A 72,089-nucleotide genomic window follows, 5' to 3' on the forward strand; every position below is an offset into this window, starting at 1 on the left:
GGCTTGGGTGCACCAACATATTCTAATTTAATAATCAAAGTCACAAGTGTAATATGTATGTGGTGCAAAAGGGGTTTAGGTGCACTAACATACTCCAAAATATAATACAATCACATATTGCATTGTAATATAATAAGATCAAACCACATTTATATACAAATGACAATGTATAGTAGGTACAGACCAACATCAAACAATACAGTTAAACTGATGTTCTTGTAGGAAAATAAATTAGCTAAATCATATGATAATTAATTGTACTAATGCTGAAAAACGAAAATAACAAAGAAATAAAAATCTCCTAGGCAATTTTGGCCCAGCAGGGCGTGCGGCCTAGCCGGCCGGCCAGGCGCGGCCCAGCGAGCCAGGGAGGGGAGAGGCACTATAACACAACATACTTTTGACAACACTTTCTATTGTAGGCAAAAGGGCACCTTTGCCGACAGATAACCTCCGGCAAAAAGTTTTGCCGACAGTTTAGAAATAGTTGTGCTAGAAGCCATCAGCGAAACTTTTGCCGACAGTTAACAGAATCCCCGACACTTTATGTGTAGGCAAACGGTCTACCTACATCGACAGTTGAAACCTTTGCCGACAGTTAACCCTTTGCCGACAGTTAAGACCTACGCCGACAGTTAAGACCTTTCCCGATAGTTTGTATGCTGGCCAAACCATTTTCAAGGTATTTTACAAACCATACCCTACCAAAAAAAACTGTTGGCAAAACTGCATAGATATAATTACAATTAAAATAATTTGACAAATCCACTTTTGCTCATATAGAAGGCATCACATTGAACAAATTCACTTGATTTTTATATAAATAATATATTAGATCTTCCATACTAGTATATTAAATCTTCTATACATACTGGTCACAGGCATATAGCCAAATACATGTCCAAAATATAGATGAGTTATTCAGCAAACATAGACTTATACTAAATTATTATAAGCTGTAGTGTAATTATTCAAATCAAAGGCAGAAGTGTTGAGCAACACTATGCTATGGACTGATGCATTAGCTATCAGTCTTTGAGCTAAATGGTTATAGCTAGAAGGGCTGCCACTCCAAAACACTTGGAGCAGTTGCTTGCTTGTTCCACGAAAGATTTGCCAACTCAAAATACTTGCAACACCTCATAGCTGAAGTACCTAACATGGAAAAAAAAAGTTGAACTATCAGCGTAATATGCTCTATGCTTTAAATTTGTGCCATGCAATTCACACTGTTATATCACATATAAGTCGAACTCTCCAAGTAAGTTTCAACAATATTTGCACTGTTATTTGCATGAGGATATATCTTTCTACAAACATATTTTACCAAAAAAAACTAATGATGAAAGGCATGCATGGGAGAACATTCCAAGTCCAACAGCAAGTAAAATAGAGTAAGGCTGAAGATCATCTATAGCAGCTATACTGTACACTAGTAATTGGACTGAATGAAAGAATTTTGAGGTTTCAAACAGGAGGCACTATCAATAGGTCATCGTAATAGTATTATGGATAATTGTTGCTAAATTAGAACATGATAAATGATATTAAAGGACTAGAGGGTGGTATTATCAAAATTATCAGCACCATCAAAACTTGACTTGGGTGAGAGTGAGTCTCTATGACTACACACAAGGTAGTGCTCATGGCTTTTGAATTTCGTGACGTACATCCACGGTCTTTAAATGCCTACTAAAACTGACTAAAAGCATGCACAAATTAACTTAACCATGAATCTAGTGTTACCATGAACCCAGGGGAATAAAGGTAGGGAAATTCCATGGTCCTCTTTAGGTCACCCTGAATATATGTCAAGAACAGTACTGAAGGTCCACAGATAAGTCCTGAAATCTAGGCAGACAGGTTATAAGATACAACAGTTATCGTAATGTTGGCCACAAAGACAATAGCATACCCACGAGCATCAAATGACAAGTCTTCGAGCTCCAGCAATAAATGCACCAAATACAATCAAAGCCACACTAATAAAAAGCTTGGTTAACAACTAGATAGTGGAACATTATAGATTCAGAATAGTACCAAGTTTTGAAAATGTTCAGCATAACAAATGTTGTATCCAAAGAAAAAGGGTACAGGTACAGTAGTAGGTACAGAAACCTATTACTACTGGATGAAACAAATATAATCATATAATCAAAGGCTTATAGAAAATCGATAATGTGTTCAAATACTTATGTTTGACACTGCCTAGGGCATAAATGCATTAAATGAAATGAAACTCTTAGAACTGTGTACTGGTATTTGTTGATATTTGAAAATGTAGATGTTGGGCTTGAATTTTACTCTTTCCTCCAATTTACCACTATAAATGTGGATCCCACCAAGTCCTCAATAGATTACTGTTAATCAGTTCAGGACATGAGACTCAGATGAAACAGACTACAATGAATTTCAAATAACAAAAATGAATTAATGATCAAATCATGAACTAATTCATATTGAAAGCAAATGTGAGTTTAAACATTGTGCTGGGGATGACAGCTTACAAACCCTAATGGCACAACATTGCAGTTGCAGCTTCACAAACTAGCAGAACAGAGATAATTGTGCTACATTATTACAAAGATATTTGTCCCAACTTTCAGGCCATGGCATGTAAAATTAAAATTCAGAATAATGAGATAGATACCAACTAACAGATGGCTATACAAGACCGGATGGCGTACTAAGCAGATAATGGCCTCAATATAGTAACATTCACACAAACATAGAGCATCCAAGAGACTTGGTATTTACTACCATATAATCTGATTTGGATAATAAGATTCATCAGAAACATTTAATGGAGCAGTGACAAATTTAAGTATACCACGTCAGTGAAGTATCGGTTACCAACCTGGAGCAGTGACAAATTTAAGTTAGAAAACTTGTACATGTTATGAGTAAATAGCTCATAATTAAACTCCTACCATCACAAGATTTGAGGCTAAACAACCAAAGTAAGTCTCTATTTCCTTGGCTGCTCCACCAGGTTTCTTTGTATCTGCACTCAACAGGATAGGTATATGCAAGTATAAATGGTAAAATATTGGAATTTTAACTGATTTGGAAATTGCTATTGATATCTCTCATGCTATTACGTATCTTCGGGATGTACCTCTCCATTCAGTCAAACATGCATCTTAATTTCGAAATAGTTGTACTCCAACTTATAACCTTGTGATCGGATTCCATGAACATAATGCAGCAAAAGAACTGCAGCATCTCTAAATGTAACAACCTTAAAAAATGGAAGAAAACTTTATGTACATGTACTAACATGTACTAAAACATTTCCAAGGAGAATCTGGATCAGAAATGTTTCTGGCAGAATACCAAATGTGCCAAAAGATTAGTAACACATATGCTAGTGCGTACACATATGTTAGTATATTTTTGTAAAACCTTGGTAGTTCCAGAAATTTGAGGTAGGACAAAGCCAAAGTAAACTATTTGGAATGGAGTATAGGGAAAAAATTTTCTGCTACAAAGGTGTATTCATAGAAATCCATGCATTAGCTAATCTGAATCCTCTGACCCAAAAAAGTGCAAAACTGAACATTCCAAAGAAGTTAGTAAAAATAGAATAGCCAATTTCACACACAAGTGGATCTAAACATTCTATCAAATTACAGTCTCTTTACTAGGAACCATTTCCTAATTTTTCAGTTGCCACATCTTAAACGCAAGTGTTTTCTAATGAATTGCACCTACTCTCGACTCTAGGCTCTAGACTGCTCAACCAAAACCATATCGACTTACATTAGTTTCAAGAAAAAGAACTCTATCATTTGCATATAAACAGAAAAGGAACACTATCATATGGATAAATATTGCAAACCACGATAAGTTAGGAACTCACTCCCAGGGTAGATCACCAACGAGCATCTAGTCAGCATCTTTATCTTCATAAGTAAGGACATATTCTTGGTCCTGAAGGGCATCAGCCCTAGAACCATCAGTAAGCCTCTCCCTTCTTGATGTATTGCGTGAACTACTTTGGCCTACAAACATCACTAGTTTAGACATGTGTATTTATTTGAAAAACATCTATATTTACAGAACAAAGGAAGGCCTTGGTCCTAAAGTACAGACAGAAATATTCCCACAAAAAGAGGAGCTAGAAACGTTTCATGTAGACAAATATACTTTTACAGACACAATGGGCAATACTTCTTAAATTTCAGAGTAACAGATCCAGAGAATTATGAAACACGGGTAAACATACAGCATTTCTTTTTGCTCTCCTCCTTAAAGGTATTGATTGACAATAATGTTTACTATCGTTTTCCATTAGTTTGCTATGAAGAGTAGGAGGATAAGACCTTCAGTTGCAAGTTCGATTTATATCGTTATTCTTTTAAAGAGGACATTCCATATAATCCTAGAAAATACTTATTTGATGATGCAATGTTGTTGACTAGTCAAAATATAATGGGCACTGATTTTCAGCTAGTTCAAACTACTAGTCTCTCCCACCTTCCCTCCCTCTCTCTCTCTCTCTCTCTCTCTGTGCTATATATATGCAGGGAAGAAGGTTTTTAGAACCTTAGTTAGCAATCAAGCAATGACACCTCTTTTTCTTTTGAAAGGACATTCTACCTAGTTCCTGTAAACAAATTTAAATTGTTGACCAAGATTGATAATCAAAATAGTGCAGAGGCCATTGTTCAACTAGTGTAACTAATTATATATTAACTATGCATTGTAACTGTCAGTTGACTCCTCAAGACTTTATGCAGAAAACATTATACCTAATTGTACATGTACTGGTGACATAGTAACTCATTACATCATAATAACAGGAGTAAATAACCAGATGGGGAACAAGTAAATTGGTAATTGTGGCAGAAAAAACTAACAGAAAACTTACCAGTGATGAAGTAGCTGAACATTTTCTCTAGACCAAGCGAGAGATCCTCATAGCTTGAATAGATCTTGAGGTCCACCTTCCTTAGGTATGGGGCTTCATCCATGCTGACCTTAACATAACAGCATCCCGCCTCACTCCTACCTTCATCTTCCCCTTTGTATTTGTGGCACTCGTAGCTAGTGTATTCTTTTGGTAGCTCCTAACTAGCTCCTAACTGCAGACAGGGCAGATGAAGAGGCGACCACGCAGGGCCGACGGATCGGCCGACATCGCTCATACTGGGGCAAGGGGTGACTCAGCGGAGCAGGCACCATCGGGGATGGGGCCTGGGGTGCAACGGGTGGCTCAGCGGCTATAGCGGCCTGGGGTGATAGCGTGGCCCTATGGGAGGCAAGCGAGGTTGGTAGGAGTGTCCGCACCGTAGCTAGCGTGCGCTACAGACGGGGGAGGAGGAAAGCATGGTGCCTACGCTAGAGCCGCCGCTCCGTTGTGCGCCAACCGCGGGGGAGGGGGCACCGTCGCCCGCGACCCATGTTGGGCCCACCCGCGCGAAAGCCGTCGAGGACCAGGAGGCTAGATCTATGCGCCCCTCCCTAGAGATGCAGCAGTAGTCGGCGGATCCATGCGCCCCTCCTCGATGGGCGGTCATGAATGCAGCTTTCTTCACCAGTGCAGAAGGGGTTGGCGTGGGGGCAGTCGGTAGGGGCTAGCATGGTTAGGGTTCCGGTGGGTGGCGGTGCTGTGCAGGGCGACGACGGTGGGAGTTGGCGTGGGAGGCAGAGGCGACATGCACTGGCATGGGAAGCGGCGGCCACGGGCGCTGGCGCTGGTGTGGGAGGCGGTGGCGGACGCTGGCGGGGGAGTCGGCGGCACACGCGAGGGGCAGGAGAGAGAGAGAGCAGGGTTGGATTGGGTTTCGTGTGGGCTACAGACTCCATCCCAAAAGGACTCCGCGCGTGCATTAATAAAGGTGAAAAGATCTAAAACCGGATATCCTTTCGCCGACACTTAGATAGTTGGCTTGTTTAGGAAACGCCGACACTTATTCTGTCTAAAAACACTTGTCAATAGTTTTATTGTCCTAACAGAAATGCCGACAGTTAACCTGTAGCCATACAACATCATTGCCGATAGTTTATATGACTTTAAAAAGGTTGTACAATTACTAACACATAGTGTGTTGGCAAAACCAATCATTTGCCAACAGATAAGTGTAGGCAAATGTGTATCGTGGTGTAGTGAGGCATGTTGGCACCAGGCCATAACCTAGGCTTAGGTCACCGTTTCGGCCCACCTGCCCGCCCCCGCCATCGGCCTATAAAAAGGTGGTGGTTAGGGTTTGGGAAACCCTAACCGCCCCATCCTCCAGTCGTCACTGTCATCGTTGCTCTCATGGTAGATTAGGGCCAAAGCCTGTACTTCAGCCATGGAGGCTGGCTGGCAGGGCGAACCCTGCTCGTCCTCGACGAGCTCCGGCCACAAGGGCCATCGTTGCGAGCCAGGAACGGTGGATCCACCCCCACCGGCCCTTCCGAGGCCGCTCAGAGGCAAGGGACCACCTCCCCCTCGTTTGAGGAGGAGACGAACCCATCTCCAAGGGCGTTGTCATGCGGGAGGTCGTTCCAGCACTAGGCTTGGCGGCGGTTGGCCACCACGTCGACGTAGGAGCGCTCGAACGGTGGAGGTGGCGATGGGAGGGCGACGTCGATGTCGTAGGCGAAGTCAGATGGCCAAGCCTCTGCATCGGCGCTATGGGTGGGGAGCAGAGGGGCACCATGGTGCACGACCATGGAGCCACCGCCTTTGTTCCATGGCTGCGCAAGCGGGACCAGCGGCAAAGGTGGTGGTGGTGGAAACATCGTCACCGGCGGCCTTGGCAGCGACGACGTCATCGGTGGTGTCTCCGGTGGCACCCCCCGCGCCTGACAAACATGGCAGGGCCATGCGTCGAGCAGACGCCGGGGGCGAACTACAGCAAGGACGACATGTGCGGCGACGAACGGGGCTCTAGGCGCGGCGATGATGGACGACGGCCACTGCTCCCTCTAGTGCGAACGCCATGGAAGCGACGAGGGGGGATGCGGTGGTCCGAGATGTCCCGGAGGACACGGCGGACGGCACCCTAGAGCATGTAGCGGCGAAGGCCTCCGGCTTGGTGACCACGGTGGATGGCGGACTCCACCATCTTCTACCTTGGGTTACTTCAACGCCGACGAAGTCTACGATGAAGTCCCTTTCCTTCCTTTCTTGCCTCTCAGTGTCAGTGGTGAGTGTGTGGATAACGTGTTGAAAGAAAAATGACGATGGATAAAAAATGATTGTCTATTGATTGATGAATAGTGTACAAATATTTATACAAGCCCAATGGGCAGTTGTCTGTTGATGAAAAGGTGTCTCTACAAGATCTAAAGTTGTCTCTACAGTAAACCATCATTAACCGTTGTTAATGACGGGTTTAACTAATTGATCACAATTTATTTAATCTTAACAAGTACCATGGGCGAATTACATGCTCTTATAAGATTCAAATAATTCTAAGCAAAAACAAAAACATGGAGCATGATTTTATAAAAAATATAAAACCGAGTTAAAACAAATTTCTATTATTTTACTAAGGTGAAATCAGATTCTAGTGTTTTTAAATTCATATTTTTCTAGAAAAATAATTGGACACTCTAATTTTTTTTGATAAAGTTCAATTGATCCACTAACTATTGTAAAAGTTCAATTTACCTTCCTCTTCCTCGTAGTTGACGCGGTGACACGTAGGACGGCTAACATCACAACAGCTATAACCGCTTTTAAAGTCGTGCAAGGGGTAAATCAGACAATTTTAAAAGTTATAAAACAGACTAAAAAATCTAGTTTTTTTATTGAAGGAGATAAATCGGACTTGTGGAATAGTTGGGCCCCTGAGGGACGTCACATGAACTTTTTTCGACATGGAAATGAGGCGAGTGGAAACCTGATTCATTTCGGCCAGTCAAGAACGGCCGCCGGGCCGAGTACGAAACAGACATGTTGGAGGAGCTGTTTTAGGCCTAGTTCAGGCCCAACTAGTAATTCTGAACCCATGCGGCCTTCAGGCCCTGTGTTTCTAAGTTGCGTTATGTTCTTCCATTTCTCGCTTAGGCCCTGTTCGGTTACGTTGGAACAGGCCGGGAACGGCGCGGAAAAGTTTCTGGCTAGTACAAATTTACGAATGATTTGTGCGGCTAGGAATGATTTCCGTAAAACAGAACGAGGCCTTAACCATGGAGAAAATTGCATTTTTAGCTGCCTAAACAATGCGCTTCGCAAAACTAGCATCCTAGTGACGAAGCCAGAAAAAAATTTATGAGGGACTGAACAAAAGAATAGAGGTTTTTTTATCTTCTCTTAATCTTAGTCCCTCCTACCTAATACATGTATGCATAAAATTTTAAGGAGGGACTTAGGAAAACTCCACTGTACTCAAGATGGGTAGGGGGGCTGAAGCCCCTCTAGCCCCACCGCTGGCTACGTCCCTGCTAGCATCCGAAATATTGTTTTTGTAAAAATAGCACCCAAAACAATTGCTTCTTGTTTTCTTTATAATTTTACCTTTTCTCTTTCTCTCTTTATTTCTCCTAAAATCTGGACAAAAGTATCATTGTACTAATTGAGACGCTAATTTCACGTAACATCCACATCTGCTGGGCACTTAGGCAGCGCTGGTCACCGCTGCAGGCCTGGGCGCTGGCTGCCTGTGTGTGACTGCATGTCTACATGTGCCTGGACAGATACACTAGATGTCCACATATCCAGTATAATAGAATAAACAAATTTATGCGTATCACACAAGGTCATCTCACATTAGACTAAAGGAGTTCATCTCACGGACACATATATTAAACCTAGATGAGTTCATCTCATATCAAATAAAAGTGACCACATCTTGCAAAATATCATTCATCCAATACATAGCTTTCTCTTTGGAGTCATCTTCTTTGGTGCGAGTGCAGTAGGTATCCTCATAGGAGTAGTGGTTGAGGTCTGTGAAGAACTGTCCTCTCCCAGTAAAAAAGCAAGACGACTGCACAAATGTGTGTAATGATAATTAGACAAATCTTTTTATTTGTTTAGAGTAAAATGACAGGTTAAATGTGTTACTATTTTGTACCTTCTCGTTATCCTTCTGGACTATCTCATAGTATTTGTTCTCTTGTTAGCCTTTGTGGGTGCTAAGCCTATCTAGATTCTCTTTTGTAACGTTCTTTCTAGGCTACTGTCTCTTTCTACAAGTTAAAAAAGTAATATTTGTAATGACACGGTGATTCCAAGGTTGCAATAAAAAAAAGGACTTGCCTCTTTTTCTTTGTCCCGTTGAGTGGACACTTGAACTAGCTTGCCTGTGACCCTTTTCACCGCATTTCTTACACGTCATTGGACCTCTAATCATTTTCTTCTCTTTAGCATTAGTTGGCGCAATATCATTATTTGGAGCAGTAGCATTGTCACCTTCTACATCTTTAGCACCTTTCTTCTTATGGCCACAAGACATCCTTTCAACCTGAGTTTTCTTCGTCTTTCCATATTTCCTTTAGCAAGAGGAGCACCAACAACAAACGGCAACTCCACACCTTCAAGACCAGCACCTCGCGGTCGAAGAAGGTTCGGCAACGGGGGCTGCGTCGGCGAGGCGAACACGTAGAGGAGGCACCAGGCGGCGAGCAACGCCAGGACCCAGGAGCGCGCCCAGGGGGAACGGGTGCGCGAGGAGCGTCGCGGCCAGGGACAGCGCAGCCACGACGGCGTGGTTGACGCGGAAATAGGGGAGGAAATCCGGGCGGGAGAGCAGAGCGGTCCGCGAGCTCCGACCAGGACCGCGAGCCGGACCGCACGCGACGAGTGCTATCGACGAGGCGCAAGAGGAAGGGTGCGGGGCAGCGGGGTATGGTGCGGCGGCCTAGGACAACCGTGGTGGGGAGAAGCGGAGGCGGGCAGCCAAGTGGAGGCATGGGCGCGGCGAGGTGGAGGCAGGGGCGTGGCGAGGTCGGCAGTGCTGCTTGAGGGAGAGACTGTCGGGGCTCGAGCAGCTCAGTCCAGTGCCGCAGACGTCGCGTGAAGGATGGGCTCGGTGCAGTCGGCAGCGGCTCGCAGTGGACGGCGAGCCTAAGACTGGCGCGTCCGACACAAGGGACAGCGCCTGTAGCGTGGCAGCCGTCCACGGCCGTCTAGAGGAGGTGCCGCCGGAGGAGCGGGTCGGTGACGAGCTCCACGAGGAAGGCGGCGGTGTGGGACATGATCGCGGAGTAGATCGGCGTCGGCCCGGCCATCGCGTTGTGCTGTGGCTTCGAGCGCACAACGACAGGACGGGGTCACGTGACTGTAACATAGGGAAACGGTGGGCCCAGCTGTCAGTGACTATAATCTAATAGGTTTTAACATAAGTGGCAACCAGAGAAACTCAAAAATTATTTGATGGCAGTGAGTGAATTTTGAAAATTTTGATGGCAACGAAAAAAGTGGTATAATTTTTAGTGGCTAACGAGTGAATTCTCTCCGGGCATCTTTTCATGTGGTGGCATAGCAGATGCAGAGCTGACGAGTGACATCACCGACGACGACGAGCTAAGCAATCAATGGCAATGCAGGACGCACCAATACTTGGGAGTTACGAGCCAGCCCAGGACTCCTCCCATTTCTTTTCCCTCGTTTCTTTAGAGGCAGGATTCTCGGATGCTGGGTTCTTTAGTCATTTCTAAAATTTATGTCACATCAAATATTTAAATATTAATAAAGAGTATTAAATATAGATTAATTACAAAACCAATTACATAGATAGAGGCTAATTCACGAGATGATTTTTTAAATCTAATTAATCTGTCATCAGCACATGGTTACTGTAGCACCGCGTTGTCAAATCATGGGCTAATTAGGCTTAAAAGATTCGTCTCGTAAATTAATCGCAGGATGTGCAATTAATTTCATAATTAAGTCTATATTTAATACTCCATACATATATCAAACATTCGATGTGATAGGAATTCGAGGATGCAACCAAACAGGCCCTCTAGTCCACGGTAGACCGCTAGTTTTATCTCTTGGGGCCCCGCTACACAAGTTTGACCTGACGCCATTGGCTGCAAAGATTGGTTGATTCGTCGGTCGTCGTCGTCGTCGTGGTAGGAGTAGCTTGCTTGCTGCACCGGTGCTCTCTGGTGGATCTCGGCGAATTAATTTGTCGCGGAATAAAAGGCCGTCTGGCCGAACGATTGGCCTGATTTGCAGCTGAACAGAAGAGTACGATTATCTGATTTGCTTAATGTTCTCTGATCTGAACGCCGCAGGAGGATGTGCGCGGCGACGCTAACGCGGTTTTGGTGGATCGCGAAGGTTCTTGGGTCTCAGGCCTACTATTTGCACCTTCCCATTTTGCTACTAGTGGCGGTGTTTGGTGGCATTGAGTAGGATCTCACTTTTTTTTTCTCTCACGGGAACAATTTTTTAATAATACTCTTAAAATTCAGTCTAAATTATTCGAGACAATAACACACACCATTCCAACATAACCAAAGTTTACTAAAAGATTCCACATTAAAAAAGCAATTCTAAAAGTAAACAGGGGGCAAAAAAAATTACATCGCCCATATTCTATGGAAATGAAAGTTGTAAAGCACTCTAGGTGTTTGGGTTGACCTCCAAAATTCATCGAATTTGGTCCATATTTGACACCGGTGGATGTGAAGCCAATTTCTTGAGCCAGGTGAACCAACATTATGTCTATGGGCTAAGATTTTAGTTCCTTGAAGACACATGCCGGTCAAAGAGAATGACGACTATATTATCGGAGTGCGTGAATGAGAACCTCTCGATGTCTTTGTTGTGGCCATTTCTCTCTCTTTTAGCCGAGCGCCCTCGAAAAAACATCACATGTATTTGCATATATAGATGTTGTGTTGTATCACTGTTTACGAGCATCTTTATATGACTTTCTGTTTTGATTTTGTCCTTGTAGCTAGGAAGCTACGGGTTGTAATTCGGAAAATAAATTCCCAATCCAGCTTCAAAGCTTTGTATATATATATTTAGGTCCTTATAAGAAAGAGCGAAATACATTGTAGGTCCTTAAACTTTTTCTGCATTCTCATATAGAACCATGAACTCTCACACCGATTATATAGATTCTTCAACTTTTGTTCATTCTAAGTTCACTGGATCTAATCATGGACCTGAATTTATACTTCGAATTAACTACTTGAAAAGTTGTCAAGTTGAAGGACACAACTAATCTCTTCAATAGTTCATAGACCCAAATGAGAATAGAAAAAAAAAATAGAGACTCACAATGCATTTCACTCGAAAAATACATCTCACGTCTCACCTTTACTTGGAAAAGAGGGTATTAGCAACTATTCATCTTGTTTTGTGATGTTTGGCACATGGCACGCCACCAGATGTCAGATGTTGTTGTTTTCCTCTAAAAGAGTATAAAACCTGCTGCGCTCTTGCTGCTACTTCTACTTTATTACCCAACAGTGCACACTATTAATTAGTGATAGTGTTGAAGTGGGTGACAACTGACATGGCACGTTTTTTAGCAGATCAGGTTTCCTCGCGTGCATAGTGTAGAGTTCTCATCCGGGACGCAAGCAGGTGGTATCTCGGGGACCAAACGTGCAAGATCTCCACGCTAGGCCTTGTTTGATGTACGTATATTTATTTTAATTCAAATGTGTTGAGTGGAATAGAATGAAACTTAGTTTAATTTCACTTCAATCTACTTCAATATATGTGGATTGGGATGAATACATACGCACATGGGTAGATCCATAGGGGGGACTGGGGGCTCCGCCCCCGTACAGCTGGTGCATAAGTGAAAAATGAAGAGGGTGATGGAGAAGAAGAGGGGGAAGAAAGAAGAAAAATAGAGAGAAAGAGGAAGAAAAAGAGACCAGTCCTTTCACTTTTATTCTGCATCCGTCACTGCATACGCATCAAGACCTTAACAACCTTTCCCGCGTGACGAACGCATCGTCGACGCGAGGGGCAAGACGCGCTGCGCGATTGGCTCTTGCACGAGGCTACCGACCCCCCTCTCTCATCTCCGCCCTCCATCTCAACAAATCCATTCGTCTTGGTTCGAGTGGTCGAGAGCAGTATATACTACTTCTAAGCGTTAGCAGTTACCAACACGAATTCGCTTTGGCAAAACTACAAAAACATCGACGTCGTGCTTCTGCTAGCATGTTGCTAGCGTACTGTACCACCTAACTCCGCGGCTCCACGGTTTTCGGCGACGTGCCCGGCGCCCACCGGCCGGCCTGTCACCTGTGGCTGTGGTTCTGCGCTGCGTCCGCGCGCGCGGCCGGCGGCCCCCGTGGTCGCTCGCGCCACACGGCCGCCGACGTCACCTTGCCGCAGCCCACCAGACTGTCACGAATGGAGGCGCACTACGTGTCGTCCTCGTAGAGGACGGGCGTCGTCGGGCGCGTGGGGGGTCCCCGGGACAGCCGAGGCCACCTCGAAATCAATACGCACCGCCAGATTCAGTCGGAGGCGGATGACGGTTGGGCCCGAAAGACTTGTCGGGCCTACCTGGCGGTCTGGAAGGCGGCGGGAGGGCGCAGGGGAAGCGGGGGCATCTCCACCGCGGGAGGCGCGTCTCGGGCGCGCGAACGGCAGCGTAAAAAAAGTCGGAGCTGCGGCCCGTACCCGTGGGACGGCGACAAGTGTGCCCCGGCCCGCCCTTCCCTCCCCCCAAGCGGGGCAAATCCCAAACGGACGGTGCAGGAGACTGGGCGAGCGAGAGCGAGGCCCCAAGCCAGGTGAAGCCGTGAAGGGCGGCAGTGTTGCTGTGCCTGTGCGGCAAAAACGAGCTCACGGCTCACGGGCGCGGCTCAGGCGCTCGCTCATCCGCCCATGCGCCGCGGCGACGGCCGGCCGCACGCACGCATGTGCACGGCCGGGCCCCGCGAGGGGACCAACTTGTGTACGACCGGAGCCGGAGGACCGTAGCTTGGCCATGTCGCCACGGCGGAGGGTGGTCCGTGCGCTGCCACCGAGACCGACACTAGCTTTTTGGCGAAAGCGAAGGGGATGGGGTCACCCCCCACTGACAAACACAGGCGGCCTAAAAACTTCGCGCAGATCTCAGATCTGCTGCCGTTCTGAGTGTCGTATCCGGGATGTGCATCGTAGGACTGTAGTAGGAGCTTGGAGCTCAAGAATTTTTACGCTCGAAAGTGAAAATCAGTACTACTAGTTCAGTATACGGGTCAATAGACCCCACAACAGAGGGAGTGACGTGTATATTTTTTTTAACCTCAGGTACCTCATTGTCACCGAGTTACCCGTGGAATGGAAATCAAATTTTCGGTTTGTCCAGCTGCTTGTGAAAGCAGTTGTCCCCGGCTGTTAGCACAGTGATTTGTGACATTTAGCTAATGAAGCAGCAACATTAGTGGCTGCAAAACCAGCTAACAAGCCCTTTGCTTCCACTTGTTACGTAAACTTTAAGTTTGACTAAATCTACATTAATGTCAACGTGGGTTTTATATGAGAGTTGATTTATTAGGTTAATATACATACACCTCTATCTCTGAAAGAGTGTCATCCTAGGTTTGGACTATGTCAAACTTTCTTAAACTTAACTAGATTTATAAAAAATATCATCAACACTTATATATCTAAATAGATTTAATATAAAATATATCCCATAATTCATCTCATGATACTTGTTACACCACATAAATATTGGTACTTTTTGTGTATAATTGGTCAAACTTAAGACTTATTGACTCATCGAAAAGTGAAAATGACACTTTTTTGGAGACAAAGATAGTAAGCATTTTTTATGACGTGATAACGACACAACATTTTTAAGAAGAGCATATAGATGAAACTCTCTTAGCTCAATTACAACTCTAAATAAGCCATATAATTAAATGTCCATGAAATAAAAAATAAAAAATATACATTAAGAGTAATTATTTTATCCATGTTTTATTGCATTCTATAATCTTAGAGAGAATACTATAAAACTCTTCTATGGGAATGGCCGGCAAGAGCAATTTATATAGATGGGGTAGTCCATGTAAGTGGACCTTGTGACAGTAGCCTCTAACTATTTTCATTACTACAATGTAAAAGGCCTAAATCAACCGTATACATAAAAACTCTACCCCGATCAATGTTACCAAATAAGTATCATTAAATTATATATTAGTTATATTTTAATAGTATACTTATTTAGTGCTATAGTTAAATGTCTTCAAATTTGATCAAAAGGGAACTAGAATTACATACTTTTTTAGGTTGGAGGTAGTACTCCCTGTATTCCAAAATGAGTGCATTTTTAGCTACAGTGCCAAGTCAATTAATCTCTATTTGGACTATCTTTTTCACAGAAATGCTAAAATGTATGACATCAAATAAGTGTGATTATATTGATCATGAATATATTTTGTAGTATACTTATTTGGAACCATAATTATTGATACTATATTTTGACTTTGACATCAAATAAGTGTCATTATATTTGGAACCATTTGCATTTTTTGTATGAAGGGAGTACTCTGTCCGTCCTAAACAAAAGTTCAATTCCAGATTTTAACCAAGGGGAAAAAATCAAAGTCTGAATCAATTTGTAGAAAATAGTATATAAACATTAATGTCTCTAATCGATTACTATGAAAATATATTTTGTTACTAAGCTAATGATACTAATTTATAATATTATAAAGATTAACTTTTTTATATACTTGATCAAATTTAAACTTGTTTTGACTTATAAAAAACAAGAGATATACTCTTTTTGATGGATGTACTAGGTCCGTAAAAAAATACAATTATATATGTGTCCTTTATTAAAAAGGTGTCCAAAGCTGATCAAATATATATACCTAAAAATAGTAATGCTTATAACACCAAATAGATATACTATAAAAATATATCTTGTAATAAATCTAATATTCCTATTTCTATACCTAATATTAAAGAGACAAAATTTCTCTCCACCTATTTTTTCGTCCGGTCCTTCCTTAACTAACTTTGTGAGAAACCGTACCAAACACATCTACACCCCTACTATTTTATTATATGAATATTGGGGTTCCTTAAGGTAACTTGAATAGGAATCCTAATCTAAATAGACTCCTTCTGTCATACGAGGCTTCTTGCCTAGCATAGCCTGATCGAATAGGAATCCTACTCGAAATAAAAATAGAAAATAAAATAAAAGTAGAAAGTAAGCAAATATAAATTAGACAAAGCTATTTTTTATGATCACGGGAATTGATCTTCGTCATCGCGTGCAACAGCTCATGATTTAGCTTTTGCATCCAGTTAGTAAAAAAAAGCTTTTGCGACCAGTTCCACGCCTATTAATTAAGAGCAAAAAACAAGTTCTTCATCTTCGGTTGTCCGTCTAATTTGACTCCGATGATTTTCCCCTTTGTATTTTTCTGAGGCTCCATGGACGATTTTTCGGAGTGTTAACTTATGTCGTCCTTTTTTCTTCTTCATTTGGGCAGAATCCTGAACGGACTCACGTCCGATTTACTCTCTCAGCAGGCCATTTTTTCGATCGAACTCATGTTCGTTTTACTCTCCCGCTGTTGTTTTCCATCAAGGTCGATTTTTTATTTTGTTTCTTTATGGTCATACATGTCAATTTTTCAGTTTTGTTTTTCACGATTTTTGAACCATTTTTATCCCATTCCAACAAAAATAATAAGTGTCAAAAACAAAGACCTTAACTCTTTCCTAAGAAGCAAAGATTCCTATCACTAAGTTAGTGATGTATTTTTAATTGATTAGTAATAAAACTTCTCATAGTGATGGTCCAACTTATCAAACAACGAGTTAAGGTCTTACGATATTTGTTGTCCAATCTAGCCCAAATAAAATTATCTCTATGTAGCGCAATATCCAAAATAGTCACCACATATAAAGAAAGACCAATTCTTGATACGTCGATAAATAACTAACTTCATACGAGTTAGAACAACTCGCATCTAGCGATGATGCGTAGTCCTATTATTATACGTATTGACTTCCGTTGTAACGTACGGACACATTTGTTAGTAATATAATAAATATCGATATCTTTTTTATTTTGAAATATTTTAATTGGTATCGTGTTAGAATTGTATATATATATATTCTTTTCGTTGAGCAGTATTTTTCCGGGCGTAGACGAGGCGAGCTAGCAGTCTGTCGCTCTGTTGTCAGAGCATGAAGCCAAAGCCTTCTTTAGTTGGCGAAATTTTTTAGAAAATGGTATTGTAGCACTTTTGTTGTTATTTGGTAATTAGTGCTCAATCATAGTCTAATTATGCTTAAAAGATTCGTCTCGTGAATTTCGTCTAAACTATGTAATTAGTTTTATTTTTTATTTATATTTAATACTTCATGCATGCGTCCAAAGATTCGATGTAACTAGGAATCTTGAAAAATTTTACAAAATTTTAGGAAACTAAACCGGCACCCGGTCAAAACCAAAAAGCGATAATAATAAAAAATTGGTGCTCGCAGTCACAGGCTCACAGCTGGGCGCCGCTTGGCTTGCCAAGCCAGCCGTTGATGCCGCGAAGCCGAGCCAGCCGCCCGCCAGCAGGCTTGCCAGGTAACCCCGTCGTCATCCACCCGTTCCGCCGTCCCACCCCACCCGCGCCGAGAAGGATTGGAGGAACCCTACCCTACCCTACCCTACCAATCTCGCCTCGTTTCGTCTCAGCTGCATTCCAATTCCATCATCTGTACCGAGAAGCGGAGCGGAGAGACTTCGTGGTCCCCCTCCTGCTCTGTTCATCAGAAATTCAGAATACAGGAGGCAGGCCGCCGCCCGCAGGCAGTCCACCGAAACAAAACACTACTCCGTCTCTCCCTCTCCTCCTCACGGCGATTTCCTCCTCCCTCTCCTCGTCCGCCGAGGCCGCAACGCAGTGAGCCCGCCCGTCCTCCGTCCCCGCGCGAGGTGATGCTTTACTCCCTCCTCCTCTCGTCCCTGTCCCTCCTCCTCCCTTCTCTCTTTCATTCCTTCGGCCACGATGTGCATGCATGCTACTACGCCGGGGTGTCACGGCCTCACGGGTACGAGAGCTTCCCGGATTAAGGTGCCGAGTCCCTCTTCGGGGTACCTCATGTGGTTGGGGAATTCCCTCCCCGCGTTCCATCTCATGGTGGGTGGTGGTGCTATTCGACTGTTAGATCTGTTCTGTCCGTTCCGTCTCGTTCTACGCTTCTGCGAGGAGAACGATAGCTGCGAGATTTAGGGGCCCTAGGCTGGAGTAGGCGGCCTCTGTTTTTGGGGTGTTCTGCAATTCGGACAGTACGGGACTCTGAAGCATGTCTACATAGAGTCATAGAGAAAGGACGCCTGTTTTCCTTTTTTTAATTCCTTTTACGTCCCTCTTCGTACTGCTTTTGTTCCCGGCTGGCTGTACTCTCTGGTCAAGAGTTCCTTGGCACTGCTAAGCATCTCTTGAGTTTTCGCCACCAAATCCTATTGTCAGCCCTCCCTCTGTTCATCTTATTGGGGATTCTTTTTAGTGGCTCCTAAATCCCAAGAGTTTCAGCGTGGTCATCGTTTAAGTAGTCATTTGAACACAACTAGTCAACCTGTTAGCTCTTCGTTTTGATGGATTTATGGTTAATCTCGTTTTATATGTTTTTTATGGAGAATTGATAACCTAAATTCTAGGTAGCTTCAATTGTTTGTTAGCTATCTTGAACTCTGCTATTTCAGATGAATCTGTCGTGTGTGTGATTCCAATTTTTTTGAGAAAGATGTGGTATGTGCATACGGCACAACGGTTTGCTGATTCTATCATTATCAGCCCCATTATCAAACCCTGGCAGAGAGCACTGAGATAGAGCTAGGTAAAACTCCTTTCTGGATTAGGCTACTCACGAATCACGATAGCATCCAAGACCATAATCCTTAGGATTCCACTTGTGCAAATTATTGTTCCAGGTATCTCAAGGGCTTTGGTGATATGCCCGAGAAAGATTGCACTCATGTTAGTTACCTCTGTTAAACGATTTTGTGTACAAAAAAAATAAAATCTGTTGAATACTCTTACTCATGGGGTTCAGGGTTCTGACTTTGCTTGCTTTAGTTCAGCTCAAAATAATATTATTTCCAAAGTCCCAGCCCTCAACTATTTCTTCTATCATGTGTTGGTCACCTTGGATTGCCTTAAGCTTTGTAAACATTACAACCGCATTTTTACTTGCTTGAGCTTTGGCAAATTCTACTAGATAGTTAGTTTATAAGATCATGCCTACTATATATTTTTATATCTGAATCTTATCTGACACTATTTTTTTTCTCTTGTAACTTTATGATTGTGCAACCACAGAATCTGGATGCTCCTGCCTATGCATGATGTCAACCACCAGAGATATTGTTTAGTGCTGGGGAAGTTGTGCAGTTTTGGATCATAAATTCTACAGAAACAAGATAATTATGGATCGCGCAGACACATCAGGGTTTGTCAGTGGTGGTTGCTTTGGTACTACACTCCTGCTGATATTCTTCCATTTCGTCTATTCTACGGTCCGTGTCTGAAAGATCGTCAAGAACCCTTCAGCTGCTTGGGCAGAAATATCATCAGGCCCCTGTTCTTTGAGCTCTCTGGTGTTTTATCTCATATTCTTTTCCGCCATTGTTATAGCGTCTCAACTGTGATGGATAACGACTTCATGGACAACCCCCATCCGCCATTGTCAGAGGCTCTGATGAATGACCCCTTTGTTTTAGTGGGTTGCTCAGCGCCAAGCTCCACAATGGAGAACATGGGCCAAAGCACACTCTGTATGGATGGCCTGAACCCAGCAATGGTTAGTTGCAGCCATGTTAATGGAAATACACAGATAATGAATGACATAGCAGCGAGAGATGATGGCAGCAGGTTAGTCCTTGGTTTGGGCCCAACGCCGAATTTTTATTCTGCAGTGTCTACTGGTTCAAAACAAGATCAGAGGTTGTCTGGCCAGAGTTCCACATTTACTGATTCAGGGATGCTGAGGCTTGGACTTCAGATGGATGGTGGGGAAGCAATTCAATATCTGCAAGCACCGACTGGAGCACTCCATTCTTTAGGTATCGTTGATGAGGCTTCAACATCTACTACTGTAAGGAACATGGGTGGTTACATGCCATCCCTACTCTTTGCTCCCCGCTCCGATTCTATTGTCAACGAGACACAAGTAGAAAACCCAGATTCTCTAGACCTCATGCACAGCACCACCAACACTCAGCATCTTCAACATCACCTCCAGCTCAGCCCCGAACCCTCTGCAATGACCGAGTCTTCATTTGGTGTGAGTTCTGATGTTGTCACTGCAACAACTACATCAGAACGTAGCCATTCCCGACATCCTAAGAAATGCAGGTTTAAGGGATGTTCCAAAGGTGCAAGAGGCGCATCAGGATTGTGTATTGCTCACGGAGGTGGGCAGAGATGTCACAAACCTGGATGCCATAAAGGTGCCGAGAGCAGTTCTGCATACTGCAAAGCCCACGGTGGCGGTCACCGGTGTGAGGAGCTTGGTTGCACCAAAAGTGCAGAAGGAAAAACAGATTATTGCATTGCTCATGGTGGAGGCCGCCGCTGTGAACATCCTGGCTGTCCTAAAGCTGCCCGGGGTAAGTCTGGGCGGTGCATCAAGCACGGTGGCGGGAAGAGGTGCTCGGTTAAAGGTTGCATTCGGAGTGCCGAGGGGAAGGCTGGACTGTGCATTTCTCATGGCGGTGGCCGACGGTGCCAGTATCCAGATTGTGGCAAGGGGGCACAGGGCAGCACATTGTACTGCAAGGGACATGGTGGTGGCAAGAGGTGCATCTTCAATGGTTGCAGGAAAGGCGCTGAGGGTAGCACACCTCTGTGCAAAGCACACGGTGGTGGGAAGCGATGCATGTTTGAAGGAGGTGGTGTCTGTGCAAAGAGTGTGCACGGGGCTACTGAATACTGCGTGGCACATGGAGGAGGGAAGCGCTGTTCCGTGCCTGGCTGCACCAAAAGTGCTCGTGGCCGCACTGACTACTGTGTGAAGCACGGTGGGGGCAAGCGGTGCAAGGTTGACAACTGCGGCAAGAGCGCCCAGGGGAGCACGGAACTCTGCAAAGCCCATGGTGGAGGAAAGCGGTGCACTTGGAGCACAGGCTGTGAAAAGTTCTCCCGTGGCAAGAGTGGCTTCTGTGCGGCACATGGTACCTTGATGGCCAGGCAGCGAGAACAAGAGGTGGTGAAGAATGTAGGAAGCATGATTGGACCAGGTCTCTTCAGCGGCATTGTGGTGTCATCTGCCACCGCAGCAAGCAGCATGACGAACGAGCACTCGTCCTCTGGTGTCAGCACCGCTTCCGACACCGTGAGGAGCCAATCAATGATTCCTCCGCAGGTGCTGGTTCCTCGCTCTATGATGCCTTCTTGGTCGTCTGAGCCTGTAGATGGAGGCAGAGAGGGAGGTCATGTTGTTCCTGAGGGGAGGGTCCATGGTGGTGGCCTCCTGTCACTTCTTGGTGGCAGCTTCAGGAATGCCGATGTGGAAAAGCTTTGAAGCTAGTGCTTTTCCATCTGCAGATTCGGTCAGTTTGTTTGTACATAAACAGGGCGCGTTTCTGCCTATTGAATTCTTATTGTGCCTTTTCTTGTCTAGATAAACATTTCAACATTCATGTACTGGTTAAGTCCTATTGTAAAGTGGTGACTGGCAATTGTTGTGAACGCTTTTTGGCTTGTTGGTTCAGTTGTAGTCAGTACTGCAATAAATTCGTGTACTTATTATGCTGCTCTTATCTGTTTGTGCGCATTCTTAAGAAACTCGTCTGGACTTTCCATTGCAAAGTGTTGGATGCCAATTTTCTGAAATCTGTAATTTTTCAGCATGTCGGTCCAGGTTATATTTGTTCTCTGTTCTTATGTGTTTGTGCATTGTTATTAAGTTATATTCGACTTTTTTTTGCGGTGGTGATGAATTCCCATATACCTGAATCCTGCCTCTCTCCTGATCTTGTCGTTCTTTTTTGGTACTATATATAGTTTTATAATGAATAATAATGCAAAATGCTAACCGGAGAACCTTATTCCGGCAATAACTCATCACGTCCATGTTTTATTTTGATTGCCGAATTTGGTAAAGAAGAGGTGCAACCTTAACCACATGCTTAGACTGTGTTCGGTTCAGCTTTTGGAATTGCAGCCAAAAGCAAAAAGCCAACTAAACGGATAGAACCAAGCAGCGACTCTTGTGTAGTACAATTTTCATAGCACAATGGACCCTTCTTTTGACTTCCAGCTTTCTTCTTTCCGATGGATGGAAATAAAAGAGACGTTTAGCAGCTGTTTCAAGGGAGATAAAGAGAATAGGTTTAGTTGTTTTAACCAGACAACTTCAGTTTTTTCACAGCACATAACTCACTGTCTTTTCCACAACACATGAGTTTTTCCGCAGCTCACAACTGAACAATACAAACCCTTAATAGATCTAGGAGCTGCACACGATTAACATCTTACACCACCTCAGATCTATACAAACGATGAGATGGAATGAAAAGTGTGTCCAAAAAGTAATGATTAAACGAGTATCTTGAGATTAACGGCCATAAATTATTAGTGGATTTGAATGAAAAGTGAGTCCAAAAAAAAATTGATTAAACGAGTATCTTGAGACTAACGGCCATAAATTATTAGTGGATCTGAAAAGTGAGTTCAAAAAGAAATGATTAAATGAGCATCTTGAGACTAAAGGCCATAAATTAATTAGTAGTGGATGTGATATCTCGTACAATAATGTGAAGGCTTGTAGGGTTGTTCTTCGTTAATCTTTTGTTAGCTCGTCCGAATAGTTTTTGAGATGTTCCCCGTCACTCAGGGGCGAATCCAAGATATCATGTCATTGGGGTCAAAGATTAAACAACGGGGTCAAACACATGTTGATTCTCTATTTGAAAGAGTAATTTGCAGGTGGATTAAAGAACTTTAAGTGAGTTTCTGGCAAGTTACCGGGCCAGCTGACCCCGATGGATACACATAGATTCGCCCCTGCCGTCACTCCAAAAACATATCTTGTTGCTTAAAAGACCAGACCACCCATTCAAATTGGGCAGCGTTGCTAACTACAATTGCTGGTTTATAGATCTCAGTTCTCAGTGAACAAAATATTTTGAGCTAATCACCACTTGCCAAAATGGGTCAACCAGAGGCAGATCCTCAGATCCGAGCTTAAGAGGTCTACGATAATACGATTGATTCTGGTGTAGTGCTCATCTCGTTGACAGAAACTTAAATATTCACAACCCAAATAAAGCCCTTCTGCTAAAATTCTTGGATAAGTTCTACAGTAATGCAGACATCCCATGGGTGAAGCTGACCTGGTCAAAGCTTTACTCTAACACCAACATCCCCTCCACATGCAAGGTGCCCAGTTGGATCCTTTTGGTGGAAGGATATTCTCAAGATGTTCCCTGATTTCAGCTCCATGGCAACTTGTAACCCAAATCAAGGCAATTCAGTCTTGTTCTAGTCTGATAGCTGGAGTCACCCCGGTCTTAGAGACACGTTTCCTTTGCCAGGAAACAGGAATGCTCCATCAGTTATTTCCTAGACAATGAGGTTGACAGAATCTTTACACTGCCTCTCTCTGTCCAAGATTTTGAAGAACTTGAGAGGCTTCAGCATCTCCTAGAAGACAGAGCTTGGGATCAGGACATTTCAGATAACTGGAGGTTTAATTGGAACTCAGGAAGCTTCAGCTCCAAAAAGGCATACTGTTTTCTTCAGGGCACTCAGGTAGCCTCTCCACTTTTCTCCTCGCTTTGGTCCTCAGGTAACTTGGGCAAACACAAGTTCTTCTTTTGGCTCCTTCTCAAGGACTGACTTAATACAAGAAACCTATTGAGAAGGAAAAACAAAGCTTTGGATGATTACAATTGTGCCATATGCAGCTCTGGTGTTGAAGAGACGTGTATGCATCTATTTTTTGAGTGCCCTTTCAGTATTACCTGTTGGAACTATATTGGTATACACTGGAACCTTGATCTACCCCACTTGGATATGGTCTTACAAGCAAGAGCTGATTTTGGGAGAAGTTTCTTCAGGGAAACATCTGGACTTCATCGGCTCATCTTCGATGCTATCCCTTGTTCCTTCGTCAGTTGGAAAGAAAGCTTCAAGAATGAAATTGGCCTGGATTGCATCAAGGCCAAACCCAGCCTTGCAGGCGCCTTAAGTCTATGGTTAGAGAATCTGCTTTAGAAGTTTTTGTTTTTTCTATCTTGGGCTTTGCAAGCTCTTTGTAAAGCACAGCTCGTGCATTTTATACTACTTTTATTCCAAGCATTAATACAAAAAAAAAAATAGGTGGGGGAATTCCCCTACTGAGCCCTTCAAAAAAAAAAAAACTTTGAACCAAAGGCCCAACATGCGATGAATGACGTGAAAAAAATTACGATCGAGCAACTAGTCTGAGATTTGCCGCCACGAACTATGACTAGATCTCTAGAAAGAAAAGAAACGCTGGATGCCAGCATGGGAGTGGAAAGATCTGACTTATTCCTTTTGTTTAGCATCAGTTTGCGTAAGGTTTGGTTACTGCACAATGTTGGTTTACTTGCTGCAGGGAACTTGGCTGATGTCGTCCTTGGTTAACACACCATTGCGGAGTATGTGGTAAGTTCAGAGATGTCCCTGTTTTGGCAGTTTAGAGTGGAATCCCTCCGTGTAAAGACGGCTGTGTTCTGCGCTGCACAAACAGAATGGTTATTCCTACTTCGGGGCGCTTGCCGGCCGTGTGGCCAACAGGGATCACGAAGCTCTGTCATCCATCGGATGGCTAGTTTAATCTCGCTGTCCTTGTTAATCAGGCGGGCACAGGGGCTTCAACGAAGGCAGTCTGGACGGTGAAGGAGTACGTGCCCGACGGCGACGCCCTGAGAGGAAATGGAAAGCGTTAAGAGACCCTTGTTGGGTTATCAGGTAATGCACAAAAATTAAGTCTATCAATAGGTTCGTGGACAACCCACCTTGTACCCCTACTTCTCTCTTAAAAGAATGACAATCTTCGTTTCAAAAAAACAAAGACAATCTTGCAGTATCATCCATATTATTATTTTTTTGCTAGAACAGTTTTGGATTTTTGGTTAGCTTCTGTCCAGTGGTGCCGATGATCTGACTTTTGAACGTGTTTGCATGTGTTGGCAGGATTCCCGGGCGACCTGGACATGTTGGCAGGATTCTCATTAACTACCTAACCAAACATGAAACTGAAAACACTCCTATATTTTTCTGCGAATGAAGCAGTACACTGTACACATATCATGCTACTGAAAATTTATGCAATTTCTGTAGTTTACGGATGTGATCCATTCCATTGACACCTAAAAGTAATAACCTAAAACAAAAATAGGTTTGCTGAGTATTTGGAACTTACCATAGCTTACTTAGGTTCCTTCTGGAACTTGTTTATTCATGTTCAAATTGTCAACTTGACACAATGTTACTATTTTCTTCGTCAAACCCAAAGGTCGGTCGGTTTATTCTCTCATATTACTCATATGTGTAGAATTCTAAATTCTACCATTTCCGTTATAGCTGATGTGAGAGCAACCCCTATAGCTTAGCAATTATGGCAAAAAAAAAAAAAAAAAAACAGTTCAACAGACTCTCTATCTCGTATTCTATTTTTCCCTGCTGGGTAATCCGGCATTCTCGTTGGCCATTTTTCCCGAGCAAGAGTTGCTCGCTACCCGTGGCGCTAGTCGATTCCCACGCGCGGGCGTGATCAAAACACACGGTAGCCTGACAGATGAAGTATGGATGCGTGCACCTATTTTGACCGGTTGGCCGACGTCAGTTGCAGGCCGCGCCATCTGTTTTTTGCGCGCCCCACCGCGTGGGCCCCCAAGCCTGCGCTCGGTTTATCATGCGCTTGTCTGCGCCGCTCGGCGGCGCCCCAGCAGCTGCAGCAGGTTGTTGCGGCAGGTGGGTCCAATTGCAACATGTGCAACACCAGATCTACTTTTACAACATACAGATGAAACACTTATAACATAACCTGCAACGTACGTATGAAACACCTAAAACACTTGAAACATACGCTTGCAACATTCATGTATATGCAACATTCAAATCTAGTTTTGCCACATCCAGATGAAACACTTGCAATATACGTCTGATACACATGAAACATTTGGAACGTATACTTGAAACATAGGTGTATAGCTTATTGCAACATATGCAACATCCCGATGTACTTTTGGAACATCGATTTAAAACACCTGCAACATACCTCTGAAAGACTGAAACACCTGAAGCATACATTCATTTGCAACGTGCGTTTTCAGCGTAACACTCCTTGCTGCTTTGGTGAATGGAGGCTCGCCGGCGACGCGTGGAGATCACCGGTGTGCTCGCTAGCGGCGAGGAGCTCGCCGACAATGCGGAGCTGGGCGGAGGCGCACAGAGGGTAGGGTGGGGGCGCATGGGCGGTGGCAGCGCGGAAGGGTGGGTGGTGCGCGACAGGCGCAGAGGGTGGGTGGAGCGTTCAGACGATTGGACGGCCTGACCCAGTATTTCCGCTAGTTTATTGGTACCATGAGCATGGTTTCCATGCGTCGAGTTCTATATCGATTCTCTGGCTCCAAAGATGCCATATGCATTGAATGTTGAGGAGAGAAGCGGGAAAGTGGAATGATTAAATAGGTAATCTAAAGACTAGCGTCGTAAACTACCAGTAATTCTCAAATCTCTAGAGAAGAGAGAGAGAATCACATTGGACGACAGCCTGTGAACTGAGAGTTTTGACCTTCTGATTTTACTTAAGGCTCAAGACTTGGATAGAAGAGAGTGGCTAGTCATCTGCATGTATACGTATCTGCCTGCTCGTTGGAGCAGCCATATCTTCTCCCCTCCCCCCCTTGTAACTTGCACACTGCTCTGTGCTAGCTAACAGTGTTGCCGATGGCTAGAGCTGCACTGCTCCCCATTTGTTCGTTTCTGCTGTGCCTTGCATTGGCCGGCGGCACAGATGAAGCGAGGCAGACGGTTGGGGCGTACAAGCTTCAGAACAAGAAGGGGGACTTCTCCATCGTGGTCACCAACTGGGGAGCCACCCTGATGTCTGTCATTGTGCCTGACTCTAAAGGTATGGTTCCACCGCTTCCAAAGAAACCATTAACGTCTTGTGGTAATATACAGCGCTCGTAATGTAAACAAGTTGGCATACTTTCTTGCTTGCTGTAGGAAACCTGGTCGACATCGTCCTTGGGTATGACACTCCTGAAAAATATGTGGTAAGCTCACAAATATCTGTGTTTTGACAATTATAGGGCAGTAAATATGTGTTCCTCTGTTTTCAACAGAAATTAATACCAAAACATTACATGCATATTCCTCCTGGGTGAGTTTATGGTTGCAGTGTTGTGCCATTGTCACATGTGCAATCTGTTAGACAATACAATACTATGTACTATTTGTTCATAAAGACTATAGAAGGATAGACACAAAATGCTTATATAACTAATTCTAAGATCTAGATCCAACAAAATGTAGTGGTAAGCCGATGCAACTTAGAACAAAGCCTAATGTCCCGTTTGAGATGGCTTCTCCTCATGGCCTTGTTTGGCGACCGGAGCTGGCACCTGACTTTAGCCTAGGAAGCAGAGGAGCCGGAGAAGTCACGTTTAGATACTTTTGCCCATGTAGCACAAAAACAACACCTTTTCTATGGACCTTCTCTTGCTAAGAGTCATTTCTCGAGTTAGTGTTTGGCAAGGCGTCACGTGGAACCATAGAGAAGACACCGCTGAAGTTGTTCAAAGAGCTATACCAAAGGGCCTAAATCGGTTCTGACTTTTAGGGAATCTTATATACTGTAGTAGGAGACGGTTTTTCTCTTGAAATCACTAGAAAGATGATGATGTTAGAAAAACTAGCTTCATTGGCTCTGACTCTAAATTCTCCTGTTGGTGCAAAATGTTAGATTATGAACATGTTTAACCCATGAGACCCACTAGTCTAATCAGAAGAACACACTAAACACATGAATAGTTCTTTTCATTTGATCGAGATCAGCTCTAGACCCGGAACTAGCCCTAGTTTTTTTTTTTTTTTTTTTTTTTTTTTGCTAATAACCCAAACCTCGTTCTTGATTCGGATTCACTAAGTTAACTATGGATTAATCAGCACGCTTCTTCCGCCCTTGGAACTGTGTTCGGACGAGTAACAAATGTAATCGCCAATGGCAGCTTCGTTCTTGACGGAAAAACCATCCGTCTGAACAAAGACGGCACCACCACACTTCACGGTAACTAGTAAACTTTGCATTGGGAATTCATCTTACTTTCTTCAACCTCATGCATGAATATAACCACGATGCATATATGGCAAATTGTTCACTAGTTTGATCATGCTGCCAACCTAAATCACAAAGGTGGTCACAGGGGGTTCAACAGAGTCATTTGGACGGTGAAGGAGTACGTGCCCGGCGGTGACTCCCCATACATCACGCTCTACTATCACAGCTTCGACGGGGAGGAAGGTGAAAACCAACACACTAACCTCGCTGATATGTACGGCAACTCCAAGAAGTCAGTTGAGGTTAATTTGAACTCTGAACAGGGTGATAGATTCAGTTCAGTTTTACCAATGCTGTGCAACAAGCTGACGATACACATTACTTGTTTAAAATGCGATGACGATGCAAGTAAAGTAATGACTAATTTTGCAGGGTTCCCGGGGGACCTAGACGTGTACGTGACGTACCAACTGGGCACCCTGTACGAGCTGAGAACGCGGATGAACGCGACGGCGCTGAACAAGGCGACCCCGGTGAACCTGGTGAACCACGCGTACTGGAACTTGGCCGGCGACGGCAGCGGCGACGTCCTCGGCCATCTCATCAAGGTGTTCGCGTCGCGGTACACGCCCGTGGACGGCTCCTTCATCCCAACGGGGGAGATCGCGCCAGTCTCCGGCACGCCGTACGACCTGCGCGCGCTGACGCCTCTGGGCTCACGCCTCAGTCTCGTCTCCGGCGCCGGCATGGCCGGGTTCGACATCAACTACGCGGTGGACGGCGACGGGCTCCGGCAGATCGCGTACCTCCAGGACCCGGCGTCTGGGCGGGCGTTGAAGCTGTGGGCCAACCAGCCCGGGATGCAGCTCTACACCGGCAACTGGCTCAGGAACATCAAGGGCAAGGGCGGGAGGGTGTACCGGCAGTATGGCGCGGTGTGCCTGGAGACGCAGGCCTTCCCGGACGCCGTGAACCACGCCAACTTCCCGTCGGAGATCGTGAGGCCCGGCGTGGCGTACCAGCACGACATGCTGTTCAAGTTTTCTTTTTAAGGTCACTTCGATTAGCAGATGAGATCAGTCATCTCAAGCGAGCGTCTCTAATAACTTCAGCATACAAAGATGTAGCGTCGATGCTAAATGGAGTATTTGGCAACCCTAATGCTCCAACGTTGGTCTCCGTCCCGTGCCCGTGGCCTCACATGATCCACGTATTTTTTCACCACACAAATATCTAATATTTCCATCAAGTGGCCACTTGGACTTATCCTCTCCGATTTATCTCGTCTCTCTCCTCCGTTCTCCATTCAAAGCAACATGAAGAGGAAGGATATCGTGGAGCTTGTGCATCTCCTCCCTGTCTCGAACTCGCACAGCAAGCCGCCCCACGTGTGTCACGGCCATACCCCACCCGCTCTCTGCGCGCCGCCGAAAAGCTCCGCGCGCCCTACCGTCGGAGAGCCCCGTGTTGCCGGCGAGCTCCGTGCCACCGACATTCACGCGTCATCCCTGAGCTCTACGTGCGCTGCCGCCGGCGAGCCATGTGTTGCCGATGAGCTCCGCGCCACCCTAGATCCACACCACCGATGAGTTCCACACTGGCGACCTTTATGTCATCGAGCTTGGTCCCGGTGTCAAGCTCCGCGTCGACGAGCCTCGATTTGCCCAAGCAACAAGATGTTGTGCTAAAATCACATGTTGCAAGCGTATGTTTCAAGTGCTCCAGGTGTTTCATATGCATGTTGCAAGTGTTTCGTGTGGATGTTGCATATGTTGTCATGGCTATACATGTATGTTGCAAGTGTATTGTTCCAAATGTTTCAGCTGTTTCAGACGTATGTTGTTGCAAGTGTTTTATCTGGATGTTGCATATGTTTCACACATATGTTGCAAGTGTTTCATCTGGATGTTGCATATTTTTTTCAATGGCTACACGCATGTTTTCTTGGTATTTTCAGACGTATGTTGCAACTGTTTCAGTTGTTTTGGACGTATGTTGAAGTGTTTCGTCTAGATGTTGCAAGAGTAGATATGGTGTTGCACATGTTGCAATGGGACCAATCTGTTGTAGCCGCCTGCTGCAGCTGCTGGGCCCGCGTGCATGCGCGTGGGTGTGGAGGGGCCGCAAGCGGCAAGCGCAGGAAACGGTGCAAGCATAGATCGAGATGTGGCCCGCGTGGGCGTGCACAGGCACGGGAAACGGAGCGGCACGGGCCCCCACATGAAGCAGACGGAATGCGTACGTGGAGGCGTAGGCAAACACAGGGGTCCGGACGCTAGCTCCTATCCGGACACTAGCCCCAGTCCGGACGTTCGGGCGCTATCGTTTCCCATTTCGCAAAGACTGCGGCGTGTTCGGCTGGTACTTTTCTTGCTGTGGCAGTAGCAGCAGCCAGTTATAAAATCCTGCAGCAAAATCTATGGCAGCCACACCCACAGCCACAGCCACAGACCAACCTGCAGCCGAACGAGCTGTTGTATTTTAACTTAACAAGCAAACATACCCGCACATCACAAAACAAGACACGCAATTTGTTGTGCGGTGTTTGTGCCAATGATAGTGAACTAGCTATTTTAGTTAGATTTAATTGCGCTAGGCCAAACTTTAAATCAAACAAATTCTATGACCCATAATAAATGCTAGTGTAATAAAGAATTAATTTGATATAAGACTTGATAGGAGATTGACTCAAGTTAAATAGACGGCAATTGTTTGTATTTATAGTGAAATTAAGAAAGATGGAAGGCAAGCCACACACTCGCGTGCAGCGTGATGTGAATAGGCTCGGGTGGCGAAGCCATGGCATGAGTGATATAGCGTCGATAGAAGTTTTGTAGGTCCAAAATCAAAACAGGAATGATGAGAGTCAGTGGTGGAGGATTCGATATGACTAGGTAGGGCCTCAGCCATACCTTGATTTTGTGCATCTATCTTAGTTTTCTCTACTATTTTTTTCTATGCCTTCACACCATAAAATTGGGATGTGAGCTTTATTTATATAGTTGTGCCACACCTCAATTTATATCCATCGTCCGCCACTGGTGAGAGTGAGGGACAACAAAACGAGAGACGAAAGATGAGTGATGGATGGATGAGGGAGTGAGTGAGAGGTGGAAGAAAAAGGTCGCTCCTTAATATTAAAGTATGAAATATGGATATGTATGTGCCTTTTGTAGTTAATTAGAATAAGCAGGTTTTTGTTTCATCTTTTAAAAATAATCAAGTGTTCTGTGACCCTCTGGTATATCCAACTGTGTAGTAGGATTTATTAGGTGGGTCGAGCAACACGTCTGGCCAAGCTGTATATTTTTTTACAATAATGATTAGAGTTTATCGAAACAAAGGACAAATGTTTCTGGTCATTATGAGAGCTTCTAGTATTTATTATTTTTTTAACATGCCTGGTGAGAATTAAAATAAGGCCTCTTTTGATGCTTTAATTAATAATGGTAAGAGAAGACGTCTTTCTCTCTCTCTCTCTTTTACCTATTATTTCAGCCTATTACTATTTCATTGCTCATGTTGGAATAATATATGCATTGGTCGAAAGTAGGGGTGCATGGTGTCGATTCTCATTCGAGTTCACTCCTAGTTTATTGGTACCACGGGCATGGTTCTATGCGTCTCTGAGTTTTATATGAACCTCTGTACCAAAGATGCCGTATGCATTGACTCTTGAGGAGAGAAGCTGGAAAGTGCGGATGATCTTGAGACTAGCTGCCATGAACCAGTAAATTCTCAAATCTCTAGACAAAAAAACACGTATTTGGATGCCAACTTCTGAACGGAGAGTTTTGACCTTCTGATTTTACTCAAGGCTCAAGACTTCGATAGAAGAGAGTGTTTAGTCATCTGCAAGTGTACACATCTGCCTGTTCCTTCCACCAGCCATATCTTCTCCCCCTTGTAAACTTGCACACTGCTGTGTGTTTGCGAACAGTGTTGACCAATGGCTAGAGTTGCACCGCTCGCCAGTTCTTTGTTCCTGCTGTGCCTAGCATTGGCCAGCGGCACGGATGCTGCGAGGAAGACGGTTGGGGTGTACAAGCTCCAGAACAAGAAGGGAGACTTCTCCATCAAGGTCACCAACTGGGGAGCCACCCTCATGTCTGTCATTGTGCCTGACTCTAAAGGTATGGTTCCACTGCTTCCAGAGAAACCATTAGGCTTTTTTTTTTACATGAGAATAATTCCCAACCACACAGTTCCTTCATTAATTTACATAGCGTGGGAATGATTCTAGGCTGGGAACGGGCTAACCGAACGCCCCCTTAGGGCACGTTCGGATAGCACGGAATCAAGCCCAGGAATTGATCCGGCCAGGAATGTAGCTCTATTTTATACATCAAAGCAGCACCAGGAACAGTTCCGTCCAGGATTAAGTCTAAACGAACGGGCCCTTAATGTATTGTGATATACAGCGCTCGTAATGTAAACAAGTAGGCATGCTTTCTTGCTGTAGGAAACCTGGCCGACGTCGTCCTTGGGTATGACAAGCTTGCACAGTATGAGGTAAATATCTCTGTTTTGACAATTATATAGGCATAGAACAGTATATAGGTGTATTTGTTCCTCTACCTCCTGTTTTCAGCAGATGTTAATTGATGTCAAAACATTACGTATTCCTCTTGGGTTAGTTTGTCAGTTTGTGGTTCCAATGTTGTGCCGCTGTGATATGTGCAATGATCTGTAGTGGCAAGCGGGCGCAATACACAACGAAGCCTAAGTTAATCCTTTTTGTACTGCTCGAAAATCGAATCTCATTGTTGTTTCAGAATTCAGATTTTATATCACGAAGTTAACTCTATATGACCAGGACGCTTCTTCCGCCTTTGGAACCGTGGTCGGACGAGTAGCCAATAGAATCGCCAACGGCAGCTTCGTGCTCGATGGGAAAACCATCCGTCTGAACAAAGACGGCACCACCACACTTCACGGTAACTAATTTTGCACTGTTAATTCACTTACTTTCTTCAACCTCATGCGTGGATCACCATGCACGCTATGTATATTTGACCAATGATTCACTGGTTTGATCATGATGCCACCACATGTAAAATCACAAAGGTGGGCACAGGGGGTTCAACAGAGTCATCTGGACGGTGAAGGAGTACGTGCCCGGCGGTGACTCCCCATACATCACGCTCTACTATCACAGCTTCGACAGGGAGCAAGGTGAAAACCAATGAGAGCCTGTGTTCTTTCACGTGAATCTTCGTGACACGCTGACCTCGCTGATAGAAATCAATCCGAAGTCTGAATTCTCAACGGGGTGATAGATTCAGTTCAGTCGTCGTACCAATACGACAACGAGAGCTAACGATGCAGCTAGTAATATAATGATTTATTTTGCAGGGTTCCCGGGGGACCGTAGACGTGTACGTGACGTACCAGCTGTGCTGCAGAACGCGACGGCGCTGAACAAGGCGACGCCGGTGAACCTGGCGAACCACGCGTACTGGAACCTGGCCGGCGACGGCAGCGGCGACGCCCTCGGCCACCTCATCTGGGTGTTCGCGTCGCGGTACACGCCCGTGGACGCGTCCATGATCCCGACGGGGGAGATCGCCCCCGTCTCCGGCACGCCGTACGACCTGCGCGCGCCGACGGTCCTGGGCTCCCGCATCAAGCACGTCTCCGGCGCCGGCATGGCCGGGTTCGACATCAACTACGCGGTGGACGGGGACGGGTTCCGGTTCCGGTTCCGGCAGGTCGCGTACCTCCGGGACCCGGCGTCTGGGCGGGCGTTGGAGCTGTGGGCCAACCAGCCCGGGGTGCAGCTCTACACCAGCAACTGGCTCAACAACGTCAAGGGCAAGGGCGGCTGGGTGTACGGGCAGTACGGCACGGTGTGCCTGGAGACGCAGGCCTTCCCGGACGCCGTGCACCACCCCAACTTCCCGTCGGAGATTGTGAGGCCCGGCGGGGCGTACCAGCATGACATGCTGTTCAAGTTTTCCTTCTAACGCCCTCTTTGACCAGCAAATCAGATCAGCAGTGTCATATGAGTGAGTGAGCTTTAATAACATCAGCTTACCCAAAATGTAGTGTCGGTGCTAAATATGATGCTCCTTGCTCCTATTCCACAAAGACTTGGTATTTGAATCGAACTTAATTTGTTCTTTGCTAATTACAACAAGCAGTTTTTTTTGTTTCATCATCTAAAAGGCTAAAAGCACTCAAGGTTATTGTGATCCTTTGATATTGCTATATACAACTGTATTAGGTTTTACTAGCCCATCACCCCTTGTTCTAGGACCACCTAGAATTTTATGTTATATAAACACTAAATGTTTTGTGGATCCATTAAATTAAAATTGATTATCTTTATTTTCTTTCTTTCTATTCATTTCCTAATAAAATAACCATTTATTTAGATCCTCTATAATTGCTATTGGGCTATGGTAAATTTACCAATTACTCAATTTGCATTTTCATCTTTTAACTGCATCTCTTTGAACTTTAACATGACTTAATTATTAGATGAAACCAAAGATTAAATTTTATCAGCTTTTGTTGCATCTTTTTTTACATCTCAAATTTTATTTTAGCTTTCAACCTTTTCATCTTCTTAGTTGTAATCGTATTGTTCAAACTCACTTATTACATATTTTATTCAACTTATTTTATATATTTTATTAAAAAACTAGATTCTAGGCTGTAGACTATTTTTAGTTACTACGTTAGTATATACACAGACACAGTCATCCCATATTGTTCAAATCCGGCTTTGCATTTTTCTACACACCCATGACCGGTAAAATAAAATGTCTTACAAATATTTGCCTTACGCATTTTATTCTATCTCCATGTCGGTGATGCCATGCAAACGTCCAACTTCCATCTTCATCGTCAACATCATGAACAATGATCATCAACAGTGGAGAAACCCTAGCCTCCACCCTAAACCTCCTCTACGAACTTGGTCGGCTGCCACCTGCCGCCTCGGCCAGCGACGGCGCAGGTGGCGGCGGCGGGCAGCAGCGGCCGCCGCACTAGCCCTCTCCCTACTCCTTCCCCTTCCTCCTATGTTCCTCCCCATTCTTTTCCACATCCCCATCTTCTTCCCTCGGTCTGACACGAGCTCTGCTTAGAGTATGGTTGGGTCCACGCGAGGGATGGACTGATCCGCGCGCTGTTGGCTAGATCCTCTCGGACCCGGTGGGGGTCGACCGGAGCTCCGGCGGGCTTCCTGGCAGCGGTCCTCCATGGGCCCGGGCGGCCTAGGCGGCCGACAGCAGCCGCGCGCCTCCTGACCACCGTCTGCGGGCCAGCTACAGCCGTCGACGAGCATGGCCGCCAGTCCTATGGAGGTTCTTCAAGCGCAGGCGAACTCCCGACTCCAACCTCCTCTGGTTTCCCCAGCACAGGCGGCCGACCCACCATCTCGTCTCGGCACCGTCGCGAGGACCCGGCCGATGGCACAACCAGAGCCGGTGTGGGCGGATCCACCTTCCATTCGCCCAGATCTACCATCTCCCTCAAGCGTGGACGCAGACACGGAGGTCTAGGTGTGACAGGCGCTCGGTGGTCCGCTGGCTAGCAGGACATGTCCGTAGTCTAAGCAGTGAGGCGGCGACCGGCGCCTCATCCTCCCGGTGCAGCGCACCCTCCCCTGCTGTGCTCTCGAGAGGAGGAGCACCTACACGGGCATCTGCTCTCCTTGCTGCCCCCTCGGTCAGATTCTGGTGGTGATGCACTTCTGTGCCGGTGCCTCTTATGGCGGAGATGCTCTGTTCTGTCGGTGGCGGCGTGTGACATCCAGGCCCAGTTTGGAATTTGGCCCATAGTGGCCCATATGCAAGTTAATGAGATATTGTGGAGAGTTTAGTCCCACCTTGGTTGTTAAAGGTGAGATAGACCAACATATAATGCTTCTAGAGTCCATCCCATCATCCCCGGGTTAATCCTTTTACACAAAGCGAGGACGAAAGCGTAAGTGGGATGGTGGTAGGTGTGGTTTGCTCAGCGTGCAGAGTGGATCTGAGCCATTTGGACTCTAGGGCGTTACACGGTGGTTGACGCCCCCTCTGTCTAGGAGTGGACGTCTGCCGGTGCACGCCTCCCACCGTCGTGCCCGAGTACGACAGTGGCTCCATGCGATGTGGCAGGCGACCGACACCCTGAGGCTGGCGACATCACCCTGGTCTAGGCACGGACGACTGCCTGTGCGGGCCTCCCACCGACATGAGCGAGTCCACCAATGGCTCCACGAGGTGTGGCGGCACCGCCGCCTCATCTAGGTGCGGTTGACTGTAGATGCACGCCTCCCACCATCGTGGGCGAGTCCGAGAACCACTCCGCAAGGTGTGGAGGAGGCCGGCACCACCCTCGTCCAGGCATGGACGACTATCGGTGCACGCCTCCCATCGATGCGAGCGAGTCCATGAACAGCTCCACGAGGTGTGGAGGCATTCGGCACCACCCTCGTCCAGGTGTGGATAACTACCGGCCCACTAACGCAGGCAAGTCTTAGAACGGCTCCGTGAGGTGTGGAGGAAGCTGGCACCACCCCGTCCAGGTGTGGACAACTACCGGTGCACGCTTCCCGCCATAGCAGGCGAGTCCGACAATGACTCCACAAGGTGTGGCATTGACCGGCACCCCTCCTCCGTCTAGGCGGTGCGCGCCTCCCACCATCACGGGCGAGTATGGGGAACGGCTCTGCGAGGTGTGGCGAGGCATGGTCGCTCATTAGTGCATGCACCTCCATCTATCGTGGGTGGGTCAGCAGGAGTATTGGTGAAGGTTCTGGGCAAAAGCTTAGCTCAGGTGAGCCTGGGCCAGCGATGATGATCTCCTTCTTGAAGGCGTCACTATGGAACATCTTGCTGTCGCTTCTTCATGGTCGGCCCATTTCAACCCCTCAGCACAAAGCTCGGGCGAAAGCCTTGCCAAGCTCCTGTGGCATCACCTCTTGTTGCTTGGCTAACGATGATTACGTGACGGCATCATCCACCTCCCTAGCTGCATCATCGAAGAGCTCGCCTTGGTGTTGTAGTTTTCTTCTTCTCTATTTATTGTGTCTGTGGGCATGCCACAATCTAGCCCTTATGCTTGGGTTGCTGCTTTAGTTTTATGTTTTTGTACTTCTAATTAGGGCTCTGATTAGCTCCTAATTTATCCTTTGTATCCTAAACTTTTCTCCCGATCTTAATGATATATCCAAGCGAGGAAGCTCTCCCATCCGTAATTCACGTAAAAAATCATCAACATATGTGGCCAACAACACCACATTGATCATTATCGATGGTACTGAAGCTCCTTCATCTTCACTCCACCAAGCCACTTGATATCAATAATTATCTTTACTTGACTTGACCTTTTTGTAATGATATGATCCACTTCATAGCTTCACTTGGCTTTCATAGTCCACCGACCTTAGCCTTACTTGCTCTTCATCGTTGCCTCAGTCCATCGGCGCTAAGCCCTCTGCTTGCACTTCACCGCCTCGATGGTCCATTGTGTTTTGAGTCTCTAGCTTGCCCTTCACTCCTGCAACTAGGTCCTTCGCAGCCAAGCCTTACTTCAATCTTCACCATCTTGCCATATGAGACTATGTCAATTCCCATATTCAATAAACTCATTCTTATCTTCACTAATTGAGCGCAACACATGTACTTCCATATCTCCTCCATGGCGTTCATGTATTGCTCAACATAGCATGTGGACTAAATACCAACTCATCTCACATGAAACCCATAGTCCGGCTAATTGGGACTTTCAATCTTCCCTTTACAAAGATATGAAAATTGAGAGCTTTCAAGCTGGCACTTCACCTAGAACTAAGTTGCTGTAGACGGTAGTTAACAAACATTATAAACCATCAATGTAACATGTATAAAGGCACTGAATATAATCACCAACAAAGGTTTAGGGGGTTAACCAGAAGGTTCTAGAGGACTCCAGAGAACACCACACTTAAGCGGAGGGCGAGAGGCCGCTAGGTGGGGCTGGCTGATCTGGGGCCCCACCTGTCAGCCTCCGCCTCGCTACGTTGGTTCTCCTCCACCTTAAGGAATTGCATCTACGCCGTTTATTCAAGTCAGGTTTGATCCGATGGCTCAGGATTGACGCTTTGGCCTATATATACCAGCCCCTACCACCCCCCTGAGGCATAAGTCATTTGAGAAGATAGAAACTCTAATCATCCTCAGAGCTCCATATTCTAGGACATAGCTAGCTAGGCTAGGTCTAGAGGGAGGCAAGCAAGCTTCGCTTGGATTCCTGATCGTGTCAAGAGCGTGGCTTGGTATAGCTTTTGTACCCCTCTCTTTATATCTCTCATTACTTTTATATGTTTGCTATAATTGTTATGCCATTGTTCTTAATATAATTCATGTTTCTAGTTATAATGTTCATCATCTACTTTGATTATATGCTTAGTATAGTTAGATTATCATCATGTTCAAGCATAAGTTCATATAGCGCTCACTCTGAGGTACCATGGGTGAGTGGTCGACATTGTGTAAGCGTGGTGCTTATACGTTGTTTACCTGCAGATGCACCCTATATTCCGGGCCATATGGTAGATCGTGGATGTGACACTCCCGTTGAGTCCTTTGTAGTCCACTCTCCAAATATAGGATAAGTAGGATCTAGTTATGAAAGAAGACAAGCTCTATTCTTAATCTTCCTTAGTAATATCCCTTATATGTAGATATGAAGTTGATCTTAACCATGATTACTAAGTGTAATTGCACTAATCAACGTATGCTTTGACTTATAATTAAGAATGACTTAGGAATTATTCCTTTAATATTTGACTTAGCCATGCTAATGCCATAGAAAGGAGTGCTCTGAGTAATTAATTATCATTTATCATTACTTATCATATATATTTATCTCTTGACTTACCCCTGTTATGAATAGAAGTTTGGTTATGGTTTATTTCTCCATTATACATATAAGTTATCAATATATTCTAACTGTCCATCCTTCCCTGTGGTAAAAATATAAATAACAATACCTATAATAGTCCCGGATAAAGTGCTACAATGGTATATTATCTGTGTGTTTGTAGATTCTTTTCATTTATATATATTTTTTCTAGTCACATGCAATATTAAAGTACTTCTTAGTGTCATTCTAGAGGTGCCACTAGGTAGTACCAACAATCATTTCTGGCACCATCGCTAGGGATGACAACTTAGTAAAAGTGATGCTAAGGAATGTCAACAACATAGGGTGACTACTTAAAACAAGTGACACGTTAATAAATACCAACAGTTGATAACTTGGCTTGGACTTTGTTAAGATTTGGATAAGCACCACAAAATCCGACTTGATAATGGTAACTCCCTGTACATGTGTGTTCAAATGGTTTGGCTTCAAGTTTGCACACACGCATAAATATGGAATTTGTTGGTGGGTTACCACTATTAAGTGATGTTAAGGTATACAAGATAGAAATATATCTTCGTAGCATGTATACCACATTGAATCCATCCTTAGCATAATGATTTGCATGGTCCGCGGACTTAAAAATACTAGATCAATAAACTTGTTAAGTGATTCACTATAGGTCTATACCGGCCACATGGACACTTTATCCAACGTGGTATTGCCACTGTGACTATGTCGGTCACTTTGCATTATCGAGTCGGCAATGACCCTATCGTTGGACGTAGAGGTCGACATCGGGGATCCCATGCATGTGGTGCCCCTACTAACACAATGGCAACGTTAAGTCGGATAAATTATCCACATGAATGGTATGGATCTACGGTGTATCATTTAATAAATTTAGTGATACAGAAATGTATTTTTAAAGTTCATGAACCTAAATGGCTTCTCTTAACAAGTTTGGAGAGCCCTCATACATTTAACTCAAAAAATATATGAAAATGGTTGAGTTAAAGAAAAAACACTCTTATTCGCCCTTGTCACACCAGGTTGTAGGCCATGTTTGGATGTACTTATTGAGCAACTTCTCATTAGAAAAAACCCAACACAAACCAAACTTGAAAATGGTTAGTTCGGCAGGGCTTTGACTCATCCTAAAATGGTTGACTCTGGCTCCTCTTATGAAGCAGCTTCTCTGGTGAAGCTAAAACCGTTTGAAAACATTGGCCAAAAATAGCTACAGTGATAGTTTGGTTACAAGGGCATGTTTGACACGACTCTAGCTTTGGCTCCAGCTCCAACATTAGTTTAGATAAAGGAGCCGAATGAGCCGAGCCAAACATCTCAAGATGAGGAGCCATTTCTTGGTGCATACAAGAGAAGTCGGAGCCATTTTTTCTAGATGTCAAAACTATAATTTGTGGTTCCTCTCTCTAACTCTGTCTCCTATGAAGAAGCACATAAGGAGGAGCCACTGTGAGAAGGCAAGAGAAGCTACGTTCTGGTTCCTTAGTATAAAAACCACTCCAATTTCTTTGAACTTCTTGCAAAGAACTATTCTGGTACACCATTTAACCTAGTTTCACAATAAAAAACGCTAGGAAGTAGAGAGCAGAGCCGTGCTGAATAGGGCCTTAGGAGAGCTCATTCCCCAGTCACTTCTCACTGCAAATCGGAGAAGCCCAGAAGTCAAGCGGAGGCTTATGTTTTGGCTTCTTCATCTTCCGCCCCTCCCGCGCCACCCCCATGGCTCCTCATTGTGCCATCCGTCCGCCCCACCCCCGTGACCCATCAACCTTTTCTTTTACCATTCAGGCGTTCACACAGCGTGTGCTATCTCTCCCTCTCCCATGCGGCAATTGACCACCGACGCGCCATGTGCCCAGGCCTTCATCGCTCCCTTTGAGGCCTTCATCGCGTCCTTTGCTGGCGATGAGCATCCGCCACGCTAGGTATGCGCACCCTTACTCTTTCGTTCCCATTCCTACTCTGTGAAATGGGGCACCCAAACCCTAATTTAAGTTATTTGGCTATTTGTATTCGGATCCAATCTAATTACAAGTGTATACATGCCTACAAACTTTGATTTTTTTACAAATCCATTATTGGATTCGCCCCTGCCCCAAACCCTAATTTAAGCTATTTGTATTTGGATCTGAACTAATTGCCAGCATATACATGTGTTGCACCTACTAACTTCTATTTTTTTTTTTTGCAAAAATTATCGCCACCCATGTCCTATACTGGGTCTACCCCTATTAACTAGTCGCAAGTTTTGCAATTTTAGGTAACATTTTTCCCCTTCTGGGTAGGTTTGGAAACTTCTTGTATTCTCATTGGTGAAAATAGTTTTGGGACTCCGAGGACCTAAATTCTGTGAATCAATTGTAAAAGGTGTATGTCGATGTTTGATCACCGATAGCCTGCCATGGGGTCCCTGGGGCAGTATGTTTGGGCTTTAGCATATGCGGAACTCGACAGTTAACGCAAGAGACAATCAATTTATCCTGGTTCGGACCCTTGATCTTTGATCGAGTAATAGCCCTATGTCCAGTCGGCGTTAGCCTTTGTGTTGGATTGATCGTAAAGTGTTGTGTCATACAATTGTTCTCTCCCCAGGATCCCTGCCCTCCTTTATATAGTTAGGAGGTCAGAATCCTAGTCGGTTTACAATAGGAGTTCCTAGTAGGATTACAGAATAATACTACTACTAAGATTACAGGGAAAGAATCCTAGTTAGACTAGATCTTCTCCCTTCCTTACGGGGTATCCCATGGGTCCCGCATCGATAAGCCCCCGAGCACTTCATGGTTGAGTTCTGGAAGCCTCGTCTTGTTCCTTCAAGTCTTGTCGAGCAGGAACAAGCGTCGTTCGAGTGCTTTCTTGAGCGAAACCGTGTAGCGCTTCGTGAGATCTTCGCATGGTGTGTACCTTTTTGAAGAAAAAGGTACTCCCATTTGGGTGTAGCCCCCGAGCCTCTTGCTATTTGGAACAAGGAGCTAGAGGATCTTGTCTTGAAACTGCTCTATTTCTTCGTTGAAGGTCAAAAAGAACTCGGATATGGCTCGTTCTGGGTTCTTTTTGTCTTAAGGTCTTGAAGTGGTCTGCCTTGAAGAAGCCTTTTGAGTGATGTGCGTTTTAAGGAAAAAGTGCACTCAATGAGTGTAGCCCCCGAGCCTCTTGCTATTTGGAACAAAAAGTTGGAGGGTCCTGAATCTTTGTTTGAAAAATTCCTGTTCTAAAGAAGTCTTTTGAGTGATGTGCGCTTTTTTAAAAAAAAGTGCACTCACTGAGTGTAGCCCCCGAGCCTCTTGCTACTTGGAACAAAAAGTTGGAGGGTCTTGAACCGCTGTCTTGAAGAATTTGAGTGATGTGCGCTTTTTTGGAAGAAAAAGTGCACTCACTGAGTGTAGCCCCCGAGCCTCTTGCTATTTGGAATAAGGAGCTAGAGGGTCTTGATTATTGAAAACCTTTTCTGTTGCCCCCCCGAGCACATTTCTGGGTTCTTTTATTCAAAAAGAACTCGATACAGGGTCTTGGCATATTCTCTGGTAGTTTGCTTTTTGTCAGGTGTAGCTGCATGGTGGTAGTTGAGTATAAATGCTGTTTGTTCACAAGATGTACAGTGTTGGTATATTCTTTCGAATATGCTCGCTTTCGGGTACTGTTCCTTCACTTTTGAGTCCTCCATTATTGAGTTCTGTCTTTTCACTGTGTCCTTTGTTAGGCTTGTTTTGTTGGTGCTCCTGGTCCATGTGCACCGCTCCTCCAGCCTATAAATACCCTCCTAGAGTGTTGTCTTGATTCATTGAGCGTTTTGTTGCTTATTCTGAAGTCTCTGTAGTCATGAATATGGTAGTTTGTGAAATAGATCAGCCCCTGGGCATATTTTGTAGTCCTTGTGTGTCTTGCCGTAGCTGGGGGGAGTCTTGTGATAGAGATTAGAGGTAGGCTAATCCTGCAGCAGTAATGTACCAGGATGTACGTGGCGATAGTTGGAGGAAGTCTTGTGATATGGGCTTCGTTCCTTCATCTGGCAGTTCTAGGTTGATTCTCGCCGCCTGCCCTGAGACTGTCCGGTGCAAATCAACACCATATCCAACATCACATTGGACTTGGGTAGACAGATGCCTGCCGGCCTTCTTTGCTCCATGTTGTCCCACTGTGCTACTGATCTCTGCCTTGGATGCACTGTGTCCGTCCTTTGAAGAAAACAGAGTAGCCGAGGGCGATTTGTCCTACTGAGTAGCAATTTAGAACACATAGTCATTTCAGAGCCTAGCTGTGTCTGGGTTCCTCTTTTCTACCTTGCTTGTCGTAGTGCCGAGTTTGTTGGGTCTTGCAAGATGTGTAATCTTCTATTTTTTTGAAACCATTCATAATGGAAAAAATCTTGTCTTCTAAGATGTAATTCTTTATTTTCCTGATGTCCCGGTTGTTGATGAGATTTCCGAGTTCTTTCTGTAAGGATCGGGTTGTTGCGCTCCTTATGAGGTAACCCTTCTTTGCTTTATTGTTGATGAGTTCTTTTTGTGGTAATATGATAACTCCACCGTGGTGCTGGATGGATAAGTCTGAAATCTGCCTGTTGAACTGTACCGTTGTGTGGGTTTGAGCCGTCCGTTATTTTAGCTGCGTCATTAAATGGACCGTTGCGTCCTCATGCCATGTTAAAACGGGCCTGGTGGGCTGTGTTTTTACCGGTGTAAAATCTATTTAAAGGCCTTTCTCCTCCTTTTCCTTGGTACCCTGCCTTTGCCTTGAAACCCTAGCCTTCAAAACTCCGCCGTCGCCATTGCCGCCGTTATCTGAGCGCTGCCGTCTGAGCCTCATCTTTCCCTAGTTCCTTTTTGCTTCCACTAGTACATGGGTAGGAAGAAAAACTGCGAGCAAGTCCCAGGCAACCTTTGTGGATGAGGAGTCATCACTTTCTGTTATCGAGAACCAAGAGTTCATGGCCATGAGGGCTGCCCAGAAGGTTTGGCTGGCTCTGACAACGACTGAAGACCAGCTTCGCGAGCTTGTTGGCGATGGTCTGATCCAGAGCAAGGACATTGCTAAATGGAGGGCTCCGGGCGAGCATCGGGTCCCCACTCTAGGTCCTGGTGAGATTATTCTTTTCGTCTCCTTTATCCATGCTGGACTTTGCCTCACGGCTTCTGCTTTTCTTCATCAGTTTCTCGGCTATTTTGGGATTAGCCTGAACCATCTTGCTCCCAATGCTGTTCTCTATCTTTCTGTCTTTGTTCATCTCTGTGAAACCTTCCTTGGAATTCCTTCTTCTCTTTCCCTCTTTCGTTACTTCTTTCGTCTGAAGCGTTCTTGGTGGCTGCAGGATTCAATTTCGCCAAGGTTTTAGAAGTAAATTCTTTGACTATGACCTCGTTGATTCTATAAGAGATTGGCATGTTGACTAGTTTTATGCTGCCAACTTGATTCCTCCTCTTTTTGTTCACTCTGGATCTGGTCCCTTGGTTAATGACCGATGGGAAAAGAACCTGGTGACGACTGCTGAGCTCTAGACGATCAAGCCTTTTCTCGAGAAGATTTGCACTTTGAAACAGCAAGGCTTGACCAGCTTTGGGATTATTTCAAGTTTTCTTCGTCGCCGAGTTTAACCTTTGAAGGAGCACGAACATTATGGTTTTGAGTACTCTGGGGCAGAGGACCCTTCTCGTATGGTCCCTGCACTTGAGTTGACCGACGAGGAGGTGCTCGAGCATCTCTAGAAGATGCTGAAAGGAGTAAGCATCGTTCCGCTTGCTGTCCTTGAGTATAGCACTAAGAACCCGCCCCCTGCTGTGAGTTGTTCTTTTCTTTATGTGGGTACTTTTGATTCTCTTTCGTTGTATCCACTTTTGCTTAATCTTCCTTGTCTTGTTGTTTTACTCTTTTATAGGAATTGGGCATAATTTTGCTGATCCAATTCCCCTTGATGATCTCCCTGCAAATGTGGATGCTAGAGGTAGTCTTGCTGGGGCGTCCTTGACCAGTAAGTTTCAAACTACCATGATGTTTCCTGGTGTTTCTTCCATATTTTTTGATGTATATGAAGAGTATGTTCCTCGTCTAGTTCCTCGAGCTCCTCGTACTTTCGGAAAGAGGGGGCGAGCGGATAGTTCTTCTTCTGCTCCATCTACTGCCAAGAAGTCTCACCAGTTGAGTACTCGTCCAGGTACTCCAGTCGTAGCTAGCATGCTCTTAGGTGAGCATATTAATACGCTCTATCCTTTTGGTGTTTGTTTTTATCTTTGACTGAGTACTTTTGTCCTCTTTTCAGCTAGAGCTATGGTGGCCTTGGTCGAGAGTGAGGAGGAAGAGGATGAAGATGCGGCCCTTGTTACGCGTCGGTTAGTTCTTTTCTTGTTTCCCAGTTGTTGAACCCCTCCTTTGTTTTGACTTTGGTCTTGATTTCTTTGTAGTAAGCGGTTGTCGGGTACCAGTTCTTCTAGGGTTCCGGCACCGAGTTCTTCTGTAGCTTTGGTATCGAGTTCCTCTGTAGCTCCGTTATCGAGTTCTTCTAGGGCTCCAGTACCGGCTACGCCGCTTCTGTCGCAGGGTGGCGGTGATGTTTTTGCCGCTGTGGTTCCTCCTGCGAGGTCCTCTGTTGGTCTTCTAAAGAAGAAGATAGCTGAGTAAGTGATTCCTTATTATGCTTCTTTGCTTCTCTTTTCGTTTTTCCCTGACTCATATTCTTATCGTCGATTTTTCTTATCATCTTGCAGACCCTCGCCTTCCCTTAACCTTCCATCGACTTCTTCTCAGTCCTCTAACCTGCCTCTACGTGCTAAGTCTCAGGACTTGGAATGTTCAGTCGGTGAGGTGGCTATGAGGGAAGCTGGTTCCCCTGCCGCCGTTGATCCTGTTGCTCCGGAGGTGACCGTGGCTGTGGCAGTGGGTACTTCTGAGGAGTTAGTCAGGGCTTCCTAGGATATGGCCCTAGTTTTGCCCTCTTTGTCTACGCTGGCTTCACCTTCTCCTCTTCTTGCCTCCGGTGGCTCGCCTTTGGCTGATGATGTGGTGCAGCAGTTTGATGCCACTCATCGATTGTCGGAGCTAACCGCTGCCCGAGGAAGCTTGTCGACCCTCGCGACTTCTTTTGAGGAAAGGCTCCAGGTAAGTTTTTCTATAGTTCTTTCTTTGGATGTTCGTTTTTCTTCTGTCCTTATGTCTTGTTTTTCTTTGTCTCTTTTTGCTCAGTCTTTTTCTCATGATCATACCGGCTTCTTTTTCTTGTCTAAAAATGAGAAAAAGTTGTCTTCTGAGGTGAGTACCCTGAAGGCAGAGCTTGACCTCTGTCGGGCCGAGTTGGAGACTGAGCGTCAGACACAGCAGAATGAGGAGAAGGCTCTTCATGCCCGGGTAGTTGAGGTGGAAAAGCAGAGGGATGCAGCTGCCTAGGAGGCCTCAAAAAATGTGGAGGCCATGAAGAAAGAGTGCCATGATATCACAAGTTCTTTTTTTTGCTTTCCTTTGTATTCAAATTTGCCTTTCTGCTGACTTGTTCTTTCTCTCTCTAGCTTGCCTCTGACTCTCAGTCTCACCATCGTGCCCCTGGATAAATGGTGATATGTTGGATTTAGATTCATCTGAAGACCTAACGTCGGGTGCTTCTGGGAGGACCAATGGTGATCGAGGACGGCGAATCATGAACACTTCTCGAGCGTGAGTTGTTCTGTCATCAGCATTGGTTTCTGTACTGTCGGAATTGTTGATAACTTCAGTAGAGGCTTCTAGGTCGTAGATCGAGTCTCCTTCTTGGTAGGGTAGAGTTGTTGTTGTCGTATCGTCGACTAGTTGGGTGCCGCCATCCTCAGGAACGGAACCTGGCTAGTGGACGATGCAGTCTTGAGATGTTATAGTTAAGATGAGACCTTCCTGGGCTCCTTTCAGTGGCATTCTAAGCACGGGATTGGTGGATCCTTCGGGCCATGTCTGATAAGATGTTGCCGTGTTGTGGAGTCCGAACAGAAAATGACCCGACTTCTTTAAAGTGCTCTGAGTGTACTCCGAGTTGTATCCTTGATAGGTTGACATCGTGCCTCGGAGCCTTGTCGGAAAAGAACTCGGTTTTTTGAAAGAACTTGGATAAGACTCCGTCTCGGAAGCGGAACTTGAGTTTGAATCGGATGCGTGAAGTCGCGGAATCTGAGTTGGATTGGACCTCACGAGCTGCGCGAATCTTCCGGCAAGCTGATCTGTCGTTGTCGCCGAAATGGAAAAGTCCTGATGATGATCTGAATCTCCGAGGAGACGGCCTTGGAGCTTGCCATCGTCGCCTGCCTTGCAGATCTACGAATCGAAGATGAAGGTTGATCCTTTTGAGAAGATCATGTTGTCGAGGTCCATCGAGCTCTTGGATGCAAAGTCGCCGAAAGCCCCTACCTGGCGCGCCAGCTGTCGATGTTTGATCACCGATAGCCTGCCACGGGGGTCCCCGGGGCAGTATGTTCGGGCTTCAGCGTATGCAGAACTCGACGGTTAACGCAAGAGACAGTCGATTTATCTTGGTTCGGACCCTCGATCTTTGATCGAGTAATAGCCCTACGTCCAGTCGGCGTTAGCCTTTGCGTTGGATTGATCGTAAAGTGTTGTGTCGTACAATTGTTCTCTCCCCAGGATCCCTGCCCTACTTTATATAGTCAAGAGGTCAGAATCCTAGTCGGTTTACAATGGGAGTTCCTAGTAGAATTATAGAATAATAATACTACTAAGATTACAAGGAAAGAATCCTAGTTAGACTAGATCTTCTCCCTTCCTTGCGGGGTATCCCGTGGATCCCGCACCGACAGTGTAGCTATTTGGTGTGTGAAGAAATGGAATGCAACAAGGATGAGGCCCAAAGGGCGAAGGGTATTGCCAAGAAGAAGTTCGAAGCAAGAGACTTGCAGGGTGCTAGGAACCTCGACTGTTGACTAAGACAATTGATGTCTTCCTTGGTTGACCTGCCATTTTGAAGTAATCGAAAAGAGATTAACATTTGCTAGTTTTATAGATTTCCTTCTACTGCTTTTGACTATCACCTTTTTTACATAGAAGAGATACAATGGGGCAAGTCATTCAGAAGTCAGCTGCTTAGCAACTTATATGGTGTAATTAGCAGGCTCTGGCATGAATTTTGTTGTGATATGTTACTTGGTAACTCTAGATGTGGGTGTACTAATGTGAAGCTCATGTTGCAGTTTTTATGGTCAGTGTTGACATCTGTGATCTGTCTTGTCTTGAGAGTGGATCTATTGCCATTTTGCGAATTCAAATGCTAACTGAACTCGTGCCCATTTTTTGGTTCTGTTATTTTCATAACACCCATATGTTGTATGTGAATACTCCCTCCGTCCACATATAGTAGGCGCAACTCCAAAAACACTAAGACCAAGGAGCTCGTTAATCACTGCGCGTTTCTAGGCCTTCGATTTCGCCTCCAAATTACTGCGTCCCATGATTTTTCGTCACGCACCGTTAAGCAGAGACTCGCCCGCGTTTCTAAGACTCTCCCTTAGATTTCACCTTCAAGTTACTGCAGCCCACGATTTTCCGTCACACGCAGTTAAGCAGAGACTCACCCCGCGTGCATCCGCAAATCTTTTGCACGGTCATATATGTTGCATGCAGCCATGCGCAGAGGCGCTTTGTATTTGAGTACGGGAAAAAAATATGGTTACGCCTACTATGGGCGTGATTGGTTGCCCTGCTCACGCCGTCCAAGACCCATCCGGTATCACTCGGTGTATTGCGGCCATGTTTGGTTCCTCTGCTAGCACCTTTCGCCTGCATCCTTTCGTTTATCTATCCTCCTCCACCCCGCACGCCTCCGTCTTCTCAATATTCACTTCCCTCTTCATACAGGACGGCTTAATTCACGCATGGTGCAGGACCTATGTGTCAGACACCCAAAACTTTGATGCATGCATGCAACCAAATATGACCTCATCTCGTACTGAACTAACAACAAAGACAACCAAACACGACCACTTACACGAGCTCAACCTGACTTCTTTGGTTCTGCACAGCCTAGCCATCCTGGCTCGAGGCTTGCTCTGCAACCAATCATGCCCTGTATGTGGACGGAGGGAGTATGTGATAAACTACTAGCATGGCTTCACTCAGTTAATCTCATAAATTCCAGCTTAATGCGGCGTACTGTATGGCCAGTTTGTGCTCTCCTTTTTTTTAGGTGCAGCTTGTTCTCGTTTTTTACAGTTTGTATTCTCTTTTGGAAGGAAAACGTCTTGCTATCTTTTTTTCCCCTCTTTTCCTCAGTTTCTGTCTTCAGAAATGTTCCATAAAAGTAGACTAAATAAACTTCAAGCGATTTGCAGGAGCAAGCATAGTCATGTAGCTCACTGACCACTGCATATGAGTATATGACCTTCTCAAGCTCATGAAGGTACTAGAAATCGGAGCATTTCTGCCATATTTGCTCTAGTTGTGCATCTTACTCTCAAACCCTACAAATTTCATGGATGTCTTCATTCATCAATCATTGAATCCTCTGAAGACGATACCAGTGATCGTCATGTGGTCATCTCACTGTAATCACAGTGCTGCAGTAAACATTCATCTCTGCCTTTAGTCCTGCACCTGCCTTCCCCTTACCTCTAGCAATTAGTGCAAATTTACCAGATTAAGATTTCGTTTTTGCTTGCGCATTCATGCATCTTGACCTTTGTTTTGCAGTATGGTTACAAATCCTGAAGCTGGTAGTAACTAGTTTTTCCTTTTAACTCTTTTGTTACAGAGAACAGATACTTGGACGCCTCAAGAACTGCTCCCAGGCTCCTATAGTCCTAAGTGAGGCCAAAGATCTCAAAGTCAAAGTACGGTGTAGGGCAGGGCCAGCCCTGCACCAGGCCGTGATCCCTGTCCCTCTGTGTTTCAGGATTTCAGCAGTCGTTGATTCTAGGAGTGGCCTTTAGGATTTGAACAGGGATTGAATTTGCCGTCAGTCCTTTTGGCCTCCTTTTGGTGAGACATCAGACACAGGAAGGACCCCGAACCCCCATGTATCTATAGATAAAATTAGAACGCAGCCTGAGTGTGGCGATCTCGGCCGGTAGGAAAGGAGCTGCCGGCGTGTACGCGTGGCGGTGAGCACGGCAGAGCCGCCTCGAGCAGAAGAGAGCTCGTGAGGAAGAAGAGAAAGAGGATTTGGTCTGTTGTTTTTCGCTGTCCTCCCATCCACCCACACCGCGAGCGAGTCTCATAACATTGCAGATACATGGGCTGAGCCCAGACGCGCCAAGCGGCCCACATGCCGGCTTACAGGCCCAACAGAGGAACTAAGCAAAATAGACAAACACTACTCAAGGCCCAGTACTGAGTTGATCACACTGAGAAAGTATCTGGAGTATTGAAATGCTGAAATGATGTCTGGAGTATCATTTCCTACCTTTCCTCTAGGGAGGTGGGAACAACTCACCTGTTTTGTAGTGCCTGTTCAAGAAGAATACGCCCTCTGTCCAAACAAAAGCAATTTTAGGTACCAAAGGTAGTATAATTTTTTTTTCATAAGTTAAATTATGTTAGATCAAGTTTAATATAAAGAAAAAAGTATTAACTGGTATAACATTGGATAGGTACAATACAAAGAAATTTATTCTATGACGAGTCCGATGATACTTATTTCGTATCATAAATATTGATATTTTTTGAATAAATTTGATAACATTTAAGATGATTCGACTCACAACAAAATTGAAATTGTACTGTATTCTTTCTATGATGGATAGTTGTTGACAACATTTTACAAGAAAAAATGTGAACACAAGTTGAATAAACGTCGCAGCGTGTGATAGGATCCATTTCTCTCATGCATGATGAGGTACAAGTATATATATAACAAAAACATTAGAAACATGCGAATCACGTATACATCATCGGTATATGCTAGAGATTTGAGATCTCTGGCCTTGTTTAGTAGAGTGAAGTTTGAGATTTTGGCTACGGTAGTACTTTTGTTTTTATTTAGTAATTAGTATTCAATTATGGACTAATTAGGCTTAAAACGTTCGTCTCGCGATTTCCAACCAAACTGTGCAATTAGTTTTTTCGTTTACATTTAATGCTCCATACACGTATTACAAGATTCGATGTGATGACTACTGTAGCATTTTTTGGGAAAACTTTTTGGAACTAAACGAGCTTCTGTATGCTATGCCGTGCCCAGAAATCGGAACGAGATCATCTGCAGTCGGCCTAGCTGACTGTTTTCTGCGGTCACAGATCTGTCCCGTCCATTTTTCAGCCAACGGTGAGGCTTCAAAACTTCACGCTGGATAAGCACAGCACTCGGTCCATCTCAGCCCAAGACGACTTCGCCTTCGTCTTCCTCGTTTTCAGCCGGCCCTTTGCAGGGTGCGCACGCGGCGAGCGGGGTGGCCGCTGGCCGGCACGGGGCCGCGGTTGTGTAGGAAGGCGACAGCCTGTTCCTCGAGTCACTGTGCACACTCGGCGCGGTCACCGCGGTCTCGCTAGTGTGCGTGCGAGCGATTGCGGGCGGAGCTCCAGTGCCCCGAACGGCGGCGAGGACACCTCGATGGATTTTTTGGCCGCGCGTCAGCTGTCGATGTGCGGCGAAACGCTCGCCCTCAGGCCACAGCATACGCATTGACAAGGTCTCCACAACCTGCACAGACGAGCTCAAAGCTCCAGGAGACTGCAGTGAGGGGGCCGGTGATCTACATTCACGTTTGCTGCTAGCCGTGCTTGTGCCATTATAAGAGGATGAGTAGATGTATTTATGTATTTTAGAAATTATTTTCAAGGGGAAAAGGGAGTATATGACATAGTCATTATGTCATGGTGACGTCATCAAGCTACCGGCATAACAGAGCACGCGGAGGCCACGGCTGAGTCGCGCTCGGCCCGGCGTCGTGCGTCTACGAAGCCACAAAGGCAACCAAAGCACCCTCAACAAGTTGCAGACAGCGTCATTGCTGGGAACATTGAATCCTGAGGCCGGTGACAAGGTGAGGGAGGCTGATGCTGGAGCCTGGAGCACGGTGGCGAGGAGAGAGACAGACGGCATGTCGGCATCGGGCTCATCAGCGATGTGGGAGACAATGGCGGAGGGGAAAGAGATTGAAGACGAGTGCGATGTTTGGGCTGAGATGGGCCACTGGAACGGCCTACTAGATGAGTTTAGTTGGGGTCACCGTTGGATCACGACTTCACGAGGAACGTCTCCAATTCGCCGACTGCATAGATAAGTCGCTCTGCGCGACTGCAGAGGATCTCATTCCCAGAAATCAGAGACCGTGTCGTAGCACTCTTGCTTTTCACTTTTCAGCCTCCCTTTTCTTGATATGTGCGCGAAGCAAGATCAATTCGGCCCTCAACCATATGATCTTGCACTTCTGAACCACTCAATGTGACGCACTGTTTCAAGTCAATCAGAACCAAATGATCCAAGCTTGAGAGGGTTGCTGAGTGCTGACGCGTGACGCATGGATCTGCACTTGTGAACTGCGCGCACGAAACGAAAGGGCCGCCCTGCCTGCCCCTGCCAGGGGCCAGCGATCAAGTGCTGCCCTCTGGTGGCCTTCCAGTTCCAGTGTGAAACCCGAGCGCAGCACTAGTAGAGATTGCTGTTGCTTCGTCCTGCAACTGCAACGGATATGATGATCGTACGACTTGTAGTATGCTGCGCTGCTCCGCTAGCTGGTTCAACTGCAGGCGGTCTACAATAGCCGTGATCCTGAGCGTTCTTGCCCCGTGTCTGCCGCGGTCACGATCACCCGATAGACTCCTTGCCCCGCCACTCTGAATTTTCCGGGTTCTCCAGAGCCGCCGATCGCTTTGTCAGCGGCGGAACGGTGGATCCCGCCGCGTGCCTACAGGAATTTCCGCACAACGTGCCCCGGACAACGACGACAATCTGTGGGCAACGACAGACGCCGAGCGATTTTCCTCCGATCGGGTGTGGATCCGAGTGTGCAGGCAAGCACACACAAACCCAGGGCACACCATGCGCGGACAAGCGGCGAGCGTGCGTACATGTTGATGTTTCAAGCGCTGGAGGCCTGGAGCTGGACCATCATGCGCAGCACGACTGCACGGGCCACGAGGTCCCGTGGACGAATATTCGCCGGTCGCCGCCCATGTGCCAGCCAAGAAGTAACCGGCGCCCGGCGCTCATTTTTAGCAAATTTTTTTTGAAATTTTTTCACAAATACGTCTCTGGATAAAAGATTTCAAAATCTAGACCCTTAACTCGGCGCCATCGTTGCTAGCGCCGAACTTACACGTCTCGGCGTCATCGTTGATGGCGCCGAGCTCTAGGGCTCGACGCTGACGTGGCGGTGATTTGGCAGACAGCTTGGCGTCGTAGATCTTGCCGCGGACCTCGGCACCGTGGTCACTGGCGCCATGCAATTGTATGAGTAGAACGCTGCACTCACTGCCGTCTCCGATGGGACTGTTCAGCAGGAAAAACATGCACCATTGCGTGGCGTCGCGTCCACTGTTCGCAGCGGGCATCGGTCTACGGAGTTGTCCCATCGCGTCGGTCGGATAGCCCTACGTTCTCGGTGAGAGGGTCGAGATAGCGACTAGAGGGGGGGTGAATAGTCCTTTTTATAACTTAATCACGTTGGCTAACCAAAACAAATGCGGAATTAAAACTATCGGTCTAGCCAAGACTACACCCCTCTATCTACGTTCACTAACATCTTGCAAAGATACTAATCAAGCAACAAAGGTGCCGGGCTAGCTAGAGCTCACCTAACCAATTCTAGAAGCAAGGTCACATAAACATATGCCACTAGTACTTTAAGCAACAAGGGAGCTCCTACACATGCTAATAAGCAAAAGCACAAAGCCAACTAAGCTCACTAACAATGCTCAACAATAAGGCAACCAATGCCAAATTAGAGAGCGCAATTACTTAGCTACATAAACTAAGCAATGTGACTAACAAGGTTACACAAATCAAATTAGCCACGCAAGAGAGCTACTTCTATGCTACACAAGCAAGAAGATAATTAGCAAGCTACGTAAGCTAACTAATTATTAAAGCAACAACACAAGCTCAATGTATATAAAAGTAATTGCAAGCTTGTGTAACGGGAATGCAAACCAACGGAAAGAACAAGGTTGACATGATGATTTTTCTCCCGAGGTTCACGTGTTTGCGAACACGCTAGTCCCCATTGTGTCGACCGCTCACTTGGTGGTTCGGCGGCTAATTAGCATTACCCGCTAAGCCCGCACGTCGGGCGCCGCAAGAACCTACCCCTTGAGTGAGGGTAGCTCAATGACACGCTTTACTAGAGTTGCTCTTCGCGGCTCCCGCGGGGCGAGCACAATGCCCCTCACAAGCACTTCTCCGGAGCGCCGCACAAGCTTCTTGCGGGCTTCCACGGAGACCATCACCAAGCCGTCTAGGAGGTGGCAACCTCCAAGAGTAACAAGCACAACCGGCTTGCAACTCGATCACCTAGTGCCACTCGATGCAACCTCACGATGCAATCGCACTAGAATCGCTCACTCACATAATCGGATGATCACTATCAAGTATGTGTGAGATGAAAGGCTCCTAAGCACTCTCAAGCATGGACACAAAGTCCCCCAAGGTGCTCAGCACCAGCCATGGCCGAAGGCCACTTCTATTTATAGCCCAAGGGCTAAACTAGCCGTTACCTCTTCACTGGGCAAAAATCAGGTCGACCGGACGCTGGACCTCAGCGTCCGGTCGCCCACAGACGACCACGTGTCCCGATTCCAACGGTCACTTGACCTGACTGGACGCAGCAGCTTCAACTGACCGGACGCTGGACCTCAGCGTCCGGTCGTTTCTAGTAAGCTCCCCGAGGCGTATTTCTTCGACCGAACGTGTCCGGTCCACCTTGACCGGACACAGACCAGCGTCCGGTGCAATACCCCCAGTACTGTGCACACCCGTCAGTTTAACCGGACGCACGCTGCCAGGGTCCGGTGCTTTCAGACCCAGCATCCGGTCAGTTGACCGACGCCAGCGTCTTCGCGATCAACTCGTTTTCACTTCTAACTTCTTCACCCATGCTCCAATGTGCCAACCACAAGAATTTGCATCCAGCGCAATAGAGAATAGGCATTTCATTTTCCCGAAAGCGCTGAATCCCGCCTCGCAAGCTCGACGGGAGGGAGAGAGGGACCCAAACCCATCTCAACCCTGCAAACACCACCTCCTTTGTAGATGTGCCAACACCACCAAGTGTACATCACCATGTGTATGCGTGTTAGCTTTTTACAATTATTTCCCAAAGGATGTTAGCCACTCAACTTGCCACGCCACTCGATCCTAGCGACAATGCAAAGTTAGATCACTCGAGTGGCACTAGATGACCGATATGCAAACAAGTTTGCTCCTCTTGATAGTACGATCATTTATCCTAAACCCGGTCATATACTTCTCTACACATCTATGACCGGTGAAATGAAATGCCCTAGGTTATACCTTTGCCTTGCGCATTCCATTCCATCTCCTCCAACGTCGATGCAACACATGCACTAACATGATCAACAATGATATGATCCACTTCATATCATCACGTGATTATATTGGTTCGTCGATCTTGACTTTACTTGCTCTTCACCGTTGCCATCGTCGGCGCCAAGTCTTGCTCAAGCTTCACCGCCACGTGGTCCATCACTCCAAAGCCTTCGACTTGCCCTTCACGCTTGCAACCGATCCATCAAGCCAAGTCTTGTCTTGATCTTCTCCACCTTGATCACATGACTCAATGTCATGTCTCATGTGCATTTAAGCTCCTTCATCATCACATATGTGAGCTTTGCAACATCTCCAAGCCATTTTCACCTTCATGGCATATGTTGCTCACACACATGTACCTGTGGACTAATCACCTGTGTATCTCACATAAACACAATTAGTCCACCTAAGTTGTCACTCAATTACTAAAACCACACAAGGACCTTTCACTCGGCTTCCCCAGGAAAAGCAAAGTTCACGGGCTACGGTCTACAGAGCTGTCCCGTGGCACGACTGCCATCATGCCATGCCATTTCGGCTCCCTCGTCGACGTCATGAACGAATATATATTGTCCTAATAAAGCGGTTTTACAGCTCAATGCTCTTCGATTAATAAACGCGTTAAGTAACACCATCAGTCTGCACAGATACTATTCGTTAAAGGGGTTTTTATAGTAAAACCTCTATTTTTCAATGAGTCATTCCAGATTTGAATAGAATTATAAAAATGGTATAAATGTTTATATCTTTAAATAGTCGATCATAGAAAAATATATTCCATAACTAATTTGATGATGCTTATTACATGTCATAAATATTTACTCTTTATACTTTCAAAAAAGAATGTAACTCTAGATTTGAGACTAGTCAAACTTTCTTAGGTCGGACCTATTTCATAGAAAAAAGTACTCATACTTATGTCTCTATATACATTTACTACGAAAATATATTTTATGATCAATCAATGATGCTTATTTAATACAAAAAATATTAATACTTTCTTATAAAGGAGAGTTAAAATTGTTTGACTTTTTATAAGGAGTATATAAGAGTTAATTTTTTAGGGCATTTATTATATATATATATATATTTGGTTAAAGTTAAAATTACATGATTCACTGAGAATCATAATAGTGCATATTTTTTTCTCGCCATGTATTTAGATTACACTGTGCTTTAGCTTTGTGTGTGTAAATGCCATGTATGTGCACACGAGTCGTGGTATGCAGGCTACGGTCCTGTTCTTTACGCCAAGAAGTATCGTTCGCTGATTTGTTGTGAAAGAAAAAACATTGTCCATGACCGATAAATTCAAGCAAACAGGGCCGGCTACCAGCTCGACTGCCCACGAGCGCTCCAAAGAGAGGTGAGGCTGTGAGTAGAGCGACGAACCGTCCAACGACAAATTGGTGGTAATATATGCCATGTTCTACACGTTTTTTTTTCTTTTCGAACTGTCAGCACGCTCTTGAGGGGGCTTAATCAGCATTTCAATTGAGCATCATAGCAGAACAGCAGGAGGCTGAGCAGGCAGCAAAGATTTCATATAAGAACGCAGTAAAAGTGTAAAACAGCACCCCAAGTGCAGCATACGTTAACGAACAACGAGAACAGGATTCAAATTTTGAAGTCGAAATGGCATGCATCCAGACACGGGCGACGATACCACAAAACTAAACATGATGAGTACTACTTGATCGACGAGCGATCACTAGATAAGTACAACTTTATTAGGCGGAGTACTGCAATGCAAATTAAAGAAAGACCAGAGAGACCAGAGAGTCCTGCTTTGCTTTTCCTGGGGAAGCTGGGAACGCAGGGCTCGATTTTCGTCGTTGCAGGCTCGCAGCAACGCCACTTATGGCGCACCCACGACCCCACGAGGGCAGGGCAGAGTGGCAGACGTCAGAAGTAGGCCGGCAGCTACGCGGCAGGATGCCTTTTTGCTTTTGCTTGGCCGCGCGGCACGTAGAGGTATGGGCGCCCGCGGCAGCGATGCCAACTGGGGACAGTGAACGCGACGCTGTGTGTTTTTTCTGCTGAACAGTTCCATCGGAGCCGGCAGTCAGTGCAGCGTTCTACTCTTGGCGCCGGTAACCACGGCGCCGAACGTTACGCTCGGCTAAATCATCGTTACGTAAGTGTTGAGTCCAAGAGCTCGACGCCAGTAACGATGACGCCGAGACGTGTAAGTTCGGCGTCAGCAACGATGGCGTCGAACCAAGAGTTCAAATTTTAAAATCTTTTCTCTAGAAGCATATTTATGATTTTTTTTAAATGACTAAAAAAATAAAAAATTCTGCCGTGCCGCTCACCCCGCAAAGGAGGAAGCTGGATGGGCAGGCGCGTACGTAGCGCAGATTAGCTTGCGGTTGTGGACAAGAAAAACGCGAGACAAGCGGTGGCCGGCTGGCCCCGGCGTGCGGCGTGCTCACGAGACGTCGGCCGTTCGGCTGGCTGGTGCTGGCTCGGTCGCTTACGAAATTACTGTTTATATTCTGTCAGAATAATATTTTTCTCTCATAACCATCAATCAAAATAATATTTTTTTAGTCCTGCCGAACAGTATTGATCAGGCCTGACCTGCCTTTGGGAGCAGGAACCGAGGAGGAGTGACCACTTCGGATTTGGCACTACCTTATCGCATCCCAGCTGTTCAGCTTCTGCTTCTGCCTCCTGTTCAGCTTCTTTGACTGCATAGTGCATACGCATCCATCCATTCCAGCCGCTGTCGTCAGTCAGTCAGTCAGTCGTCCCTCCTGTTCAGCTTCTGCCTTCGTTCGTCGTCCTTCTTAAGGCGCAGAGTCGACACCACGCCTGCCTGCGTTGGCTGATCATGGCTACTAGAGCTCCGCTGCTCCTCGTGCTGCTGTGCGCGTGCGCGTGCGCCGCCGCTCTCGGCTCGGCCAGTGCGGCGGGGAGGAAGATGGTGGGCGTGTACGAGCTCAAGGCGGGCGATTTCTCCGTCAGCGTCACCAACTGGGGCGCCACCATCACCTCCGTCGTCCTCCCGGATTCCAAAGGTGCGTTCGACTTTCCTCTGATCCTCTCTCCCCAAGAATCCATCCATGGCGTCCGTCCTCTCTGCTGTGCGTGTGCGATTATTAGTCCACCATCATCACCAGCGTATTTACTCTGCCTCCCCAACTTCCTTTGCAGGGAATTTGGCTGACGTCGTGCTTGGCTATGACACCATTGGAGGATATGTGGTAAGCTCCAAGATCACAGTCTGCTCCCGTTCTCACTGACATAACCTATATATGTTGCGCCCTCCGCTTGGTTTATGTTCATCTCTGCAACAATTCTATGAACTGTACTACTGCTTGTCAGTTTGCACCTCGCTGACCGATGCAGATGCCAAGTCTGCATAACGTAGTATAGAGCCTTTCGACATGCATTCCTTCCTCATTTTCAGTTTCTGAATTTGCTCCATACTTGATACTTCGTATTCGTTCCTAATCGCTTGTGTTCATCATTTTTAGTTTTGCAAATAGTATATATGCAAGGAGATGTATTCAAATTAATTGGCCATCGAGTATCACGCAAAACCGCTGTCAACTAGTCAATCATTCATGCATATGTAGAGAAGGTCATCAGATAGAAAACAACCACAAGGACCTATGTCGCGCTTTCAGTTTGAGCTCAGTTTTCTACACGGGGAGGTCCCAGACAGAGAAAACAATCGCCACAGGCCCACACAAAAATCGAGATGTGTTCGCCACGTCTCAGCCTTCTAAAACACAGCGAGATACTAGTATATTTGGTGATGAAATAGAAGAAAAAAAGAAGAGTGAGTAGAGAAAAGAAAAGGAAACTCTGAGAACCAGAAGAATCGACAAAACGATTAGGCGATTAGCTCGATGCAGTTTAATTTCTTTATGCCGGCGACCATGTTACCCGTGAGAGTATATATATGAGCTGGGGAAAGACAACCTCCACCACGTGATCTACTGATCTCTGTCCAAGACTGAGACTTGTTCACTTGTTTCCCAGCTTTAGCCACACAAATTTAGAAGTATTTCTTACCATTTTATCCTCTTTTCTGAAGCTTCACTTGATATGTAGTACTAAGTTGTTATTATGAGCAGTACAGTTGGAATTTAGTTACATCACTAAAAAAAATAGCATAGTGACCAAGCTAATTAACTCTAGAGCCAATAGCACAACAGTTGAAATGCATTTTTTTTTTCAAAATGCAAATTTGTCAACCTTTTGCCAATAGGACAACAGTTCAAACTGCATTCTTCCACAGTTCTGCACTGTGCTATAGTATATTCAGTTTTGTTCTCAATGGTTAAGTAACTAAAGCTCCTAACTCGTTTTACTGTCAGAGTGGTAAAAGCAACTTTGGAGCACTTGTTGGACGAGTAGCCAACAGAATTTTTTTTTTTTTTTGAACGCAATGGCAGGAGCTCTGCCTTTCAATTAAGATAGAGGAAAGAAAGTTTATGTACAATCAACGACTAGCGAGATTAAAGTTTCATCCCCATCTTCCCCCCATACACCTGTGAGCTAAACGTACTCAAGAGCTCTCTTCCTTTGGTGTATGTCTTCCTTTATCCTTGCTGCTACTTGCGTTCCCGTTTGAATCAAGTTGTCAAAGATTCTCCTATTTCTCTCCTTCCATATATTCCAGAATGTGTAGATAATTACCCCGTTTAGCCGCCTCCGCTCAGATCTTGGCACTTTCGCTGCCACTTTCTCCCACCATGACTTGATGTGGGTGGGGTTTACCTGGAGTTGCTGTTGCAGTTGAGTGAAGTTTTCCCATGATAAGATTTGATCCCAAACCGCCTTGGCAAAAGGGCAACAAAGGCATAAGTGGAGGCTTGTTTCTAAGGGCCCGTTGCACATGACACATTGGTGCTGGTGCGGCCATCCTCTCTTTTGTAGGTTACGGGCCGTTAGAATTTTATCTTGCACTAAGATCCAGGCGAAGACCTTGCATCTGTTCTCCACATGCGCTCTCCAAATCAAATCCGTACGGAATGGGGGGAGCGAACCTCTGAATTGGATTTTGTATGCCGAGCGGGTGGAGAAATTCCCGTCATTTGTCCAACGCCAGGTGATGGTGTCCTGGACACCCTGCTGTAGGTGCACATCCTGCATTCGTATCCAGAGGGATACCAACTCCTCTATGTGGGTAGCCGAGGTGATTTTCCTCCCTAGTTTACGCATCCAATTGTTGTTCCGCATCTCTTTTTGCACCGTTTGGTTAGTCCTTGAGACTAGCCGAAACAAGTTCGGGGCTAGGTATTTAGGAATTTGCCCATCGAGCCAACTGTGATGCCAAAACCTTGTCTTTGCACCATCTCCCAAAGATATATTGATTGAGGAGTTGAAGAGGGTGCGGTCATCATCAGAGCACGGGAGCTCCGATCCGTTCCAAGTCTTGGAGTCGTCCACCCACTCTTGCCAAAGCCATCGCAACCGGAGAGCTCGTCCAAATCTCTCCAGGTCAAGGACGCCTAAACCCCCAAGGTCTTTTGGTCTGGTAACTGTCTGCCAGTTTACTAGGCAGTGTCCGCCGTTTGCATCCTCCTCCCCTTTCCACAAAAACGATCTTCTGATTTTATCTATCTTCTTCTTAGCCCAAGCGGCGAGGGGAAACACTGTCAGGTGGTAGGTTGGCATAGAGGAGAGTACAGAGGTTACAAGAGTGAGACGTCCCGCTCTGTTTAACCATCTTCCTTTCCATTTGGGTAGCCTGTGGGCAATCCGGTCTATGAGAGGTTGGACATGAATCCTTTGCAGTGATCTAATATGGAGTTGCAGCCCCAAATATTTGCATGGGAAGCCCCCTCTAGTACCGGTGAAAGGCGACAGTACTTGGTCTAGGTCGACGTGCACGCTTCGTGCTTGATGGAAAAGCTTATCATCTTTTTAAAAACGATGGCAACAACACACTTCATGGTATGCTTCAGGGTTCAGTGAATTGAAATGTCCCCACTCCATCATGCTCCATGAACAATGGTTAAATTTATCTTACCCTTGTTCAGGTGGCCATAGGGGTTTCAGTCAGGTTATATGGACGGTTAAAGAATTTGTCGGCGGCGGTGACTCGCCCTATATCACATTGTACTACCATAGTTTCGATGGAGAACAAGGTAACACTGATTCATACTCCCTCCATCCAAAAATAATACACACCTTTTTCCAGAAATCAACCAATCTCAAGTTTAACCAAATGCTACTCCTTCAGTCCAAAAAAAACACACATCTTTTTCATTACCAATCTTCAGATTAACCAAATACTACTCCCTCTGTCCCTTCTTCGACAAAATTTCCAAACTTTGAAACCCCAGACACGGTCAAATCTGTAACATCAGTACTGGTATTCAAGGTTTGACCGATTGCCGGGAGTTGAATTGAGAAACTGAAAACCGGCACATGCATGTGCATCGCTAAAATGAGTGTACCGATCGAAACGCCTTTATCTGTGTGTGTGTGTGTGTGTGGAACAGGTTTCCCAGGCGACCTGGACGTGTACGTGACGTACCAGCTGTCCTCCCCCTACGTGCTGCGCGTGCACATGAACGCAACGGCCGTGAACAAGGCGACCCCGGTGAACCTGGCGCAGCACACGTACTGGAACCTGGGCGGGGAGGGCAGCGGCGACGTCCTCCACAACACGGTGCAGCTGTTCGCGTCCCGGTACACGCCCGTGGACAGCGCCCTCATCCCGACGGGCGCCGTCGCGCCCGTGGCCGGCACGCCCTACGACTTCCTCGCCCCGACGCCCGTGGGCTCGCGCATCCGCCAGGTCTCCGGCGGCAAGGCCGGCGTCTATGGCTACGACACCAACTACGCCGTGGACGGGGACGCCGGGGCACTGCGGAAGGTGGCCGTCGTCCGGGACGGCGCGTCTGGGCGGGCGATGGAGCTGTGGGCGAACCAGCCGGGGGTGCAGTTCTACACGGGCAACTTCCTCCAGGACGTCGAGGGGAAGGGCGGCAAGGTGTACGGGCAGTACGGCGCGTTGTGCCTGGAGACGCAGGGGTTTCCGGACGCCGTGAACCACCCCAGCTTTCCCTCGCAGATCGTCAGGCCGGGGCAGGTGTACAAGCACGACATGGTGTTCAAGTTCTCCTTCTAGCTAGCGGTCACAATAATTTCCATCAGTTTTGCAAAGCTGAATGGTTTGCGTTGTTAAAACTGCTGTCGTCTCTTTGCCTACCTTCCTGATTGGATGCCGCATTTTTTACACACGTCGACATGATTTCTCCACCATCAGAAGCCAAGGAGACTCCCTGCAATTAGACCCCACCAACTGAAACGATTCATCTTCAGTGCCGATCCCGCGCACGCACTCGACGCCGCCACCGTCTCGTCCTTGCCGGTCGCCACGCCACCAACATCCCGATCGATTCTCGAGACCAGCCGACCGATCGACACTTCCATCCATGCCCTTCTCCAAGATCTCCGTGAAGCTCCTCAAGGACAACAAGACTCGGAAGGTGACTGCTACCAGCTGGGTCCTGGGACTGGACATGTATTTATATTATTTAATAAGTACATGATGCATTGCTAAAGGAAATTTAGAGAATGTTATGTAGCTATGTTGTACTTCTAAACATTATATATATTCTAGTATGACTAAATATTATGTCTATTCTATTATGTCAATGCGATGGCTATTATAACTCCTAAAAATACTACTTATACTTACGATGCATTACCTACTTCTATATTTAGAAATGCAATTATTATTTAAGTGGAGTTATTTTGGAGCCGCAAATAAATTCCAGAAGCAATCATGCACACAAGCAATCAAGCAAGCATTCAAACATACACTCATGCAAACAAGTGTAGGCAATGGAATTTAAATGTGAAGGGATCTTCTATTCCTATGGGTTATTCTTAGCGCTACATCTAAATCCTACGTGACACACAAAATGCATATGGTGGGTTTTGATGCAGGGTTTTGAAAATATATTTTCAAAACGGTTTTGCTAAGAATAACTAGTCAAGGTTTTAATTTGTTGTAAAATTTTAAAAAGTTCAAATTTTTAGTGGATTTTAATATGACGCAAAACACGGGTGTTACAACCTGGGTACTTGTATGAAACTCTCAAGTCTCTCATATATGTGGTATTTATGGATCCTCACCAAGGCAATGAATGATGTTATGCCTTTTCTTCTCTTATAACTAAAGCTTATGTGGAGCTCATAGGAGTGGTAATTACATGAAGAGAGCATACTTGCAATACATATATTGTAAAGTCAAACCTTGGATCCAAAGCGAGTTAAGTCATACAATCAAATCAAGATGTGCATGTGTATGGAATATGATGGATATATACAGTGGCTAGCCTGATTTTACTATGTTCCTTAAAAACTTATCTCTCTTTTGAAACTTAGAGACATTTGCAAGAAAACATAGGCTATCTTATTTATCTCTTTTCTCTCTTCTTTTTTTTTTCAGGCAGACATCTAAGTACCCATTGTTTTAATACTTCGTACACTTGTCCATTTTTTTTAATTCTTCTTTCTTCTTCTCTTTTCTCTTTGTATTATGAATAACTTTTGCATAGCCCATGTCTCTTTTCTGCAGCAAACTTTTGAGAGATAGCAACAAGAACTTGGAGCATTTATTTGGTGGAAACCTATGAAGCATATTTTTAGTGTTTTCTCCCAATGTAGGAGTAAAACATTTTTGGGTGGATCTAGATGGAAGGCATGTTTTTACGCCTACCCCTAGTGTAGGAGTAGTGCATATGTGGGTGGTGTGTACGTGATCTTGATTTTAAGAGTATGGCAAACCTCTCATAAGGCATCAACAAAGCTTCACTAAACTCAATTGAAAACAAGTAGCATATTAGTGGAAGTTTTCCTAGCCTAGATAAACATGTTTGGCTTTGGTAGGAATTCAAGCTTTGTCATACAGGATCTCATCATGTGATTTTTTTATGTTTTTCAAAAGAAATCTCTAGAATTCAGTATCACTTGGAGCAAGATAAATAGTAGCTCAGACTTTCTCATTTCATGTCCATCAATTAGCTAGACTTAGATCAAGCATTTGCTACCCACGAATTTCAAGTTCAGAGCAAATTCTCATGTCAAATCAATCTCATCCAAAACTTAGGAGAATTCAAGGTTGAAAACTAGGTACTTGAAAGGAATTATAATAGAGCAGCTATTCATCATTTCCATCACGTGAGATCAAATTCAAGTTTTATTTGTTTATTGACTCTTAAAAATAAACTAAAGCAAACCATAAGCAAACTATATACACACTCTTTTTATTTGGTTTCCATCATTTTTTAGATCATACCATAGTAATATATATATAAAAGACAAAGGCAAATTTTTATTTTGTTTTCTTAGTTTTGCATTTTTTAACTAATACAATTTTGAAAATTAAATAAACTAAAGGAAATAATAAAACACTAGAAAGAAAACTTACCTCAGGTAAATGGGGGTTCCTCCCCCAAGCTGGGTGTTGCTATGGTCCTTCATCGAAGTGGGTGGTTAATGTGGAGATGGCCAAATATGTAGTTTCAGTTGTCATTCTCCTGTTGTTGTTATTGCTGGATGGTGACGAGGCGTTGTCCTGTGTAACACCTCGGGTGTTAGCCTTGCATAACTTGACTTGCATAACATGAGCATGAGCATCAAGCATTCATAAACAAGCATTTACAATTGAAACATTTGATTGAAACATCTGCAACATTTGCTTGTTATCGCATGTTTCTTTGAACATATGCAACTTTTCTCATTATTTCATGACTCCATGTGTCTATGCATATGATCATGAGTGTATATATGTAGATGGTTGATTTGAGTCACCGTAGCTTCCACCGGCGTCTCACCGTCGACCCGCACCTCTGCCCCGCCATGGCCGCCGCCGCCGTTGCTAGCACCGACGAGAAGTCCCACCAAGTAGTGCATTGTGTGAGCGAAGTCGAGTAGATCATCGTGTGATGATGTCACCGCCAGCAAGTTCGTCGTCGGTGAGCTTTGGCCGCGCCACCGTAGCGCAGCATAGCTGCCCTGTTTCGGGTCGATGACATGTGGGGTCCTCTGACCGACGGGTCCCACCGGTCAGCGACAGCAGGAGATAGGATAGGTCATTTGATTCCAGATTTTGAATTGTTTTGTGATTTTTATATCTCCAGTTTAGTAGCTTCAAAAATTGTGCAATAAATTGTGTAGTGTTCCTTATGAAGTGTAGTATTTAGGAAAAATATATTCTTGACATTTACAGTAGAAATTTTGGGAGATTTAAATAGAGATTTGAAATGTGTTTTTGAATGCATGCAAATTTGTTTATTTTATATCTAGAGTTCCTGTGCTCCAAAAATTATGAAAGTTTTGTGGTAAGCTATTCTTGTCATGTATGAACTTTGGTAAAAATTTGAGGATCAGTGCATGGGTAGATTTATAGTTATAGATTTTTCTTTTATAAATAGTTAATCCTTGTATGAATTTTTATAAATTATTTATGAATCCAAAATTCATGAAATTTGTTGGGGGTAATCCTAGTACCATAAGGATGCTAAGCAAAATAGAAAATCTATTGCTTGACACTTTTCACTGGGGTTTTCTATTTATGCTACTTTAAGCCTTTCTATCTTGTCATTTTTGTATAGAGTGTTTTATTGAATAAAATGACATGAAACTTTTACAGTAGTCCTGTGATAGCATTAGTAAGGCACTGTAAATTTTTAAGAATTTTTGATGCACATTTGATATATATTTATTATTTAACCTATGTATCCAAATAAAATAATAAAGGCATATAAAGAAATAGTTTAGGCTTCACCATTATATTTTCTTGGATGTATTTGGTATGCTTAAACTATAGGTAGGCTTTATGTTGTCAAACTTTGAGTGATTACATGAAGTAGAAGTATTATTGCTTTAAAATGCAAATTTAAAAGGATTCTGGACAGATTCTGTAGTTTGATAAGTTGCATGATAGGGATGATGTTTGCTGTAAAAATGCTTAATAACAAAGTTGTAGATAATTTGATAAGCTTTCCAGAAAGTCTAGGATCACTGCATTTGGATTAGTAGAACTCTAGTTATGGGTGAAATAAGTAGCTGCTGTTTTGTGATATAGTAGATACATTGTGGAAATAGTTAATTAAATAATCGAGAAGAGATATGCACCTACTCAATAAACATGATGCACTTGTTAACACCATGCTGTTACGAATACTTATATGAATGCATTCATCATGTGTTATCATGCTATACTTGTACGCATGTATGCATTCGCAATACCTTATGCCATATTCATGCATCTAGGATCGGAGGAAGAGATAACGTTGCTGGAATTCGACGAAGCAGAGGAAGGGGACCAGCAGGAGAATCCTTAAGCCGCAGCTCCCGAAGACGTGGAGCAGAATCCTAAAGAGCTTTCGGAGTATCCTGACCACCACCCTACTTCCTTTCTGCGAGGCAAGCCCCGGAGCATTCTAAGTCTCCCAGTATTTTATAAATGATTACTTAAGTACTTATGATTGATGCATTAGGTTATAAGAGTTGAATGGAACCACTTGGTGCATATACATTCCTTGTCCAGATATTACACCTTTAACCGGTATAGGTCCAGGATTGAATATATGCTTAGCCATGCTTAGACCGGTAGAAGTCGGGTGATGTCCTGTCACCTAGGAGATATAGGTAGATACCAGAGCACGGTTGGCTATATTTGCTATCATAGAACAGAACCATGGGGTAAAAGAAAATCGAGACCGGGCGGGATGTCGATAGAGAAGCAACGAGACATGGAGGTCTTGGGTGTGGATCTATCCCCATCTATGTCGATTAAGGACCGTACCGTTGTTGGCGCTTCTGACAAGATTAAACGCATGCCTCTCACTTAGCTAGCCGGATAACTCATTCTGACCGCGAAGCCGAGTAATTCAACTCAGGTCGAGACCCGTTTTATTGTGCGCTCCTTCCGGGGAACGATCAGACTGAGCCCAAGGGCAGGCTAGGCCTGAACGTCCTGGCATCTGGTGTTCTAGATTGTGCGACGCAGTACGGACCCGTGAAATGTAGACTTGAGTTGTACCAAAGGTGACCTAAGGCTGCCTTCGCACGGTATGCCTGGGTTTGTGTTAGGAATAAATTCTCAACTAGTTGAAATTGATTCGAATCGCCGTCTCTCCTGGATAGTGAGAAACTTGGCTAGTCCCAACATCGTAGTAACTGTGTTATGGAACATGATGGTTCGAATGATTATGGAAGTACAATACCTGCTATGGTTACTATTGTATGCTTTTAAATGATATACCACATATTTGGCACAGGATAGTCGCTAATCTAGAAATATATAGTTATAATTAACTTGATAAAGGAATCATAATTGTACAATGAGTCAATTGCTTTTATGCAAAATGTTGTCAAGTTATCTCCACTTATACAGCCTTGCATAATCCTTGGAGTCATTCTATTTCTAGTTTATGATGGGTAAGTCTAACTGAGTACCTTCTCGTACTCAGGGTTTTATTTCCCATTGTTGCAGATGGCACTGTGTATCATGGTTATTGTAAGAGTTGCTTCTATCCCGCCGTGGATGAGGAGTAAGCCTTGGGCAGACTTCTTTATTAATCCCTATCTTTGCTTTTGTGGACCGTGATCCTACTTGGCACTGTATCAAACTATGTTGAAAACTTTATTTTCGAACTTAATTGCTTCCACTTTATCTATCAAACTCAGTTTGTAATAACTTTTATTCGTACTCTAATGATGAAATATATCTATGAACTTTATGTAATATGTGGCATGTATGTTGAATCATGTACGATCTTGGTTGTTGTAAATCATTTATCGAGACCCGTCATGGTACTCGACGGACTACCGGGTTTATATGGGTTCAAGTATGATAGTGCGACCGCTTGCGGGCTGCCATTGTACTTGTACTCTTATAAATTGGTCGGTTCTACGACATCTTGCTTCTTCTTGCCACTAGGAGTATTGGTGAAGAGTGTTTTGGATCTCCTGCTAGTTCTCCTCGATGGTGGTGAGCCTAGTGTCAAAACAAGCATACTCCATCTGCTGCTCATGATAACCTATGGGATGGTCATGGTAGCCATGGCCAGAGATGGACATGCATCCTCCCTGGTGGCCACTGGAGACCTCGTAAGACTGCTGCTGGTAGTAGTCAAAATTGTCATCCTGCCATTGCCCACTTGGGTCATGTTGCTAGGAACTCTCCGAATGGTGTAGAGAAGGCTGCTGTGGCAGAACCGCCTAATCTAATGCATCCTAGGAGTACTTGGATTCCATTAGACACTAAGTACCCAAGGGAGGACACTAAATCACGTAGTTTCGTTGAGCACACCCCAAGGGAGAACCCAAAAATCTATATTTTTCCATCAGGATAACAAATGAGAGAATAAAGCTTACATCATTATTAGCTATTTCTTACATCACTTTCCATGCAACATCAGAGTATAATATTTATTGTTTATATAGCGGAATATGATCATGTTATCAGAGTTATGAATAATTTAATTTAACAGCGGAATAGAAACTTTTGATCAGAGTTACAACGGAAATAAATATCTATTCATGATATGATGAAGCATTGATATATAAACTACGATAACAGATTACAAAACTTCTATTTATAAAAATAGTTAGTGAGAGTTATAAATAAAACTATGATCGTAGCATAAAGGAATCCTCTCTGAGCCCACCAGGAGGAATCCACACACAAGGGTCAGCTCTAGCATCCACTTGTCACCTGCAACAGGGGGAAATAAAACCCTGACTACTCAATTGTACTCAGCAAGACTTACCCGATAGGAGGAAAGAAAAGACTCCAATGATATGCAAGGCTATCTAGCTTGTGGGTTTATTGCATCTGTAGGAGCATTACTAAATGTGTGTCTTTATATTCAATTTTATTAGTAGTCGTCATTAGTTCATTAAGTAACCATTCTATGTAAGCACCTGTGCTACCTTCAAGCAGGTGGTAAGCAATCAGATCCATTTTACCATCTTTCATCTTCCAGTTCTTACTATGTTGCTAGACTGTAGACAAGTCATACCAGATCGCTCGATGATTCGTGAATCAATGTGCCCAGCTTGGTACCCTAAAACACACGCCCTGCTTGTACCCCAGGCACAAATGGGACCAACCCACCACTCTCTTATCGCGGGGTCTAGGTCCCCATCCAAACTTGGACTCTAAGCCCCTGCTCCTGAGTCCCGGACTTAGTGTGGTGCTTAGACCTCCACCATCCCCACCTCCAATCAGTCGGCTCAGAAAGAGCCAGAATCCACGACAAGAGAGCAACAAGCCTTCCCTGCGCCCATACACAAGTATGTGCTCGGGATAATAAGTTTGTGACCTGCCTTGAACCTAATGCAACGACCGATTCTTAACCGACATAGGCAGAACAAATGCAATCAGAGCCTCGCTCGAATGCCAAACCAAGTCCAGATCCAAAGTACCATTCCGCCCGGTCTCTAATTGTCATTCATATATATATATATTCTAGGTGATAATAATATAGTAACAACAATAATGTATTTCATATCTCTCGTGAGTGACAGACAATCACTTGACTTTTATCAGAGTCCTATAGCATAGCAATCTACACGATCTTGTCATACTAGTAAGACTCATAGGATAAAGATATATATAAGCAAGTGGGTTTCATTCAACTCCTTGAACTTAATGCACAGACATAATATAAAGTGTAGAAAAGTAGGGGTTATGCACCAGGGCTTGCCTGGGTAACATATAACCAAAAGTTAGTATTCCATCTTGGTGACATGATCTCCAAAAGTACCATCTCATCAGCAACTCCCGATGACTCCGCGATCCATCGTCGTCCCTATCATGGTATGCAATGCGATGCAGAGATGATGCAATAGTTAATTAACAAGGCAACAACAACTCTTAAAATAGAGTACATACTACAAACTAACAAGCTAGCTCTAATGACTAACGTACTAATCTACGTATTAACATCATCGAGAAAGGTGTCATTTGCCAACAAGTGTTTTAGTTATACAATTTCCAAGGTGTTTCTTTATTTCATTTATTTGAGTTACTATATATTCAAACTAGGCCTCATTTGTTACTCTAGTAAACTAATTATTATTGGGCTACAAAAATTATAGAGAACACCTAATAACACTTCTAACCTACTATAAAATTTTTAGAGCTAACTCTATCATCGATTTATCATGGAAATTCCTATAAGTTCACATTTTAATAATATTAAACATTTTAAAATAATTAGAGCAACCCTAGAAACATTTTAATAGATAGATCATGATTTTAGGAGCCTAACAAAATTGGTTTGGCATTTTTATAATTTTTCTATGATTTACTATGAATTTTGTAAGATCCTTGTTTTGGTAGAAAAAGAAAAGACTAAGAAAAAAAGGAAGAGGACCGCTTGGGCCAACTCTGGCCCAGCTTGGTCCATGTGCGGCACAGGTGCGACGGCGGTAGGCTAGCCCAGCGTGTGGGTGGGGCACACGCGACCACAGGCCGTGGCCCACAGTGTCACGAGCGCAGCCCAGCAAGCCGGCCCACAAGGGAAACCCAGTGGTGGTGGCACCAAATTGCGCTGAGGCCCCTATACTTTTACTTAATTAACTCGCAGGATATTACCACTATGCAACACTATTTACATGAGTCATGAATTTTCATAGGAATCCCTAGAAAAGCTTTTATTTGACTTTCTCACCTTCTCTCCCTCCTCACAAATAGAGCATGAGCAGGGGGGCGGCTGGTAGTCCAAAACCGGCCGCGAGGTCACCGACGACGGTCGGGAGATGGCACCATGGCTTGTCCGCTGTCGGGTGCACCCGCTAGTGGACGTAGCTCGGCCAGAGCTAGAGCGTGGAGCCCCGGTCACATGCTTCGATGCTCGGGACCATGTGGCTCTATGGTGAGGGTGCGCCGACAGCGAGGTGGTGGTGCAGGGGCAGTGAGGTAGGTTGCCGAGCATGGGAAGGCACTAAGCGGTGGCGAGCTCGAGCCTTGCGGCAGCATCAGCAGTAGGGGTAGTAGATGCCATGGCCCAACGCGGACAATGGTGGTGGTGGTGGCGCGGCCATAGTGTGGTCATGGCGTAGGGCAACGCGGGGCTTGGGCGCTTGCGCATGCGGTTGCCGGGCGATGGGAGTGGCCGTAGATGCTTGTAGGAGGTCGCTCGGCACAGCGGGCATAGCCATACAGAAAGCGCGGTGTGGCAACATTGGCGCGACAGCACGACAGTGCTTGGGAGGGCAGCGTTGTCGGGCTATAGTCTAGAGCGGACCGTGGGGGCTCACGTGCGCTCGCACGCACACACAAAGGGCTAGGCGATGGTGGGCGCAGCCACGGTGGGTGCTTGGCTCGGTAGAGGTAGGTAGGGACAAGCAGAGGAAGACAGAGGCAAGCAGAGGTAGGCAAGTTGAGGCAGAGACCGGGGGAGTGAGAGAGAGCAGAGGCGAGGACAACAGCTCAGGTAGGTGAAATGAATGGCTGAGAGCGAGCGAGGCAAGGTAGTTGAGGTGAGCGGCTGAGATCGCTCGCTATAGGTGCTGGTTCACGAATAGAGTGCCAACGACATGTCCTCAATGCGTTCTAGCGAAGTTCGGTCAATTTTTGCGTGAGCATCGTAACTCTAACGTAACCACGACCTACACCACGTCCTAGTATACACCTAACTG

The 72,089-nt window shown here is 45.2% G+C and overlaps 3 protein-coding genes and 1 pseudogene across 3 annotated transcripts; all 4 read left to right on the forward strand.

Moving 5' to 3' along the window:
• Positions 1-17,543: 17,543 nt before the first annotated feature.
• Positions 17,544-21,634, forward strand: LOC136490702 (uncharacterized). Its single transcript, XM_066486904.1, has 2 exons — positions 17,544-17,813; positions 19,201-21,634. The coding sequence occupies exon 2, from the start codon at positions 19,529-19,531 to the stop codon at positions 21,401-21,403; it is 1,875 nt and encodes a 624-aa protein (XP_066343001.1). The 5' UTR covers positions 17,544-17,813; positions 19,201-19,528; the 3' UTR covers positions 21,404-21,634.
• A 5,168-nt stretch (positions 21,635-26,802) lies between these two features.
• On the forward strand, positions 26,803-29,303 carry LOC136494510 (uncharacterized). The gene is made up of 5 exons (XM_066490666.1): positions 26,803-26,986; positions 27,085-27,134; positions 28,027-28,147; positions 28,274-28,381; positions 28,571-29,303. Exons 1-5 carry the CDS (start codon positions 26,803-26,805, stop codon positions 29,188-29,190), a joined length of 1,083 nt encoding a protein of 360 aa, XP_066346763.1. The 3' UTR covers positions 29,191-29,303.
• Positions 29,304-32,087: 2,784 nt separating this feature from the next.
• Positions 32,088-34,104, forward strand: LOC136494467 (uncharacterized; annotated as a pseudogene).
• Positions 34,105-58,164: 24,060 nt separating this feature from the next.
• LOC136490703 (uncharacterized) lies at positions 58,165-62,991 on the forward strand. Its single transcript, XM_066486905.1, has 6 exons — positions 58,165-58,477; positions 58,614-58,663; positions 59,786-59,835; positions 61,294-61,367; positions 61,454-61,561; positions 61,919-62,991. The coding sequence occupies exons 1-6, from the start codon at positions 58,291-58,293 to the stop codon at positions 62,548-62,550; spliced, it is 1,101 nt and encodes a 366-aa protein (XP_066343002.1). The 5' UTR covers positions 58,165-58,290; the 3' UTR covers positions 62,551-62,991.
• Positions 62,992-72,089: the final 9,098 nt, after the last annotated feature.

This window comes from Miscanthus floridulus, chromosome 11, assembly GCF_019320115.1.
Source record: "Miscanthus floridulus cultivar M001 chromosome 11, ASM1932011v1, whole genome shotgun sequence".
In the NCBI taxonomy this organism is placed as follows: domain Eukaryota; kingdom Viridiplantae; phylum Streptophyta; class Magnoliopsida; order Poales; family Poaceae; genus Miscanthus; species Miscanthus floridulus.

Coding starts and splice junctions, on each gene's coding strand:
- LOC136490702 (XM_066486904.1), top strand. CDS start 19,529: ATGGATAACGACTTCATGGACAACCCCCATCCGCCATTGTCAGAGGCT.
- LOC136490703 (XM_066486905.1), top strand. CDS start 58,291: ATGGCTACTAGAGCTCCGCTGCTCCTCGTGCTGCTGTGCGCGTGCGCG. Junction 58,478..58,613: donor CGTCCTCCCGGATTCCAAAG/GTGCGTTCGACT, acceptor CTTCCTTTGCAG/GGAATTTGGCTGACGTCGTG. Junction 61,368..61,453: donor TGGCAACAACACACTTCATG/GTATGCTTCAGG, acceptor ACCCTTGTTCAG/GTGGCCATAGGGGTTTCAGT.
- LOC136494510 (XM_066490666.1), top strand. CDS start 26,803: ATGGCTAGAGCTGCACTGCTCCCCATTTGTTCGTTTCTGCTGTGCCTT. Junction 26,987..27,084: donor CATTGTGCCTGACTCTAAAG/GTATGGTTCCAC, acceptor TGCTTGCTGTAG/GAAACCTGGTCGACATCGTC. Junction 28,148..28,273: donor CGGCACCACCACACTTCACG/GTAACTAGTAAA, acceptor TAAATCACAAAG/GTGGTCACAGGGGGTTCAAC.